The 72,089-nt window shown below is 44.0% G+C and overlaps 1 protein-coding gene and 1 pseudogene across 2 annotated transcripts; both read right to left on the bottom strand.

Moving 5' to 3' along the window:
• Window positions 1–32,491: 32,491 nt before the first annotated feature.
• On the bottom strand, window positions 32,492–36,798 carry LOC141584193 (putative uncharacterized protein encoded by LINC00596; annotated as a pseudogene).
• Window positions 36,799–39,938: 3,140 nt separating this feature from the next.
• CD24 (CD24 molecule) lies at window positions 39,939–45,681 on the bottom strand. 2 transcript variants are annotated; one of them, XM_039465731.2, is made up of 3 exons: window positions 45,444–45,681; window positions 44,657–44,833; window positions 39,939–41,922 (listed from the first exon to the last, which is right to left on the bottom strand). In XM_039465731.2, exons 1-3 carry the CDS (start codon window positions 45,639–45,641, stop codon window positions 41,755–41,757), a joined length of 543 nt encoding a protein of 180 aa, XP_039321665.1. In that variant the 5' UTR covers window positions 45,642–45,681; the 3' UTR covers window positions 39,939–41,754. The 2 variants fall into 2 exon arrangements, with proteins under 2 accessions (XP_039321665.1, XP_039321669.1); XM_039465735.2 differs by having other exon boundaries at window positions 45,209–45,539.
• Between the last annotated feature and the right edge of the window lie 26,408 nt (window positions 45,682–72,089).

Genomic DNA, 72,089 nt, shown 5'->3' with positions numbered 1-72,089 from the left:
AAATTGCACCACTGCATTCCTGCCTGGGCAACAAAGCAAAAAAAAAAAAAAGAAAAGAAAAAGAAGAAGAAAGAAAAGAAAGAAAAGGAATGGGAAAGGAAAAAGCAAAGAAAGTGGGAGAAGGGTTTTTCCATACTACCTCTGTCACCTTTCCAAATGCCCTCTGTAAAAGCATTGCATTCTGTCCAGCGTTCTTCTCATCAAAAATGTACTAAGTGTCTCCTAATGTGTTAGCTGTTGTATCCAGCTAAGGTATGAACACCAGCTAAAGCAGACTTCAAATTAGAGTGCTTGAAAGCATTAGCTGCCAGGTGTTTCACCAGCCGACAAACAGGCATGATTTCAAAATCAATGTCAATAATTTCTAGTCATTTCCTTAAAAATTACTTTCCATCTGCACATTGCGTAGGGTTCTGGGAAGTGGTGTGTTGTGTTTTACTCCGTTCTGTTCTGCCAGCAAAATGCTGAAAACTGCATCCTGCTCATCTACTAGGGCTGCTTAGTTTGATGGGACTATCTGCATGTCCTTGAGTTTGGGCCCTCCTCCAAACCCAGGCTCACTGCCTGTTCCAACCCTGAGGATCCTGGTGTCCTTCCACCATCGTTACCTTCTTGTACCTTCTTTGTTACCCAAACTAATTTCCTTTTTTTTTTCCCTGAAAAACAAACAGTCTCACTCTGTCACCGAGGCTAGAGTGCAGTAGCCTGATCATGGCTCACTGCAGCCTCGATCTCCCCAGGCTGAAGTGAACCTCCCACATCAGCATGCTGAGTAAATTTTTTTTTTTTTTTTTTGAGACATGAGATTTTACTATGTTGTCCAAGCTGGTCTCAAACTTCCGGGCTTAAGCAATCCACCTCCATAAATTGTTGTATCAATTTATATTTCACCAAAAAATATAAAGGAGGGTTTTGTCAATGCAGTGTTTTATCAAATATCTGCATTTTTGCCTATCTGATGTGTGAAAACGGTATTTAAGTATAAATGTGTGTGTCTCCTATTATGAATGATGTAGAACATTTCTTTTAAAATATTTAACAACAATTTGTATTTCCTTTTCTGTGAATTGTAGACATAGCATTGTCCCACCTTTCTTCTGAGTGCTCGTTTACTTTTCTTATTGATTCATAGAAATAAATATGTTAAGGAGATTATTATCTGTTACATGAGTTGCAAATATTTTTTCCAGCTTGTCATTGGTCTCCTGGCTTAGCTAATGGTAGCTTTATACATTTTCATGTGGTTGAATCTATCACTTAAAAATAATTTTAAGAGATTTTTGCCGGGCACAGTGGCTCAAGCCTGTAATCCCAGCACTTTGGGAGGCCGAGGCAGGTGGATCACAAGGTCAAGAGATCGAGACCATCCTGGTCAATATGGTGAAACCCCGTCTCTACTAAAAATACAAAAAATCAGCTGGGCATGGTGGCGCGTGCCTGTAATCCCAGCGACTCAGGAGGCTGAGGCAGGAGAATTGCCTGAACCCAGGAGGCGGAGGTTGCGGCGAGCCGAGATCGCGCCATTGCACCCCAGCCTGGGTAACCAGCGAAACTCCGTCTCAAAAAAAAAAAAAAAAAAAAAAAAGAGAGATTTTTGCCCTATTTTGAGGTATTAAAATAATTTGTCTATGTTTTTCTCTAGTCTTGTTATTATTTACTTTTTTTAATCACCTTTGAGCTTTTTAAAGAAGTGTGAGGTATGGATACAAATTTACTTTCTTCCGGAGAGCTGCTCTGTTGTCCCAAACACTTAGGGATGATTCTATCTCTTCTGTGAACTTTATGTAAACTATTATAACAGAACAAGGGCAGATAAACTGCATGATGAGGGGCAAATTTGACCCACAGCTTGCCTTTATACACAAAGTGTTACTGGAACATAGCTTGCCCATTTGTTTACGTCTTGTTAGAGCTGCTTTGGCACTACAGGGGGAGAGTTGAGTAATTCCAAGAGACAGTTTGGTCTGCAAAGCCTGAAATATTTAACTTCCTGGCTCTTTAGAGAAAAAGTTTGCTAACTTCTCATACAGAAGAAGAACAAGGAGAAGAGGAGGAGGAAGAAGAGAAGGAAAAAGAATGGAGGAGGAGGAAGAAGGAAAAAGGAAGGAGAAATGGAGCAGGGCGGAAGATGAAGAAGGGAAAAGAGGAAGACATTCTGAAAAGAAATTGGATTCTCTTGGCATAAATGTGTGGTGAGAAAAACATTCTTTAGGAGAAAAAACTGAACTGAGATGGTGGGTTTATTTTCCTCTTTTAATAGTCTTCTCCCTTGGTAGGACCTGAGGTGATTTGTTTTAGTTTTACGTTACACTGTGATCCACTTCATAAAACCCACAACTCTCTCATCATTTTTTCTGCCAGACTAGAGTAGAAGTCTCTGCAGAGGTTCCAAGTCTCATGCTTGTTCATGTATTTAATGAGGTGTAGGATGGCCTCAGGGGACCCCTTGAAATGTGGGAAACTGGAGTTCCTTTTTTAAAAACACATCCCTTTAAGGGTACTACCACCTTTCAAATCTCCTTCTGTCTTTTAGGGCTGACAAGGAACTCTTCTAAACTGGCTTTTTAAAATTATTTTTAAATATGTTGTAATAAGAGCCCCCAAATTTTTTTTCCAGAAAGTATAGTGTTTCTTCCTTCTACATATCAAACAAAGGACTTCCCATTCCGGTGTCTCAGTGGGTTGGTTACACAAGCATTTTAATGATCCAGCTGTTTTCCCTTTTCTTAAACACTGCAATTTTCTACAAGTTACTACATAATCTCATTAAGCCCTTTCAATCAGCTTGAGCATGCTTTACCTTCTTTTGAGGCAGCTGAAAAGTACCTTTTTTTTTTTTTTTTTTTTTTGTGAGACAGAGTCTTGCTCTGCTGCCAGGCGCCAGGCTGGAGTGCAGTGGCGCAATCTCAGCTCAGTGCAACCTCCACCTCCCAGGTTCAAGCAATTCTCCTGCCTCAGCCTCCCGAGTAGCTGGGACCACAGGTGCGCACCACCACGCCCAGCTAATTTTTGTATTTTTTAGTAGAGATGGGCTTTCACCATGGTCTCAATCTCTTGACCTCATGATCCGCCCGCCTCAGCTTCCCAAAGTGCTGGGATTACAGGCGTGAGCCGCCCAGCTGAAAAGTACCAATTATTAAAAGACAAAAATTATGTTAACTGCATGAATAAAAAGACTGCAAAAGGAAGCACAAGATAAAGTTATTTTTATATCATAGCCACACGACAGTGAAAACCTCTAAAATACCTCACAAATATTTAATTTACTTATTATTATCATTATTTCAGAGTTATGAATTTTTTTTAATTCTTTATTACAGTTTAAGTTCTGGGGTACATGTGCAGGTAATGCAGGTTTGTTACATAGGTATACACATGCCCCGGTGGTGGCCAAACTTTAAAATTTAAGAGGCATATGGAGAACTTAAAGTGTTCATATTTTACTAAAATACTAGCTAGAGTGCAATGGCGCGATCTCGGCTCACCGCAACCTCCGCCTCCTGGGTTCAGGCAATTCTCCTTCCTCAGCCTCCTGAGTAGCTGGGATTACAGGCACGCACCACCGTGCCAGCTAATTTTTGTATTTTTAGTAGAGACGGGGTTTCACTATGTTGACCAGGACAGTCTCGATCTCTTGACCTCGTGATCCACCCGCCTCGGCCTCCCAAAGTGTTGGGATTACAGGCTTGAGCCACCGCGCCCAGCGAACACATATTTTTCAAAACACCTTTACATACATTATTCTATTTGATTCTCAGGACAATCAAATGGGTATGACTATATCCATTTCACAGAGGAATAAACTGAGTCACAGATAATCTATTTCATTTTTATTTAAATTTATTTATTCATTTTTATATAATTGATGAAATCACTTTATTCAAAATTCCAAAAGTACAGAAAGGTGTATGGTTAAAAAAAAAAAAAAAAAAACTCCCCTCTACTTCTCACTTCTGTCTACACAATTTCCCTTCCTAGAAGAAACTGCTATTTCTTATTTCTAATATATATCCTCCTGGAGAGATTGTATGCTTAGTACAGATGGCTATACATGATTTTCTTTCTTTTTATATAATATCTTAATATAGTCATTGTTCTGAACCTGGCTTTTTTTTTAATTTAATATATCCTGGAGATCTTTCATATGAGTATATAATGAATTTCCACTTTTTAAAAATTGTTTCTTAGTATTTGGTTGCATGAGTTTATACTTTATTTAAACAGTCTTATATTGATGGATTTTTTTTTTAAGAGACAGGATCTCACTCTGTCATTCAGGCTGCAGTGCAGTTGTGTGATCGTAGTTCACTGCAGCACCAAAGTCCTGGGCTCAAGGAATCCTCTCACCTCAGCCTCCTGAGTAGGTGGAACTGCAGGCATGTGCCACCATGCCCAGCTAATTTTTAAAATTATTTTGCAGAGATGGAGTCTTACTATGTTGCCCAGGCTTGTCTCAAGTGATCCTCCCACCTTGGCCACCCAAAGTGCTGGGATTACAGGTGTGGGCCATCATGCCCAGCCTGCTGAATCATTTCTGTGTTGGAGTTGTAGGTCAAAAAATATGTACATTTAAAATTTTGAGAAGTATTGTGAAACTTTCTCCATTTTCTCCAAGATTACACAGAGATTTTAGGTTACATAGCCAAGACTGAAGAGCTAATTTTTAATGTATATAAAGTACAACAAATGTTTTCTAACCAGTAAAATAGGGAAGGTGAAGAATAGTGCAATTGCGTATTTTACGGCCACTAATTCTTTGTGAAATAGATTTAATTGAGGCATCTGCAAGAGAAGAGAGGAGTTACCTCTCTTGCTGACTCCATTGTTCTTTGTTGCCTTCTGTATTTTGTTCCCCGAACCCTAGAGCCAAGTGATGAATTAACTTCAGCAGGCCCAGATGAGTTTACCTCCTGTCAGCCCAAGCCTCTCCTTCTCATAGACTACTGAGACATGGGCTCCTCTGCCTGCACTGAAAAATTGAAGACTTAACATCATCTACCTCAATAAAAATAGGAGGCTAAGAAGAGAAGAGGAATGAATTGATGAAAACTTTCAAAGATATTAAAGGTCATCAACATGCTCTCCTGGCAAGTTGTACCTCTGTACAGTGCTTGCCTCGCCTGATCAGGCGCTGTCCATGGTGCTGACAACATCTCTATGGCCCGAGGCATGATTGCTTTTCCTATTCCTAAGGCGTTAAGAATCATACAAACTCTCCTAGGCATTCTGAACCAGGGGAGAAATTAGGAAATAAAGACAAACAAGAGGGGCAAATGGACAAGGGCTACTTAGAGAGGCAGAATATTTGTGAGGTTGAATAAAGAAGAGAGATTGGTCTAGGATTGATATTGTTTACAAATCATCATAGATACTAACAGACAATTCTGCCCCCTTCATGATGGGAAGAGGGTCATATGTACTTTGCCATATGCCCTCGATTTGTTATATGCATATATCCCCTGAGGTCTTACAGACAAATACGGTTATAAAAAGAACCATGGAAAGAGTTATGTGGAATTCCTTGAGTGGGCAATTTTAGAAATAAGATGGATTGCCATCTGCCTGAGCCGGTTTAACTGTAATCCTGCCAAAGGCTGAAAATAGGCTGGATAACCTCCTGAGACCCTCACAATATTTGAAGTTAGGACTTCAATGAAAACATTCATCCTACTCTTGCTCTTTATCTCTGTTTGAGCTTCAGGGCAGACTGGATTTAAACTAAAGTAACATCACAGGCTATACTGATTATTTTGTCTTATCTAAAGTCAGTTGCCTTCAAGTGTTGTTTTAATACACATGAGAAGTTAATAACTTTTTCAACCTGTCACTTCTTTCCCTAGCAGCACAAAAATATAATACAGAATGTGAATTCAATAAATTCCATTTACTCCTCAATGCTGCGCCGGAACCAATCTTCTATTTACATGACTAAGTTTGAAAAATATTTATACTTTGGTGTAAAAAAGAAACATTTGGATTTATATAAAGTTTAAGTATAAAAATATAACTGTGGGCCAGGTGCAGTGGCCCATGCCTGTAATCCCAGCACTTTGGAAGGCCAAGGAGGGTAGATCACCTGAGGTCAGGAGTTCAACGCCAGCATGGTCAACATGGTGAAACCCCATCTGTACTAAAAATACAATAATTAGCTCGGCATGGTGGCACATGCCTGTAATCTCAATTACACAGGAGGCTGAGGCAGGAGAATTGCTTGAACTCAAGAGGCAGAAGTTGCAGTGAGCCGAGATCCTGTCATTGCACTCCAGCCTGGGTGACAACAGTGAAACTCAGTCTCAAAAAAAAAAAAAAAAAAAAGAACTAGTTGAGTGTGGTGATACATGCCTGTAGTCCCAGCTACTCAGGAGGCAGAGGCAGAAGAATACAGCTACTCAGGAGGCAGAGGCAGGAGTACCACTTGAACCCAGGGGGCAGAGATTGCAGTGAGCCAAGATTGTGCCACTGCACTCCAGACTGGGCGACAAAGACTCTGTGCCACACACACACACACACACAAAAAGTGTTTACATTTTTATATTTGATTTTTTTATTTTTTTAATGGTGGATTTTCAAATTGGAGAGAACACGTAATATTGGAGATTACGCCATAGATTTCATAAGTTCTAGAATGTATTTTTCAATATTTTAAATGGCCTCATTGGCAATGCAGTTGGCTTTGTAGGCCTGGCTGTTATTATAATTATTGCTGTTAGTGCCCTAGTGTCTGGGCTTGGGGTGTACTTATCTATGAGCAATCAAAGCAATATCCAGATGTCAAGTCACTAGACATAGTCCTCAAAGGCCCCCGTTAGTGTATCTGCCTTCACACAGGGTGAGATCTACCCACAGGCTATGGGGAAGGGAATCTGTTCTCCCCAGGGATATCTAATTCTGCCTGTGGGCAGTGACTCATAACCCATCTGATAGTCTAAGCATAAAGATTGTCTTCACATTCTTCTTTAAATTTCTCTATTCCAGAGCTGTGACTCAGCTCCAATCTAAAATCCATTTGAGAAAAAGAAACATATAAGGGAAATTGTATTATCCTTTCTTGTAGATCATTGGTTCTCAACATTCTTTCCTTACATGCAGCCAACAGAAAGACCATCTCTCATTACATTACAGTGATTCCACCAAAGTGTGAGTGGGAAAGGCAGGAGGGCAAGTCCCTTTCTGCTCTACCCAGAGAGGATTATCAAAATGGGGGAACTCTATAAAGCTCCCCAATTTCCAATGTGTCCTCCTGGCTGGATAGCTTCCATATGTCCTTTCTCCACCCTTTCTCTGCACCAGAAGGCTAAAAAGCACCACCAGACTCCCTGTGCCTGCCTTTAGCTTCTAGTTGAATTCAGCCAATAAAAAGTACCAGCAAGAGATCAGAGGGAGTAGGAGGAAAGTTAAAGGTATTTATTTCTTTGGCTTTCTGTGGGGATGCCACAGGCTAGGTTCATCACTTGACTAGAGTCACTACTTCTGTCCAAGAGCCTTCTCTCCTCAGTCTCCATCTCCAAGTTCTCTTCTGCTGATGACATCTTCCCTTTATCCTTTTCAAGCCTCGGAGAGTAACAGTATCCCTTATTACTAGCCCCACAGGACTGCACAATTCCTTATGGTTTCCCTGCATTCTCTATACATCTTTGTAAAGAGTCCCTTTATCAGCTCAATTTAGTTTCTCTTTTCTGCAAGAATCCTCACTAATACAATCTCCACCTCTCATCCAAAAAAAAAAAAAAACCTTACTCTGTAAAATCTAAACCTTAGAGTCTAGGTTTTTGTTGAAGAAAAATATATAAATTACCTATGTGGCTTAATATTTCTTGTATAATTAACTACATGCTAATTTTTTAAGTTAAATATTTTTAAAACTTAAAATATTTTATCCCAAGGATCTTATCTCTCTGTTCTCAAATAACGAGAATTTTATAGTTTATAGCCTATAATCCATGCCATCATAGCTTGACTACTAGGAAGCTCAAAGCAAAATTTATACATAAGTCAGAATAAAACATTAGCTTAGTTTTTTGTTTTTGTTTTTTGGGGTTTTTTTGGTATTGTTTTGGTTTTTTTGAGATGGAGTCTCGCTCTGTTGCCCAGACTAGAGTGCAGTGGCACAATCTTGGCTCACTGCAACCTCCACCTCCCAGGATCAAGCAATCCTCCTGCCTCAGTCTCCCAAATAGCTGGGATTACAGGCACATGCCATCATGCCCGGCTAATTTTAGTATTTTTAGTAGAGATGGGTTTTGCCATGTTGGCCAGGCTGATCTCAAACTCCTGACCTCAGGTGATCCACTGGCCTTGCCCTCCCAAAGTGCTGGGATTACAGGCGTGAATCACCACTCCAGGCCAAGCTTAGATTTTGCTCTACTTATTTCTCCTTCCTTCCATATGGAACTTAATAGTCTATTTTCATTTTAATCATCATATTAAACATGTCTTTAATTGCAACTGTTTTGAAGTTAGAAAGTCCATATGTCACACATAAATGCTTGTTATGCTTCCTAATGATTATTCATTGTGTTCCCAGTTATATTGATATGGGACATTTTTTTACACTTGAATAAAGATTCAGCAATAAGATTCTTCCAAAAATATTCTTTGAAAAAGAAGTCTAAATTGAAATGAAATACATGTGTCAATCAAACATTTGTACCCACGCTTCTGATTAATTGAAGTTTTTGTTTCTTCATTAACCATTTATTTTTAATGTTTTAAAGCACACTAACTTAAAAAGCTGTTTATATGCCAGGCACAGTGGCTCACACCTAAAATCCCAGCACTTTGGGAGGCTGAGGCGGGCGGATCACCTGAGGTCAAGAGTTCGAGACCAGTCTGGCCAATATGGTGAAACATTGTCTCTACTAAAAATGCAAAAATTAGCTGGCTGTGGTGGTGGCTGCCTGTTATCCCAGTACTCAGGAGGCTGAGGCAGGAGAATCACTTGAACCCAGGAGGTGGAGTTTGTGGTGAACCGAGATAGTACCATTCCACCCCAGCCTGGGCAACAAGAGCGAAACTCTGTCTCAAAAAAAAGAATTGCTTTTTTTCTGCTCCAATACATGAGCATGCTGCATCACTCCACATGGGCTATTTCATCAGGACTCCCTGTGCTCCCTCTCCTATTTTTTTTTCTCCCTTGTTTTGGACAAATGTCCAGTGTCCAGTCTGTGATCTGAATCACTCATATTATTAGAAGTAAATGTAAAAGCAAAGCAAGAGAAGTTTGCAGCAGAACAGCAGAGTGAGCAATAGCTATTATTCTTCTCTCTGCCTGGCAGGGCTTCTTGCCTCTTACATAAAACAGAGATTGCTGAGGTTGCAAAAGATTCTGAAATCTGGCCAGGTGTAGTGATTCACACCTATAATCTCAGCACTTTGGGAGACTGAGGCAGAGAGATCATTTGGGTGCAAGAGTTCAAAACCAGCCTGGGCAACATAGTGAGATCCCATCTCTATCAAAAACTTTTTTAAATTAACTGGGTGTGATGGTGTGTAGCTGTAGTCCCAGCTACTCAGGAGGCTGAGATGGGAGGCTTGCTTGAACCCATGAGGTCGAGGCTGTAGTAAGCTGTGATGGTGCAACTGCACTTTAGCCTAAGTGACAAAGTAAGACAGTGGTTCAGAAAAAAAGACTAAAAAAGAAACCTGAAATCTTTCCCAGAAGCTGATTGCCAGGATGAGAATTCTGAAGGAACAAAAGACAAATAAATAATATTAATTTCTTCTCCAAGAAAAGAGCAAAAGATTAAGAAAATTAATAAACAAAAATGAGAGCATAAAATTTGGATTAAGGAGATATTTTTAGCCTTTTAGCTGTTTTCAGACAATTTGGAAGTCATTTTAATTTAGTTAATCCTTGGATGGATTACTACAGAAAAAATTTTAAGTGGTTACAGAATACAGTGTCCGATACAGTCTGTTTTTGTCGAAAAGGAATAGATATGCACAAAAAAGAATGACAGCTGTCAGCTGCTATCCCCAAGTGCTATGATTTTCATTTTTACTTTCTTCTTCTACAGTAACTGCATTTTCTATATTGAATATATATTACTTTAATAATTTTTAAAATACAGTTTTTTGTCTAATTTAAAAATATGTTAACATATGACCATGGTGCCCATGTCAAGCACTCTATAGAAAGTATATTAGGCCAGGTGCAGTGGCTCATGCCTGTAATCCCAGCACTTTGGGAGGCCGAGGCAGGCAGATCACCTGACGTCAGGAGTTCAAGACCAACCTGGCCAATGTGGTGGAACCATGTCTCTACTAAAAATCCAAAAATTAGCCAGGCATGGTGGCTCATGCCTATAATCCCAGCACTTTGGGAGGCCAAGGTGGATGGATCACAAAGTCAGGGATTTGAGACCAGCCTGGCTAACATGGTGAAAGCCCATCTCTATTAAAAAACAAGTACAAAAGTTAGCTGGGCATGGTGGCAGATGTCTGTAATCCTAGCTACTGAACCTGGGAGGCGGAGGTCGGAGTGAGCCAAGATTGTGCCACTTCACTCCAGCCTGATTGGCAGAGCAAGACTCCACCTCAGAAAAAAAAAAAAAAAAAAAAAAAAGGGAGAGAGAAACATGAAGAGAGGAGGGAGACGGAGGGAGCTAACATAGACATGTTTGTGTGTAACATGGAGTCGCCCACAGTTGCAGTAAATCCCCAGTCAAACCAAAACTAAAATAGGTCACACATCAACACACAGAATTAGCCACAAAAAATGCATAAACCTAACTATGTATTCAGGTACCCCACACAAATCTTATCACTGCTGAATTTTTGTCACATGCCCAAAAAATGAAATATTCAGTAGTGAAAGGTGATCAGTAGCAAAATAAATACCTATAACAGCACTAAAAGAAACAAAATTCTGATTAACAATAACAGCAATTGAAAATCTGAATAATTAGTCATTTTAGGAACACGTGCCTTTGCAGATTGAAATTTTTCACAACAGGAGAGCCTGTTTGTTTTTCTCAACTAAGCAGCAAAACCCATGGATTTTCTGCTCCTCCAGTGAGAGGGTGCTGACCTGGCAGCTGATCCAACACATCTGAACTGAGGGAACCATTTACCCACTGCAGAAGAAGGTGTTAGCTTTCTCAGGTCATGTGACCACCTCTAACCAGAGACACTGGACAAATCCAGAGTTTTAGAAGACTTGGAATAGGCTCTAAATTTGGGGAGCCTTTAAGCAGGCTTTCGAGGGCCACCCCAATGGACTCAGGGAATGTTCTGAAGTTTTTTGGAACTTACCTTTATTTATTACCCCAACCCTCAGTTGGGGCCAGGACAATTATGAATTGAAGGTACCCAGCTCTTTTCCTATTGCGATGCCTGAAATCCACTATTTTAGAGTTTCCTTTTGGCTCAGGAGACTTGCTTGTTGAAACATGGCACCTTAATTGCATACTGCTGTTCATCTCAACTGAGTGAGGGGAAGATCTGGTGGAAATAATTCCTATGAGACTTCAACATGAGACAGCCACTCAAAAGTGGTCAATGAAAGAGAGACAGCAAGATGAATCCTGAAGGGAAAGCTAGAAGGGCCTCATAGCAAACTCCCCTACTCACAATTTTCCTTGAATCTGGTTAATCACTCTAGCTATTGGATTCACCTCTGGCTTATACCTATTCCAAACTATCACTTCTTAGTAGATCAGATAAACTTGGTGAAGACTCAAATGGAGAGAGGTGCTGGCAGGGCTGGAGAAGGCAGTAGTTTTTGCAGCAGAGCTGAAAATAATGCAGTCTCAGTAAGCCAGGGGAGACCTCACAAAGAGCCAATAACATTTGCATCCATGGATCCATGGATCCATATCTGTGGCTTCCTTCTATTTTATTTTTGTTTTCATTTTTTATTTTGTGGGATGGTAACTCACTCTGTCGCCCAGGCTGGAGTGCAGGGGTGCAATCTCAACTTACTGCAACCTCTACCTCCCGGGTTCAAGTGATTCTTCTGCATCAGCCTCTCAAGTAGTTGAGATTACAGGTGCCTGTAACCATACCCAGCTGGTTTTTGTACTTTTAGTAGAGACAGGGTTTCATCATGTTGGCCAGGCTGGTCTTGAACTCCTGACCTCAGGTGATCCACCCGCCTTGGCCTCCTAAAGTGCTGGAATTACGGGCATGAGCCACTGCACCCGGCCTGTGGCTTTGTTTTCAATGTAACTAATGGATTTGTCCTTCTCCCTTCTCTCTCTCTCTCTCTCCCTGATTCTGAGCATCTGATGAAGAAATGAACATGGCTAGGAACTGACTGGGCTTGTGTTAAATCCTAAGGTGCCTAAGGGATCTTTGAGAGACAGAACCCACCTCCACCAATGGTGGCTTTTGAGAGGTTTGGTTCAGTTTTCAGATATTTGGGAGAATCTCACTAAAACCAGGAACTCTGTATCATACAGTACGCTGTTATAAATGCTCTGTAATTTGCTGGAAATTGTGTCAGCACTGAAAGTTAATTGCCAGATGTTTGGATAGTAAATACAGATACTGCTGAATAACACAAATACTTGCTTCCTCAAATATGTTTCATTTGGTGAAATGCATGTGCTGGTCTCTAAATAACCTAGAAAACTAGATGATGTATGGTAAAACTTAACAATCAATGAAAGAAGCCATAATAAGTAAGTACTCTTGAAGAATCATAATCAAAATTCCTTTTGACATCTAGTCAAACAAAAAGAAATCCTAGATTCTGGTTGCTGCTTTCAAAGGTTTATTATGAACTCATAGGACGACACTGGCTACTATGGAAAGGACATCAGCTGGGTGTTAAATCAGATACTAAATCCCTGCTCTGTGACATACTGATTGTGTGACTTTGGGCAAGTGATTTAACTTCTCTGAACATCAGTTGCCATGTATAGAATGGGTTGTTGAGAAGATTGAATAGAAAATGTAATTGCGGTACCTAACAATGACCTCACCTCGTAGGTTCTTGCTACAGACTGAATGTTGATATCCACCTCCCAAATTCAAATCTTGAAGCCCTAAACTCCAATGTAGTGGTATCTGGAAGTAAGGCCTTTGGAAGTTGATTAGGTTAGGAGGGTGGAGCCCACATGAATTGAATTAGTGCCCTTATACGAAGAGACCCAAGATTTATGTTCTCTCTGTCAGGTGAGGACACAGCAAAAAGGCAGCTGTCCGCACATCAGGAACTGAACCCTCACCAGGAACTGAACCTGTCCACATCTTAATCCTGAACTTCCAGCCTCCAGAACTGTAAGAGATAAATTTCTGTTGTTTAACTCCCAGTCTCTGATATGTTTGTTATAGCAGTCTGAACTAAGACAGTACTGTATAATAATAGTGTAGCCCCACCACATCTCCCCTTCTCCCCTACCCCTCTGCCCCTCCTCCTCCCAGTCAAAAAAAAAAAAAAGAAATAGTGCAGTAGGACAATATTTTTTGAAGTCATAACTGATATTATTTTCCAAGTATTCTCTTACCATTTGACTTTTGGTCCCTGTCCGTCATGTGGATCATTATGTAAGGGGTATGAGGGCAGAAGGCAGAGAAAAGATGTATAATTCCTCAGCTTTTGAATTTCAAGGCTGAGGCTTTGAAGGAAGGGAATGAACAGATAAGAGATTTGGGTGGTTATAGGATAAATAAGGAAGACTTACCACCTACCCTCACCTCAGACCAGAAAGATTCCCTGAGGTACAGGAGGAGCCTACCATTGACTCCTCGTGTGTGTGGGGCTGAGAAAAGAAAAGGGATGGTTGAAAGTCTGTGTAAGGAGTAGTGAGGTCCCCTGGACACTCTCGCTGCCTCCCATGCCAGGCTGGGCAATCTCTACTCCTAAACTCTGGCAAAAAGTGAAAAACATGAAACCCCTATCTCTGCAGGGTTGAGACATAAAAGGTTTAAGCACAGCAGGGACAGGTACATGAAGGTATGGGTAAGGGACTACAGAGAAATGAGGATTTAATGAAAGTTAGAGTTTCAAATGGCTGTCAGTGTTTTGACTGCCACTTTCCCTTCTGGCAATCAAAACACTGACAGCCAGACATATACTCCCAGGGAGAAAATGAGATGGTACCTTTCTGTGGAAACTGACCAAGTCAAGAAAAACACCTACAGACACTGACATTTGGGATTTCTAAAAAAAAAAAAATGGCCAGGCACGGTGGCTCACACCTGTAATCTCAGAATTTTGGGAGGCCAAGGCGGGTGGATCACAAGGTCAAGAGACCAAGACCAGCCTGACCAACATGGTGAAACTCTGTCTCTACTAAAAATACAAAACTTAGCTGAGCGTGGTGGCGTGAGCCTGTAGCTACTCGGGAGGCTGAGACAGGAGAATTGCTTTAACTCCGGAGGCAGATGTTGCAGTGAGCAGAGATTGCCCCTCTGCACTGCAGCCTGGCCACAGAGGGAGACTCCATCCAAAAAAAAAAAAAGTTTGTTTGCTGGCTTCTCTCTCTCCAGTGAATCCTGCCAGTCAATGAGCCCTCTCCTCTCCTCTCCAACACGCACCTAGAACTTTGGATCAGCTTTTTGAGTACTTGTGTCTTGCCTGTCCAAGAATTATCAGACATTTGAGGAGAACCACTAACAGGAAGACAAAGAGCAAAACAAAGAAATTGAATTAAATGATCTTGGAGAAAACAGATAACACGAGGTGTATTTATTAATTTTTTAAAAATTGGCTAGCCGTGGTGGCTCACACCCGTAATTCTAGCACTTTGGGAGGCCAAGGTAAAAGGATTGCTCGAGCTCAGGAGTTCAATACTGGCCTGGGCAACATAGTGAGACTCCAACTCTACAAAAAAAAATTTTTTTTTTAATTTCTGCCAGGCATGGTGGTGCATACCTATAGTCCCAGCTACTTGGGAGGCTGAGGTGGGAGGATTGCTTGAGCCCAGGGGGTTGAGGCTGCAGTGAGCTGTGATCATGCCACTGCACTCCTAACTGACAAAGTGATGAAGCAAGACCCTGCCTCAAAAATAAGTAAAAATTTCAAATTAGGGGCATGAGGCTGACACATAGTAGATGCTGTGCCGTTCGATTTCCTACACACACAGATGGCAGCAGAGCTGTAGGCTTACAAACCCAACCCTGTCCAGGGGGACAGAAGATGAGCCTGTCGATCCTGGAGAGCATGTATTTCTGTGTGAGCCAGGTTCTAGGCAAGAGACTGCCCCAGCAGATGCTCATCTCAGGGAGGAGCTGGGTGGCCTCAAATTCCTATGCAAAACCTTGTGACTCTCTTCCAACAGCTGAACGGCCTATGCACCAATAACCTACTTTTTGCAGGACAACAGCTTTCACTCCTCATCCTGATGGCCTTGGGCCTGCAGAATCTGGAGGAAGCACCCAAGTTCCTGGCTTCACTTGTGGCCTCCTGCATGGCACCCTCAGTACCCGGGGTACGGAGAGTTTGGTCACTGCCTCTGTGGCAACCCTGATCACCTGTAAGCTCCCAGTGATAATCTGGAAATCTTGGGGACCCCAGTTCCCCACCCCAGCTGAGCCTCATAGCTGCTCCTGGCCTTCATCCCCTCTGGATACAGAAGATCCCTTTGCCCAGGAACCCTAGGCCTGCTGCTTTTGGAGATGGTCTTGGGGCTGGTACTGGGGATCCCTGCCTCTAGGGATCACATGTGTTCAGGAAGTGAGTATCAAAGAGAGGTGGGAGCACCATGGGTAGGAAGGAGATATCAGCTAGAGTTGGGACTGGAGTGGAAGATCCCACACTGGGCACATTACTCTGCATAGCAGATGCTCACTAAAGGTTCTATGTATGGAAAAAAATTTCAAAACATTATTATACTTATCCTCAGAGAGGCAAGAAAAGTAATTCATCCATAAAACAAGAACAGAACGCTATGGAAAAAGAACACTCTGAAAAGAAATAGCTCAAGGAAATTAAAAATATTATTGTCAAATTTAAAAGATATTAATTAACAAATTAGAAAATAGGCTTGGTGAGGTGCCTCACGCCTGTAATCCCAGCATCCTGGGAGGCCATGGTGGGTGGATCACCTGAGGTCAGGAGTTCAAAGCCAGCCTGGCCAACGCTGAAATCCCGTCTCTGCTAAACATACAAAATTAGCAGGGCATGGTGGCCATGCCTGTAATCCTAGCCTCTCGGGAGGCTGAGGCAGGAGAATCGCTTGAACCTGGGAGACAGGAGTTGTGGTGAGCCAAAATCATGGCATTGCACTCCAGCCTGGGCAATAAGAGTGAAACTCTGTCTCAAGAATAAAAAATATATAAATAATAAATAAAATAACAAAAAGCTGCTAGTCACAATAGAAATAAAATGCATGGGCCGGGTGTGGTGGCTCAAGTCTGTAATCCCAGTACTTTGGGAGACCGAGGAGGGTGGATCACGAAGTCAGGAGATTGAGACCATCCTGGCTAACATGGTGAAACCCCTTCTCTACTAAAAATACAAAAAATTAGCCAGGTGTGGTGGCATGTGCCCATAGTCCCAGCTACTTGAGAGGCTGAGGCAGGAGAATCACTTGAACCCGAGAGGTAGAAGTTGCAGTCAACTGAGATCACGCCACTGCACTCCAGCCTAGGCAACAAGAGTGAAATAAAATGCATGAAACACTTAGAAATTAGCTAAATGAGTAATATGCCAATGGAATAAGAAAAACTATAAAACATCAAGGAACACTGAAGAAAATATAAATGAAGAGACATGTCTTCTCACAATGGCATAATGCATAGCTATTTTTATTGCACTTGTCATTGTTACTGTCATTTCACCATTGCCCCAGCATCCTGGCTACTGATTTCCCTTCTCTGGGTTCCCCACCATGTGCAGGCTTATAGCAACTGTCATTCAAAGCATCCTCCAGGCAAGGAGTAGACAAACTACCCAAAGGAGGACCATTGGATTCTTTCTCAGAATCTGAAATTCAAGCAAAATGCCTGAGAGATGGAAAGCCGGAGGAGCTAAGAATGTTAAGTGGAGTCGAGTTCAGCTGGCTCGAGCACAACAGCTGCTCTCATTTTCCCACTCCCACATCAAGCTCTTCAGCTTTTCCTCACATCTGTGAACTACCCCAGATTCTTTCAGAAAATCCTTTCTTTCCATTTTTCCTTTAAGTCAGCTGTCTTAGTTCGGGCTGCTATAACAAGTAACCGTAGACTGGGTGGCTTAAACAGCAGAAATTTATTTCTCATAGTTCTCGAGGCTGGGAGACCCAGGTCAAGGTGCCTGACAGATTCCTTGCCGGCTGAGAACACTAATCACCTCTCAAAGGCCCCACCTCCTCATGCCATCATATTGGGGATTTAGGATTTAACATATGAATGAATTTGAGGGAAACACAGACAATCCACAGCACTGGCCAAAAACTGCTTCTGATTTTTTTCAACTAAAGAACTGTGACCAAACGAACTAGAAAGACATGGTATTATAAAGACGTCAATTTTCTCTAAATTAATCTATAAATCAATGCAACACAAATAAAAATCATAACAGAAATGGAATAGAATGATGTTAAAGTTCATTTTGCAAAGTGGTACTCAACTTCAATTACATATTTAGAATCATCTGGGGAGCTACTAACACTGTTTCTGAACTGCACCCCAAGCCATTAAACGGGGACCTCTGGGAGTGGGATGAGATTATCAGCATTTATTAAAGTTCCCTGAGCGATTCCAATGTGCAGCCAAGGTTGGCAACTACTGTGCTGAAAGAATAAACATGTAAAAACAGCAAGAAATTTTAGGAAGGAAAGAAAAATAAACTGATTTGCCCCATCAGCAATTGAAATAGATTATAAAGCTACAGTAATCAAAGCAGTGTAGTACTAGCACAAGAACTGACAGACAAGTCAATAGAACAAAATATATTGGGCATGGTAGCTCATGCCTGTTATCCCAGCACTTTGAAAGACCAAGACAGGCAGATCACCTGGGGTTAGAAGTTCAAGACCAACCTGACGAATGTGGAAAAAACCCCTATCTACTTTAAAAAATACAAAATTAGCCAGGCATAGTGGCACATGACTGTAATCCCAGCTACTCGGGAGGCTGAGGCAGGAGAATAACTTGAATCAGGGAGGCAGAGGTTGCAGTGAGCCTAGATTATGCCATTGCACTTCAGCCTGAGAAGAGTGACACTCCACAAAAAAAAAAAAAAAAAAAAAAAAGACAATAAAAACAATGAACCATCAGTTGTTGCCCATCATGTTGGCAAAAAAAAAAAAAAAGTAATTGATAATACCTGCCATTGTTTCAGGAGGGTTGTGTGTGAGTATTAGAAACCCTCAAAGCAGGTCGGGCACAGTGGCCAACACCTGTAATGCCAACCCTTTGGGAGGCTGAAGCAGGCAGATCGCATAAGGTCAGGAGTCCAAGACCAGCCTGTCCAACATGGTGAAACCCTGTCTCCACTAAAAATACAAAAAAAAAGTTAATTAGCAAGCCACGGTGGCGCACACCTGTAGTCCTAGCTACTCAGGAGACTTGAGGCATGAGAATTGACTGAGCCAGGGAGGGGGAAGTTGCAGTGAGCCAAGATCGCACCACTGCACTGCAGCAGGGAGGAGAGAGAGAGAAACAGAGAGAGAGAGAGAAAACCCTCAAAGTATAAATGGCAGTATTATTGTAAATGTATGTTTTTTTTTGTTTTTGTTTTTGTTTTTTAGATGGAGTTTTTTGCTCTTGTTACCCAGGCTGGACTGCAATGGCGTGATCTCGGCTCACCACAACCTCCGCCTCCTGGGTTCAGGCAATTCTCCTGCCTCAGCCTCCTGAGTAGCTGGGATTACAGGCACGTGCCACCATGCCCAGCTAATTTTTTGTGTTTTTAGTAGAGACGGGGTTTTACCATGTTGACCAGGATGGTCTCGATCTGTCGACCTCGTGATTTACCCACCTCGGCCTCCCAAAGTGCTGGGATTACAGGCTTGAGCCACCGCGCCCGGCCCTTGTATCTTTTATTTTTTGAGATGGAGTCTTGCTCTGTCTCCAAGCTGGAGTACAGTGGCACAATCTCGGCTCACTGCAACCTCCGCCTCCTGGGTTCAAGCGATTCTTCTGCCTCAGCCTCCCAAGTACCTGGGACCACAGGCACGTGCCACCAAGCCCGGCTAATTTTTGTATTTTTAGTAGAGACGGGGTTTCACCATGTTGGCCAGGATGGTCTCAATCTCTTGACCTCGTGATCCACCCGTCTAGGCCTCCCAAAATGCTGGGATTACAGGCGTGTGCCACCGCACCTGGCCTTTTATTTGTAATTATTGTTTATTAAGTAGAAAGAGTTCAGGGGAGAAAGAATATATAAAGCCAACCACAAATGCAATCATGGGAAATCAGTGAAATTCAGTAATTCAACTTTTAGTAACAGAATGCAAGTTGACAATAAGCCACAATCACAAAGATGTACAGGCAAAGATTTTATTCATCACAGCTTTGTTTTCATGGTAAAAAGCTAAAAACAAGCTAAATGTCTCTCAAGAAGATAAAATATAACTATATATGTGTTGACATTAAAAATTCTCATGGCAGGCCAGGCGTGGTGGCTCAAGCCTGTAATCCCAGCACTTTGGGAGGCCGTGGCGGGTGGATCACGAGGTCAAGAGATCGAGATCATCCTGGTCAACATGGTGAAACCCCGTCTCTACTAAAAATACAAAAAATCAGCTGGGCATGATGGTGCGTGCCTGTAATCCCAGCTACTCAGGAGGCTGAGGCAGGAGAATTGCCTGAACCCAGGAGGCGGAGGTTGTGGTGAGCCGAGATCACTCCAGCCTGGGTAACAAGAGTGAAACTCCGTCTCAAAAAAAAAAAAAAAAAAAAAAAATCTCATGGCTCTTTACACTCAGTAAGATGGTTATTATTAAAAAAAAAAAATAAGTGTTGGTTAGGATGTGGAGAATTGGAAGCCTCATGCACTGTTAGTGGGAATGGAAAATGGTGCAGTTTTTATGGAAAACAGTATGGCAGTTTCCTAAAAAAATATTCAATTAGTAAATGATCCAGCAAGTCCACTCCTGAGTATAGACCCAACACTCATAGGAGGGACTATAGCAGATATTTATATACTCATGTTCACAGTAGCCAAAAAATGGAAGCAACCCAGCTATCCATCAGTGGATGACGAGATAAACAAATATGGCATATACACATAGTGGAATACTATTCAGCCTTGAAAAGGAAGAATGTTCTGATACATGCCACAACATGAATGAATCTTGAGGACATCATGCTAAGTGAAATAAGTTAGTCACACAAGGACAAATATGTTTCTGTTTATATGAGATACCACAGGAGTCAAATTCACAGAGACAGAAAGTAGAGAGGTGTTTGCCAGGGACCAGGGCAATGGGGAAAGGGGGTGCAATGAGGATAGAGCATTAGTGTTTAGTGGATACAGTTGTAGCCTTGTAAGATAAAAAAGTTATAGAGATGGATGATGGTGACGGTTGCAGACCAATGTAAATGCCACAGAACTATGTACTTAAAAATACAAGATGGGGCCATGCACAGTGGCTCACACCTGTCATCCCAGCACTTTGGAAGGCCGAGGTGAGTGGATCACTTGAGGTCAAGAGTTTGAGACCAGCCTGGTCAACATGAAAAAACTCTGTCTCCACTAAAAATACAAAAATTAGCCGCGCATGGTGGCACATGCCTGTAATCCCAGCTACTCAGGAGGCTGAGGCAGGAGAATCCCTTGAACCTGGGAGGCAGAGGTTGCAGTCAGCTGAGATCACATCTCTCACTGCACTGTGCATTCCAGCCTGGACAACAGAATGAGACTCCATCTCAAAAACAAAAACAAACAAACAAAAACAACAAAAAACCTAACCAAAAAAAAAAAAAAAAACTTGGTAAATTTTATGTTATGTATATTTTACACCACAATATAAAACTTTTCCATGGGAAAAAAAGGTTTACTTACTTTCATTTCAATATTTCTCTTTATCATTGCTGTCTGCGAAATCTGCTTCTATGGTAAGTCATTTGAGAATGACTCCAAAACAGAAATTTTGAGAACACCAAGCAAAATTTTCTAGATGTCATCTTTTCACGGTTGCTTTTATAGTTTGTGATCATCAATCATTTTATTTGTAATTTTTTTTTTTTGCCATATTCTACCATGCTGTCAAGTTCAATTATTTGTATTTTTTTTTCTTTTTTTTTTGAGACAGAGTCTTTGTCACCCAAGCTGGGGCACAGTGGCTCAATCTTGGCTCACTACAACCTCTAACTCCTGGGTTCAAGCAAATTCTCCTGCCTCAGCCTCCGAAATAGCTGAGACTACAAGCATCTGCCACCACACCCAGCTAATTGTTTTTGTATTTTTAGTAGAGACAGGGTTTCACCATATTGGCCAGGCTGGTCTCAAACTCCTGACCTTGTGATCCCCCTCACCACCACCTCAGCCTCCCAAAATGCTGGGATTACAGGCGTGAGCCACCGCACCTGGCCTTTTATTTGTAATTATTGTTTATTAAGTAGAAAGCGTTCAGGGGAGAAAGAATATATAAAGTCAACCACAAATGAAATCATGGGAAATCAGTGAAACTCAGTGAAGAAGTTCATGGGAAGGTGGTAACATCACATCTTAAATTACAAGTCACTTCTTTGTGGGATAATTTTCCATGTTGGAATTTTGTTCCACATTTTCTCAGCAACTCTATTTCATTCCCACAAGCCACTCAGAAAGAATCTAGTGGTCCGATCATGCCTGTCAGAGACCTAAAATATGAGAGGATTCACTTGGCTAGCCAAGAACTCCTAACTAGAGATGATCTGATTTCTTTCTCAGGACTGGAACAAAATACTGAAAATATTTCCACTCAAAATAGGAACTGCAATCTAGAAGAAATCCTGTTCCTTGTCTTTTAAAATAAGGACACAGCAGAAATATGAAATGGAATTTTGGATTACCTTATGCTGTGATTATAAGAAAGGAATTACAGCACATAAAAAACAAAATCTTAAGCTGCATTAGACTACATGGTATGTACTTTATTTTAAAATTGTCTCTAGTGCAGCTGCTAAGCATAGAACGTGATCCAGATAGAAGAGAAATAACACCAACTTCTTGTCAGAAAATTCAAACACTAAGCCATCTGAAAGCAGGTAAATGGCTTCCCTCAGGCTGGGCACGATGGCTCACACCTGTAATCCCAGCACTTTATGAGACCAAGGCCAGTGGATCACCTGAGGACAAGAGTTCGAGACCAGCCTGGCCAACATGGTGAAACCCTAAAAATACAAAAACTAGCTTGGTGTGGTGGCATGCGCCTGTAGTCCCAGCTACTCAGGAGGCTGAAGCAGGAGAATCGCTTGAACACAGGGGACAGAGTTTGCAGTGAGCCGAGATCACGCCACTTCACTCCAGCCTGGGTGACAGAGTGAAATTTCATCTAAAAAAAAAAAGAAGCAATGCTTTTCCTTTATGTCCATGTAAATATGAGCTGAGATTGATAGACACAGTGATGTCATTGTGTATGCAAGACAGGACCTTATGCAATTTGATCCAAGGAACTAACTGACCTTGATATAAAGTTCCCCATTTACAACCAAACTCAGTGAAGTTGTTCAAAAGCAGGGGCCAGGTGCGGTGGCTCACACCCATAATGTCAGCATTTTGGGAGGCCTAGTTGGGCAGATCACCTAAGATCAGGAGTTCGAGACCAGCCTACCAACCTCCCAGGAGGCAGAGGTTGCAGTGAACTGAGATGGAACCACTGCATTCCAGCCTCGGTGACAGAGCGAGACTCTGTCTAAAAAAAAGTTATGACTGACTTCTCTCTGACCACCTGTGCTTCTGTTCCAATATAAAGTCACTCTTTTTAAGGACTTCACACCATCTGTTTCTGAGGTTTGTTTAGACTAGTTTTGGTGATTATGTACCAAAGGTGCATAGAAGTGTTGTTTAACTCTGACATTTGGTAAGAGATTTCTTGCGTCATGATATATTCATATTTCTGAGATTTTAAAATTATTATTATCATTCCTTTTTTTTTTTTTTTTTTTTGAAACTAGGTCTTGCTCTGTCACCCAAGCTAGAGTGCAGTGGTACAATCATAGCTCACTGCAGCCTCAACTTCCTGGACTCAAGTAATCCTTCTGCTCAGCCTCCCCAGTAGTGGGGACTACAGGCACACACCACTACATCTAGCTAATTTTTTTATTTTTATTTTTTAATTTTTTGGCCAGACTGGTCTCAAACTCCTGGGCTCAAGCAATCCTCCCACCTCAGCCTCCCAAAATGCTGGAATTACAGGCGTGAGACAATGTACCCAGCTTAAAAATTTTTTTAAACATTACACAGAAGTACGACATCACAAAAACATTACCAAAGTTCTGCCTAGTCTCATTATTGCAGGTAACTTTGTTCATTCTAGTCATTCCACTGTACGTGGGCATGTATTTAGAATTGAAGAGGCATACTGCATCCAGCAAGGCCAGTTCTTGCTAAGAAACTTCAGAGATCTATTTAACAGCCGTCTGGAGGTTCAATGAAGGTAACGCCAACAAACCGGTTGACTAACACAATCAGTTCTTGCCACCTAGTGTAACTGGAAATGAGCGTACCTCATGCCCGGCCGGCAACTCCATGTCTAGGTATAAACACTGTAAGACATATGCACAATGAGACACGTACTAGGAGGGCCCTCACAACATTGTTTGTGGGAGTATAACTGGAAAAATACTAAAAGTTTTCCAGCAGAAAATTAGACACATAGATTGTGGTGCAATTGTGTGATTGCAGATATAATAGAATACTCATAGAAGTTAAAACACATAAATTGTTGTATGTATTAGCAGAAATTGGGTACATAGCAAATTATTTATAATAGTTGCTTGTAAGGGCATAGGAGGAGAATAGGACCAGAGAGAGGACTCCATGGATTCAATGGTGTCTGGTATTTCTTTTTCTTTTCCTATTTCTTCTTTTTAAGACAGAGTTTCACTCTTGTTACTCAGGTAGAGTGCAATAATGTGATCTTAGCTCACCACAACCTCCATCTCCCAGGTTCAAGCGATTCTCCTGCCTCAAGCTTCCTGAGTAGCTGGGATTACAGGCATGTGCCACCATACCTGGATAATTATGTATTTTTAGTAGAAATGGGATTTCTCCATGTTGGTCAGGCTAGTCTCGAACTCCCAACCTCAGGTTATCTGCCCACCTCGGCCTCTCAAAGTTCTGGGATTATAGGTATGAGCCAGTACACCCAGCCACGTGTGTGGTATTTCTACAAACATATTGAGGCCGAGCACGGGGCCTCACATCTGTAATCCCAGCACTATGGGAAGCCGAGGCAGGTGGATCACCTGAGCTCAGGAGTTCAAGACCAACCTGGCCAACATAGTGAAACCCCATTGCTACTAAAAATGCAAAAATCAGCTGGGCCTGGTGACAGGAACCTGTAATCTCAGCTCCTCGGGAGGCTGAAGCAGGAGAATGGCTTGAACCCAACGGGCGGAGGTTGCAGTGAGCTAAGACCATGCCACTGCACTCCAGCCTGGGGAACAAGGGCAAGATGTCATTTAAAAAAAAAAAAAAAAGTATCGAACTGCGACAAACAATTGCAGACAAAACACCAACATTTATTCCTCCTGATTATGAAAGCCCAGGTTAATATATAGCCCGTGTACTTTTCTGTATTCTCCTTCTCCCCAACACACCAAAAAATAAATCTGGCATTAAATTTCAGGGAAGTTTTGTTTGTTGGCTGGTTGGTGGTTTTTGCTTTTCTCTCTATTGAAACCACAAATCTTTTTATTAAAATCCCTCAACAAAAACCTAGTCACTTAAGGATCCAATTTAAAATTCTTGGCAATTTCTCTTGGTCATTTGAAGTTTGTTTTTTTAGGGAAGTTGCTTTAAGACATCAGGGTATATTGGCCGGGCGTGGTGGCTCACGCCTTTAATCCTAGCACTTTGGGAGGCCGAGGAGGTCATATTACCTGACGTCGGGAGTTCGAGACCAGCCTGACCAACTTGGAGAAACATCATCTCTACTAAAAATACAAAAACATTAGCTGGGCCTCGTGGTGTATGCCTGTAATCCCAGCTATTTGGGAGGCTGGGGCAGGAGAATTCTTGAACTCAGGAAGCGGAGGTTGTGGTGAACCGAGATCGTGCCATTGCACGTCAGCCTGGGCAACAAGAGCAAAACTCCATTTCAAAAGAAAAAAGAAAAAAAGAAGAATATATCATTGCTTGTAATAGCACTAAATGTATATGTGTGTGTGTATATATATATATGTGTGTATACATGTATATACTATATATACATACATATATTTTATATGTATAGGCTACATGTACATATATACATACCTGTGTGATATATAGATACACATGTATAAATATATATACCTATATACATACACACACGTATGTCATAAAACATTTAGAAACCATTTAAATATTCATCATTAAGAGACCCTTCTTCAAGGGTCTCCCATTTCAAAGGTTGTCATCCATTTATTTGGGCATGCTGAAAACTTAAGAGGCGCCCCTCAGGCCTAGAAGAAAGAGTGCCTGGCATATTTCAAAGAGTAGCTGTTCAACCAATATTTGATTAGCAAATATTTTTAATGGCTACTTTTCCCTCATTCAGAATATCTACTCCATTATCAAGGTTGATTTTACTTCCTAAATATTTCTCGGCCGAGCAAGGTGACTCATGCCTGTAATCCAGCACTTTTGGGAGGCTGAACATGAGGCCAGGGTTCCAGACCAGCCTGGCCAACATGGTGAAACCCCATGTCTGCTAAATACACAAAAATTTGCAGGACATGGTTGTGGGCACCTGTAATCCCAGCTACTAAGGAGGCTGAGGCAAGAGAATCACTTGAACCTGGGAGGTAGAGGTTGTAGTGAGCCTGTATCATGTCACTGCACTCCATGCTAGGTAACGGAGCAAGACTCCATCTGGAAAATAAAAAACTCTCAAATTTATCCACCATTGCTAGGAGTGTAGTCTATTTGCTTTTCCCTCACCTGAATTACAAAGTATCTTCCTATTTGGTATCTCTTCATCTAATGTACTCTGCTTACCTTCCAGTCAATTCTTAGCTGCAGCCAGGTCATCTTTCCAAAATGAAGATCTGATCACATCACCCAACCCCCAACACTTCCGTGACTTCCCATTTATATTAGTTTGCTAGAGCTGCATAAAAAAATTTCACAGACCAGGGGCTTAAACAACAGAAATGCATTCTCTCTTCAGTTCTGAAGGCTTAAAGTCTAAGGTCAAGATGACGGCAGGTTTGGTTTCTCTGGTGGCCTCTCTCCTTGGCTTATAGATGGCTGCCTTCTTGCTGTGTCCTTACGTGGCCTTTGCTCTGGGCATGTCTGTGCCCTAATCACTTCTCATAAGGAAGTCAGTCTTATTGACTTGGGGCCCACCGAAATAACCTATTTTTACTTTAATTACCTCTTAAAGCCCCCATCTCCAAATAATCATATGGAGGTATTTGGGGCTTCACCATACGAATTTGGTGGTGGGAACACAGTCCAGCCAATGACACTAGTGCTCTTAGGATGAAAACCAACACCATCACCATGGTTGTGCTGGCGATCTTTTCTTTGTCCCTCCATGTCCACTCTTCACTTGGCTTCACCCTATGTCCCTGTAGACTGACTGGTGTGAAGCAACAAGGGGTCCTGTGCTGTCCAGGGTTTCCAGAAGGGTTTGGCAAATGGAAAACACCAATAAGAAGTCTAGGAGGAGAAGGAGGGTAGCATTGATGTGCTTTTCCCTCTGGAGGCCTCTCTGCCAGGTCAGCTGGGGTGGACCACATCCCTCTGCTGAAGACTGCAGCTCTTGTCAGGGGCCCTCTCCATGCAGTGACTTCAGGATTCAGTAAGTGCCACTAACCCTGGCTCCTTCAAGGGGAATGAATGACTCCCGGCTGGTGTTAGCCCTAGGATAACTTTCATCCCTCCTAGCCTCTACTAAACCCTACTCACATCTTTACTCTTCATTCGACTATCTTCAAATTCCCGCCGGGCGCGGTGGCTCAAGCCTGTAATCCCAGCACTTTGGGAGGCCGAGGCGGGTGGATCATGAGGTCGAGAGATCGAGACCATCCTGGTCAACATGGTGAAACCCCGTCTCTACTAAAAATACAAAAAATTAGCTGGGCATGGTGGCGCGTGCCTATAATCCCAGCTACTTAGGAGGCTGAGGCCGGAGAATTGCCTGAACCCAGGAGGCGGAGGTTGCAGTGAGCCGAGATCGCGCCATTGCACTCCAGCCTGGGTAACAAGAGCGAAACTCCGTCTCAAAAAAAAAAAAAAAAAAATTCCCCAGTTGGATGTGTCGTCTGCTTCCTGCCATGACTTTAATACAAAGAAAGCTTGCCAAGTTCTTTAAGGTCTGGCCCTTGCAAAACTCTCCACCTTCATCGCACACGTCTCTCCTCCTCACTCTGCTACAATCATGCTAGCCTTCTTTCACATCTTCAGATAAGCCTGTCAATTTGCAGTACTAGCAAGCATACTTTCCAGTTATTTTTAAACTATTTAAAATTGTATTAAAATGTGGGGCTGGGCATGGTGACTCACGCCTGTAATCCCAACATTTTGGGAGGCTGAGGTGGGAGGATCACTTGAACCCAGGAGTTCAAGACCAGCTCAGCAACATAGCAAGACCCTGTCTCTACCAATGATAATAATAATAAATATAATATTCTAAAATTGTAGAAAAATGTATGTAACATTTCATCTTCAGTCAGGTTCCCGGGGAGCAGTTACCGAGATGAAAATTTATGTGCAGGAAGTTTATTGGGGAACCTCCTAAGGACTGACATCTTTGAGGGTGTTACCAAAGCAGGACTAGGCAGGCAGGAGACATTGGGCTGTGGGCAGCCCCAGCAAGGCCTCACCTGGTCCAATGGCAGCTGGAGCTGGGAAGGTCATTCAGAGCTGTCAGAATTGAGGCAAGGAGGCTCCACATCAATAATCACTGGAAGTGAGCTGTCCCTGGGAGAGGGCATAAACATGGGATGAGGCAACTGCCTTCAGTGAAGGCTGGTCCTGGAAAGGAAATCGTGAGCTGTCACCCTCTGGAAGTAGGAAAATGAGCCCCTTGATCCTGAAGGGAAGATCTGGGGGGCATATCATAACATCTACCAAGAAATCCTACCCTTAACAATCTATGGACTGGGCACAGTGGCTCACACCTGTAATCCCAGCAGTTTGGAAGGCCAATGGGGGAAGATTACTTGAGGCCAGGAGTTTGAGACCAGACTTGGCAACACGGCAAAACACTGTCCCTACAAAACTTACAAACATTAGCCTGGTGTGGTAGTGCGTACCTGTAGCTCCAGCTACTAGGGAGGCTGAGATGGGAGGATCTCTTGAGCCCAGGAGGTTGAGGCTGCAGTAAGCTGTCATTGTGCCACTGCACTCCAACCTGGGCAAAAGAGCTAGCTCTTGTCTCAAAAAAAAAAAAAAAAAATTTATTGAAAGTAAATACAGATACGCCGGGCGCGGTGGTTAACGCCTGTAATCCCAACACTTTGGGAGGCTGAGGCAGGTGGATCATGGGTCGAGAGATCGAGACCATCCTGGTCAACATGGTGAAACCCCGTCTCTACTAAAAATACGAAAAACCAGCTGGGCATGGTGGCATGTGCCTGTAATCCCAGCTACTCAGGAGGCTGAGGCAGGAGAATTGCCTGAACCCAAGAGGTGGAGGTTGCGGTGAGCCGAGATCGCGCCATTGCACTCCAGCCTGGGTAACAGGAGCAAAACCCCGCCTCAAAAAAAAAAAAAAGAAAGTAAATACAGATATAAGCGAAGAGCTGGGCATAAAAGTGTTCATTAAAAGAGTATTTATGTATAATTGGGAGAACATTAGGTACAATCTAAATACCCAATAATAGGAAACAAATTAAATTATGTACAGTACATCTGAATATTGTAATACTATATAGCTATTTTTAAAACCATAAATTGGATAAATGGTTAATCACATGCACAAATGGTTAATCAATGACATATTAAATGAAAAAATAGGTTATAAAATAACTTTGTTGAAGTATTTGTGTTTCTATTTACAAACAATTGTATAGAAGCATAAGCAAAAAAGACTGGAAAACATACACCAAGATGCAAATTGTAGGCTGGGTACAGTAGCTCAGGCTTGTAATCCCAGCACTTTGGGAGGTCAAGGTGGGTGTTGGATGCCTGTAATCACAGCTACCTAGAAGGCTGAGACAGGAGGATCACTTGAACCTGGAAGGGGAAGGGTGCATGAGCTGAGATCTCACCACTGCACCCCAGCCTGGGCAACAGAGCAAGACTCCATCTCAAAAAATAAAAAGGGGGCAAATTGTAGTTTTTGCTAGTTGGCAAGTTATAGGTTACTTATAATTTCTTTTTATACCTTTTCTGTATTAGTAGCAATGAACATATATTGATTATACAATCAGAGGGAAATGATAAATTTGGGGATTTGAAAACATTATTGTGTTTATGATGGCATATAACAGTAATATTCACAGAGCACAGTGGCTCATGCCTGTAATCTTAGCACTTTGGGAGGCCAAGGTAGGCAGATCACCTGAGGTCAGGAGTTCAAGATCAGCCTGAACAACACGGAGAAACCCCGTCTCTACTAAAAATACAAAATTAGCCAGGCATGGTGGCACATGTCTGTAATCTCAGCTACTCCAGAAGCAGAGGCAGGAGAATTGCTTGAACCCAGGAGGCAGAGGTTGTGATGAGCAGAGATCACGCCATTGCACTCCAGCCTGGGCAACAAGAGCGAAATTCTGTCTCAAAAAAAAAAAAGAAGAAGAAAAAAAATAGTAATATTCAACTTGGTTTACCACAGAAATTTTTCCTTAATTAAAATGTACATGTAAACCCCAAAGGGAAACAGATCACCATGGAATTGCTCTTTGTCGGAGAAGGAGACAGAGCCAGGAAAGGCCCGTGAGGCTCAGTCTGCAGAGTTCTCTCTTTCATCATTTGCCCCCACCCTCTCAAACCCTCGACTGGGTCTCTTCATGTGTTGCTTAAAAACCATTAGACCTCTATAGCCTGCATCACCAGTTTCACCAAGTGCATGTTGAAGAAGATCTGAAATTGTTCACCAAGTGCATGTTGAAGAAGATCTGAAATTGTTCTCCGAGTAAATAAGCAAGTAATAAGTAAATATAAAACCAAATGCATGCTGATAACACATAGTGGTAACATGAAGCTACACAGGAAACCCTGCCTGCTGATTGCAGTCACAGTCATGTCTCAACAAGGGTTGTGTCACCAGTGGTCTTGCCCCACCAAGCAGTTCAAAGTTGCTTGCAATCTTATTTAGGATGAGCAGCAACTACCAATGAGACAGCTCGTTGTGCCAATCTATCATTAAGGGAGATTCTTCCAAGTCTTCATAAAAAACCGTAGGTTGTGCATATGACCAGTCGCAGGGGCTCACACCTGTAATCCCAGCACTTTGGGTTGCTGAGGCAGCTGGGTCACTTGAGGTCAGGAGTTTGAGATCCAGCCTGGCCAGCATGGCAAAACCCTGTGTCTACTAAAATTACAAAAATTAGCCGGGTGTGGTGGCACATGCCTGTATTCCCAGCTACTCAGGAGGCTGAAGCGCAAGAATTGCTTGAACCCGGTCGGCAGAGACTGCAGTGAGTTGAGATCATGCCATTGCACTCTAGTCTGTGTGACAGAACGAGAGCCTGTCTCAATGAAAAAATAAAAAAAAAAAAAAACCTAGAAAATATTGCCAAAAAATGCAATCCTCCGGAAGTCTAAAGATGTTTTCAAGGGCCAAACAGCATGTTGGCAGACTCAGGCCTGGAATCCCCTGACAGTGGTGTCTCAGGCACTGGACACAGACAACTGTAGCATGAATCCATGTGTCCATTCAACCAGATCCAGCTGTGGTGGTTACCACACTTTCTAATCTGCAGTAACACTTTACTCATCTTCCAGTTAAAGCTAACCTGCTGGAGAGGTTCGTAGCCTCTCTGGAGCAATGGACGATTGCATATAGTCCAGATGTGCAGTAGGCTATACCATCTGGCTTTGTGCAGGTACACCCTATGGTATTCACACAACAAGGAGACTGCCTTACAGCGAATTTCTCAGAACAGATCCCTGTTGTGAAGCAACACATGACTGTGGCTAGAATAGAGGATCTTGTTTCTGTTTTGTTATTTTTGGTTGTTTGTATTTTTTTGAGACTGGTTCTGACTCTGTCGCCCAGGCTGGAGTGCAATGGTGCAATCTCAGCTCACTGCAACCGCTGCTTCCTGGGCTCAAGTCATCCTCTCACCTCAGCCTCACGAGTAGCTGGGACTGCAGGTGTCCACCATCACGTCCGGCTATTTTTTGCATTTTTAGTAGAAACGGGGTCTCACCCTGTTGCCCAGGCTGGTCTTGAACTCCTGAACTCAAGCAATCCTCCTGCTTCAGCCTCCCAAAGTAGTGGCATTACTGGTGTGAGCTGGGATTATTGATTTGATCATTACACGTTGTGTATATGAATCGAAATATCACACTGAACTCCATAAATACGCAGAATTATTATGTGTCAATTAATTTTTTAAAAACTACAGGATTTCTAGTGCTGAGAAATGAAAAAAAAAAAAAAAGAAAGAAAGAAAGAAAGAAACTACAGATGACTGAGCTCTACCCCGACCAATTAAATCAGAATCTTCTAGGTACAGGTGGAAGACATCACTATTTTTAAAAAGCTTCCCAAGACCAGGACGGTAGCTTCAGCCTGTAATCCTAACACTTTGGGAAGCCAAGGCAGACAGATGGAGTTCAAGACCAGCCTGACCAACATGGTGAGACTCCATCTCTACAAAAAAAATGTTTTTAAACTAACTGGGTGTGGTGGCCCACACCTGCAGTGCCAGCTACTTGAGGCTGAGGTGGGAGGATCACTTGAGCCTGGGAGGCTGAGGCTATAGTGAGCCATGTTCCCGCCTCTGCATTCCCAGAGCCTGGGTAACAAAGCCAGACTCTGTTCAAAAATAAAAATTAAAATTTGCATCCCAAGTGATTTTAATATGTGGTCGGGGTTGAGAACCACCGCTATAGATAGACAAGGAGGTTACCTACCTAATGAGAGACGCGCAGCCCTGAGAGGCCACCCTACTTAGCAATAATCCCACCACCCTCTCAGACATCCCCCCACGACCTCATACAGTACCCAAGCTCTGCCCTCCCCTCTGCAGGCAGTAAGTTTGCCTGGTACTAAGATATTACCATTGACTACTTTACCTCTCAACATTAATTGAGCATCTACTCTCAGTCATACACCAAAAACCCAGAGGTGAATATGACACAGCTCCTGCTTTCAAGGAGCTCACAGTCAGGGTAACATAATTTTTACACGTCAATAGAAAATAATGTGCTGACCAGTGTTTATGAAGCACTCACAATGTGCCAGACTCTAAGACCTTGTGTAATACCTCATTTAATCCTCCCAACAACCTTTTAAGATAGGTACCATTACTATCAAGCCCATTTTACAGACAAGATTCCTGGGCCATAGAGAATTTATGTAACTGCCTAAGATCCTTTAGCAGTAGTTTGGCTGGGAGCCAAATTGAAGCAGCCTGTCTCTGCATCCACACCTTTACCCACTACACTGAGCAGATAAATGAATATACCAAAAGTCACGGAGGCATGAGAAGATGTTGATTCGAAGAATAGTGAACAGAGATCAGGAGTTTGAGACCAGCCTGGCCAACATGGTAAAACCTCATCTCTACTAAAAAGTAACAAAAAATTAGCTGGGCATAGTGGTGGATGCCTGTAATCCCAACTACTCGGGAGGCTGAGGCAGGAGAATCACTTGAACATGGAAGATGGAGGTTGCAGTGAGCTGAGATTGCACCACTCAACTCCAGTCTGGCGACAGAGCAAGACTCATTCTCAAAGAATAAAGAATGGTGAGCAATTCAGGGTGGCTGGCCATGGGGCTGAAAATTTGGGTTTGGGCTAAATTATGAAAGCCCTTACAGACGATGAACAGTGGCTTCTGTTCTATCTCCTCTAGACAAAGGGTAGCCCGCCAAAGTGTTTTTTCTATTTTCATCTTTTTAATGTTTATTTTAGATTCAGGGAGTGCAACCGCAGATTCGTTATAAAGGTATATTATGTGATGCTGAGGTTTGGGCTTCTAACGACCCCATTGCCCAAGCAGTGAGCATATTACCCAATAGGTGATTTTCAACCCTTCATGTCCTCCCTTCCTTGCCACTTTTCAAATCCCCCGTGTTTATTGCTCCCATCTTTGTGTCAGTGTGTGCCCGGTGTTTAACTCCCATTTACAACCAAGAACATGCAGTCTTTGGTTTTCTGCTTTTGCATTAATTCACTTGGGGAAATGGCCTCCAGCTGTATCTGTGTTGCTGCAAAGAATATGATTTCACCGGGCGCGGTGGCTCAAGCCTGTAATCCCAGCACTTTGGGAGGCCGAGGTGGGTGGATCACAAGATCAAGAGATCGAGACCATCCTGGTCAACATGGTGAAACCCCGTCTCTACTAAAAATACAAAAAACTAGCTGGGCATGGTGGTGCATGCCTGTAATCCCAGCTACTCAGGAGGCTGAGGCAGGAGAATTGCCTGAGTCCAGGAGGCGGAGGTTGCGGTGAGCCGAGATCGCGCCATTGCACTCCAGCCTGGGTAACAAGAGCGAAACTCCGTCTCAAATAAAAAAAAAAAAAAGAATATTATTTCATTCTTCTTTATGGCTGTGTAGTATTCCACGGTGTATATGTACCACATTTTCTTTATTCAATCCGCCATTAATGGGCACCCGAGTTGATTCTACGTCTTTGCGATGGTGAATAGTGCCACAGTGAGCGTACAGGTGCAGGTGTCTTTTTGGTAGAATGATTTATTTTCCTTTGGATTTGCCAGCCAAAGTTTTAAATTGAGGAACAAAGTGGGCAGATCTGTATTTCAAAAGATAAGGGTAAGAATAACCACAGGGTGGAAAGATGGGGACAGAGAGGTAGAACTGTGACAGATGATGCAAGTCAGGGGAAGGCGGTGGGGCGGAGGGAGAAGAGAGGCAGGACCCCTAGACACTTCTGACTTCGAAATGACAGGATTTTGTGGCTGATTGGAGAGGGAGAGAGAAGAGGAAGGTGGCTCCCAGGCCTGTAATGAAAGTGACTTAACAAGCAAATGCTCTAGAGAGGAAAGCAGTTGGTCTGTGGAGGAAGGTGATGAGCTCACTTCTGGACATGTTAGGTTTCCACAAGCCTTACTATCTGCCAGTTAGTTGCTAAGAGGCATGACAATTAAGTCACTTCAGATCCTTTGGGCTCACAGAGATATTTCTTTGCAAAATCATAAATACGGATACCTCCTAAAGTTTCTTAGAAATGCATCGATTCTAGAATTTAGATGTAATTTGAAGAAAACTGAGAAGGAACCCATGATGGTGATTATGTTGTTTCAAAAAGTGCCATCCTACCAAAATTAGAAAAAAAAACGCCCTTTTATACTGAATAAGGAATACAAAAGATGACCAAGCCAACCCCAAATGAGGCCTATGAGACATGAAAAACATATGCTTTTCAGCTAACTAAGTATTTGAGTTCTATTTTAAGGACAGTGGTGGCATTGGATGTGTGTCTTCGGAATGTTTCATTCTAAATGGATTTTGTTCGGCCGGGCATTGTGGCTCATGCCTATAATCCCACCACTTTGGGAGGCCGAGGCGGGTGGATCACCTGAGGTCAGGAATTCGAGACCAGCCTGTCCAAAATGAACAAACTCTGTCTCTACTAAACATACAAAAGCAGGTGTGGTGGTACGCTCCTCTAATCCCAGCTACTTGGGAGGCTGAGACAGGAGAATTGCTTGAACCCGAGAGGCAGAGGTTGTGGTGAGCCAAGATTGTGCCACTGCACTCCAGCCTGGGCAACAAGAACAAAACTCTGTTCCAAAAAAAAAAAAAAAAAAAAAAAAAAAAAAAGATTTTGCTCATTTTCCCTTTATGGATAATACTTCAAATAGATTTTTGTTTCTACACTGTTTGTTTGTATCTTCTAAGGCTAAACTTCATTGAACAGACACTCATGCAATGGCTGCTCATTACTCAATTTAGCCATAAATTATATGACTAGGATTTAAGTGTGAGTATTCAAAATATAACCTCAGAATGGAATTCAGACAAATAAAATAGACTGGATGAGTTTAAAATCATTTTCAAAGACAAGAGGAAAAAAAAGTTAATTTCCTCCTCAGTGAGGATTGATCATTATTTTGTTTGTTTCGAGTTGGGAGTTTCACTCTTGTCACTCAGGCTGGAGTGCAATGGTGCCATCTCAGCTCACTGCAACCTCTGCCTCCTGGGTTCGATCAATTCTCCTGTCTCAGCCTCCTTAGTAGCTGGGATTACAGGCCCCCACCACCATGCCCAGCTAATTTTTGTACTTTTAGTAGAACAGGGTTTCATCAAGTTGGCCAAGTTGGTCTCAAACTCCTGACCTCAGGTGATCTACCCGCCTCTGTCTCCCAAAGTGCTGGGATTACAGTCATGAACCAACCTGCCCTGCTGATCATCACTTTTTTTTTTCTTTTTAGACAGAGTTTCGCTCTTGTCATTCAGGCTTGTGTGCAATGGCTCAATCTCAGCTCACTGCAATCTTCACCTCCCAGGTTCAAGTGAGTCTCCTGCCTCAGCCTCCCGAGTAGCTTGGATTACAGGCACCTGCCACCATGCCTGGCTATTTTTGTATTTTTAGTAGAGATGGGGTTTCACCACGTTGGGCCAGGTTGGCCTCGAACTCCTGACCTCAGGTGATCCGCCCACCTCGGCCTCCCAAAGTACTGGGATTACAGGCATGAGCCACTGCACCCGGCCCCCATCATTACTTTTTAAGAGATTCACCCAAATTTTTTGTTGCTTATATTATAATGATCCAGGGTTGGCATGATGGTGACTTTTAGTATTTCAAAGCCTTGCCAATTATCTGCAGACAGTAACTCTTCTTGGAGAACAGTTTTTAGCTTGCTACTGTGCTTTAGTGAGACTGAACCCTTAACCATGGGCTACCATGGGACGGAGCTGCCCATCAGGAACTGGTGGGTTAGACAAAATGATGTGTATATAAAGTTGGGTGTGCACAGTGGTACTCATTGTCAAATGAAAGTGGTATATGTAAGATTGGCTCAAGCCCTAAAGACAAGAGTAAATTGTATGAGAAAGGGGTCCCGATGCCCACTGTCCCTACTTCTGCTACATGACCCTCTTTCTCCCAGCTTGTACCTCTTTCCTCATGGAAAGTTCCTTATGATCAGTTGATTGAGGAAGAGAAAACTTGGGTCTGGTTTATAGAAAAAATTTTGGTCTGGTTTTTTCTGCACAATACATGTATCTACCTAAAAGTGAGGAGCAACAGTTCTACAAACCCCTCGAGGACATCCCTGAAGACAGTGATGAAGAGAAATACCCGCAGTGGACAGAATCACAACCAAGCAGTGCACTTGGTTGTTCATTTTGCCTGAAAGGAGAAATGGCCAGAGATACGAATCTGGCCATCAGGCTATGGCCCATGATTTGACTGAATGGAATCGGAAGGGACATAATTGGAAAGTTGGTGACAAGAAGATCTAGGGAAGAGATGCAAGGATAGAGGTATATGCCCAAACAACGTGAAGATATTTGTGTCTCATGTGAATGCTCATTAAAGGGTGACCTCGGTGGAGGATTTTAATAATCAAGTGGATAGGAGGACCCGTTCTGTGGCTATCAATCAACTGCCTTCTCCAGCCATCCCTGTCATTGTCCAGTGGGCTCATGAACAAAGTGGCCATGGTAGCAGAAGCCCAGCAACATAGACTTACATTCACCATGGCCAACCTGGTTACGACCACTGGAGAGCGCCCAACATGCTGCTGCAGAGACCAACATTAGTCTCCTCTGTGGCACCATTCTCCAGGTGATCCGCCAGCTATGGGGCAGAGGTTGATTACATTGGAACTCTTCCATCATGGAAGGGGCAGCATTTTGTTCTTAATGAAATAGATGCTTACTCAGGATATGAATTTGCCTTTCTTGCATACAATGCTCCTGCCAAAACTACCATTCATGGACTTACAGAATGCTTGCCACCATCGTGGTAATCCACACAGCACTGCTTCTGACAGGGAACTAATGTGTGGTGATGGGCCCATGATCATGGAATTCACTGATCTTGGCACAGTATGTGTGGGGAACACTCCCGTGTGAGACCCCTAAAAGACGTGAGTCTCACTATACGGTGAGTTTGATCCCAAACACAGTTTCCTACTGGAGGCAGTCGAGCTATCCGGAAACATAGGAACTGAAAGATGAATGATCAGTTTCTAATATCAACCACAATATCGTTTGGGCCTAAAACTATGCGTTGCTGCTAGACCGAGTAACCCCCTACCAGCAACCAGTTCCTGCTTTTAACCTTTTTATGACTTTAAGAATAATCCTTAAACCTTACTTACCAGACTGCCTTGTACCCTAGATAATGGTTTAACTGTCAATATTTGCAAAGCAAAATGCCACCATAAGGGATGGCTTTGATTCCTGACTCAGAGATTCCTGAATGGGGAAGTTGAGTTAAGGAGTTAGGAGTAGACAAAGGAGAATCCGGTTAAGAGATATTCTGATGAGCAAAACCAGAAAACTTTTCACATCTCAGTTCTAAAACAAGATCAAACCGGAGATACCTGCAGCCAGGAGGAATAATGTCTGGATGCAAACAAGCTTTGTGATTACAGGAAATTCTGTTACTTTTTACAACCACTGATTGCATATCTGACTTCTCTATTGTATAGGCCATGTAAGGTATACATTTGCATTTCCTCTTGCAACCATTGTGTATCTGATTTCTCTCTTGTATAGGCCATGTAAGGTATACATTTGCATTTTCTCTTACTATGATGTAGACCAAAGCCAAGAAAGTGTATTTATTCCTGGCATTTGAAAAATAAAATTTGCTGTTTAGGCACAGCCTATCAGCCCTCCAGACGCCTCGCTTTCTCTCTGTCTTTATTATTTTCTCAGGCGCACTCCCTCTTCCAGGTATTGGGACCCTCTTGCAGGTCGAGAGACCCCCGGGCAGACGTGCCTACCCGTCCCGGACGGTCCTCGACAGTATGTCCCTCATAAAGCCACTGACTTGACGGAACAGAGGAATGGCATTCTGGAAACAAGTTACAGGACAATTAGGTGGCAATTCCTTACAGGACTGGAGCAGTATATATGGTCTAAATATGCTGCTGTTTCTCCCATAGCCAGGTTTGCAGGCCCAGGAATCAAGGAGTGGAAATTTAATGACACCACTATTACCTCAGTGATTCACTAGCAAAATTTTTACTACTTTAACCTCTGCTGGAAGAATGCTTCCACCTAGAAACACAGCAATGATCCCACTGAACTGGAAGTTGAGACTGCCATCCAGTCACTTCGGGCTCCTCAAGCCTCTGCATCAAAAGGCAAAGAAGGGAGTTACTGTACTGTTGGAGTTACTGATTCTGATTGCCATGAGGAAACTGGGTTGCCACTGTACAATGGAAGTTAAGGAAAAGTAAGTTGGAAATACAGACGTCTTAGGGCATCTCTTAGTACTACTCTGTCCTGTCACTAAAGCCAATGGGAGCCGGGCATGGTGGCTCATGCCTGTAACCCTAGTACTTTGGGAGCCTGAGGCAGGCAGGTTACTTGAAGTTAGGAGTTCAAGACCAGCCTGGCCAACATGGTGAAATCCTCGCAGTCAGGCATGGTGGTGTACACCTGTAGTCCCAGCTACTTCGGAGGCTGAGGCATGAGAATTTCTTGAACCAAAAGGTGGAGGTTGCAGTGAGCTGAGATCATGCCACTTCACTCCAGCCTAGGTGACAGAGCAAGACTCTGTCTCCAAAAATAAAATAAAATGAAATAAAAAAATAAGTAGGAAGCCACAATAAAATTCAAGCAAAGATTTGGTTCACCTTGCCAGACTTAATGACCAGCTGAGATGCTTACTGACATCTCAGCTGGTTAATATGAAATTGACAACGGAAGAAGGTAACTATAAAAACCAACTAGTCACATGACCAGCTGCAGAAATGAGAATTGTAATAGTTGTATTTCTTCCTCGTGTGTGTGTGTGTGTGTGTGTGTATGTGTGTCTATGTATGTAACCAGATAGATAGATACCTAGATCATCTGAGGGGGTCTTATTCCATCCATTGTAAAGCCTTAAAAGCAGAAGTGGCCGGGTGCGGTGGCTCAAGCCTGTAATCCCAGCACTTTGGGAGGCCCAGGCGGGTGGATCACGAGGTCAAGAGATCAAGACCATCCTGGTCAACATAGTGAAACCCCGTTCTCTATTAAAAATACAAAAAAGTAGCGGGGCATGGTGGCGCATGCCTGTAATCCCAGCTACTCAGGAGGCTGAGGCAGGAGAATTGCCTGAGCCCAGGAGGCGGAGGTTGCGGTGAGCCAAGATCACGCCATTGCACTCCAGCCTGGGTAACAAGAGCGAAACTCCATCTCAAAAAAAAACAAAAACAAACAAACAAACAAAAAGAAAAAACAAACAAACAAACAAAATGCAGAAGTGAAGTTCATTAAAGAAAGCACACTTGTGGACTACAACTTCCACATACTCTCAAGTTCCAGCCTGCCTTTCCAGGTTGTCCCTGAACCACCACAAGGATGGTGGAGCTGTCTCGGAATGCACTTAAATTGTCTCAAAGGAATTCAGGGGTGTGAAAGGAGCAGATGGAAGTGACAATCTAATGACGAAAGAAGGCTCAGCTTGGTGGCTTGTAATCCTAGCACTTTGGGAGGCCGAAGCGGGAAGATCACTGGAGCCCAGGAGCTCGAGACCAGCCTGGGCAACATGGTGAAACCTTCTCTCTAAAAAACAATTTTTTATGTGTTTTCAGTTATTTTTAAAAAATTTAACGGTTTCATAGAACCACGATTACCCAAAAAGTGTTCCTCACACTGGAAAAACTTAAAATGCAAGATCGCTTTCAGCCATTTCTTTCTTTTTATTTACAGTTTGTGTTCAATGCAAATCAATTCCATAACATAAGAAGTTACTATGAATCAAAGCATAAATACACAAACACAATATACAATTCAAAATAGATGTACAGCATTCTGGAATGAAGCAAAAGAGTGTTCATTCACACACACAGTAACTTCAGATCCGCTCGATCTGTTTGTTCCCATGTAGTCTTCTACAGATGGAAAAAAAATGACTTTGGTCATCAAGACTACTGTGGCCATATTAGATTACTGGAACATCTAAGCATCAGTGTGTGACCATGCGAACAAAAGACTTCAGGGAGTGTCAATTTTCAAAAAGGTTTCTGTGTGTCGAGGCAGTTGCAAAAGATTTACTGCAGAATCAAGCCCACTTTTAGGCTTAGGACCAGGTTCTAACTATCTAAAAAGATTGACTGATAACAAAAAGTGTTCCAAATGTGGCTATTCCGATCCATAGTCGTTTAAAAAAAAAAAAAGTATGTACAGGAAGAGTATAAAAGTTTTCGTGAATTAATGCAAATTAGCTTCCAGTCTTCACTTCCCAAATACTTGATTTACAGTTTTGGCTCTTTTACATTTTTGCCTTTTTATTTCCAAGATTTATAATTTTACCTTCAAAATATCTTTTTTTTTAATTGTAAAAAGTATTCAACATATGCAGAAATAAAAAGCATTTTGACAGCCAGGCATGATATCTCACACCTGTAATCCCAGCATTTTGGGAGGCTGAGGCAGGCAGATCACCTGAGGTCAGGAGTTTGAGACCAGCTTGGCAAACATGGTAAAACCCCGTCTCTAGTAAAAATACAAAAATTAGCCGGTTTTGTGGTGGCGGGCGCTTATAATCTAAGCTACTTGGGAGGCTGAGGCAACAGAGTTGCTTGAGTCTGGGAGGCAGAGGTTGCATTGTGCTGAGATCACACCACTGTACTCCAGCCTGGGCAACAAAGCAAGACTCCATCTCAGAAAAATAATAATAAGCATTTCGAAATTGGCTGCGACCGATGCAATTCTACTCTTTAAAATCAGTACTAAATGAATGTAGTGCTCTTGTTGAATAGAAATAGGTGATAGGAAATGCCTACCATGACTCTATATGGATAATCAAGAGTTACTCAGAATGCTTGGACCTGGGGGTAGATTCTAATTCATCACTGCCCTGGCACATGTCAATTACTGCGTAAAAGGTCAAATGCAATGTCAAATCCAAAGCCTCAAGAGGAAAGTGAGTTCAGTTCCCAAGAGAACAATGATAGCTTAACAATGTAAAACTTCATCTAGAGTATATCAGCATTAAATTAGTGCTGTCGAAACAATACGTTGAGGAATTACAGTAACACCTGGAAGTTCCTTCTAATGTACATATAAATAGAATCATGGAAGCTTTCTGTATTACCTGTTTTATGGCCTTATAGAATTAATGAACCAAATGAAAACTGAATCTCCATTCCACAATCACATCCTTTATTTCTATTCTTATTTTCAAGGAAGTGTCCATATTTCTTAAGCCACATTCAAGGAAATCATGTCTTAACTATTTTGGATGTTTCCTCTCCATCTTGTACATGAAACTCCAGCAGATTTAATATTGGCATCCATCATCTAGTCAAACCTCTCACATGTTCTTTAAACCAATCAAATTTGGGATTCTCAACATTTTGTGCGTCAATAAAAGGTGTGGAATTAGTAGATTCGACGAAGACCTGTTTTTCCTTGCCACATTGGACTTCCAGACGCCATTTGGATTGGGTTTAGAAGATGGGGAAGTACAGATGTTTCTTGGCCTGAGTCTCTTAACAGTAGAGATGTAGAAGAGAGAGTGAGACCACGAAGAGACTGGCTGTTGACTGCAGGGCGCCACCAGCCGCCTTGGTGGTGGCATTAGCTGGACTTGGGGCAGCCGAAGTACTCTGGGAGGTGTTACTTGAAACTGTTACAACAGTTGTTTGATTGGAATAAATCTAAAATATATAAAAAGTAACACGGATAAATTTCCACATCATAGCTACCTCCACATGCTCTAATATAAAATTAAAGTAGGTGATACATTCTTAGACTGTTCTCTTACCATTATTCTCTTACCCACATCATTAAGTTCTGAATTCTTGCTCAGCCCACCTAGATCATTTGCTTTAGTTTCAAAGCAAACTAGAGATTCCTCAAATGCCCAATGGCAACAAGAACAAAAAAAAAGTTATTCAATAACTTTAACTCCTGTTTTTATTTCTTTGCAAAGGAAAAAAGGACTAAGTTAACTAATTCAGTTTCTGAGATTATACCGACTTAATGGCATTGCAAAAATGTCCATTTTCCCAGAAAGGGAGAGATTTTAAAGTTGTACAAAAAAGTAGGGATTTTTAAATATTGTAATGGAGATTACGGAACTAGAATTAACTGGGTCACTGTCTATCCTGGATTTTGCTAGGTAACTTTCACATATCCATTTAATACAGCCTTGGCAACTTAGCCTTTTCCTTAAGGGGGAATTGGACTCTTATCTACTCCCTTGAAATCTGAAATAATAACTCCTCTAAAAGATGGCCACAACATTTGTGTTAAATTGAAAATGAATTTTTCCTTTAAGGCAGAATGACTTCAGGAAAACACCATCAAGTCGGGACGATTTCACAAAAGAGGACGAGAGGGTGCGGTGTTAAGTTTCACAAACAGCAGTCTCACTGGTCACTAAGCTCAGTGCTGTGGCCAAGAACCAACGTTCCCCCAGTGTCCCAGCGTCTGAGTGGCATCATTCACCACTGATTTTTCAAGCCACTAAATGCACAGTCCAGTAGGGCACGTGATAATCTCTCCTTTGTCATGGAACAAAGGCAGATCGGAGTTTTCAGCCCTCACTGCAAGGGAGGGTTTACAAGGGCTTCTGATTACAGGCGGGAGGGAGGACGTGGCACCAGGCAAGAGTCTGGGCCCCACGTACATTTGGCTGCCTATTAATCCAAAGATAAAGCCCTTCTACATCAGCACCAGCTCCTTTTGTTGTAAAACCCGTAAGGTCATTAAACAAATATTGACTAAAGAAATATACAAATCCTATCCAAAATAGATTAGTGACAACAACGAAAAATCTTGATCAAGTCAAATTTATTTATTGGGCACCTACTGCGTGCAAGATTGAGTGTGTCCCATCAGGATACCGCACTCCCAATAAAGGAAAGCGTGGACGTGGTAATTTACTTAAGACAGGGTGCCTGTATTGGAGACTCGATTTGGGAATCCCTGAAAGTAACCTGTTCTTCATTCACACAATGAGTTCTAGTGCAGCAGGTGATGTTTTCTTTTTAAAACCCAGTGTATTGATCCGATAATCTAAAGATCCCTCTACATCACCAACAAAAAATTTTTGTTTATTAAACTGACACTAAACAAAATTTTCTCTTCCAAGCTAGATTTATTCGCGTTATTAAAACTTCTCACTTAAAATGTTGGAGGAAAAAAATCTGGTCCGAGAGGAGATGGGGCGGGGAGTAGAGGGAGCCGGTTTCTCCCGGCCGCGCCCCTCCCCCACCAAAGAATTGAGCAAGGCTCGGGAGCGCAGCGGACTGGGAGGAAGACAATAGGGTACGTTTACCCGGCCCCCGGTAGGGAAGAGCGCTCCACACTCTCAGGCTGCACTCCCAGGTAAGCCAGGACGTTGGATGCCTGGGGACGGCGGACCCAGCGCGCCCAACTTTTGGGGGAGAAGCCCCAGGGACAGTCCTCAACCGAAGGCGCCGGAGGGCGGTCACTCCCATGCTCCAAACCCGAACTGCCCCAAGAAACGTACCTTATTCGCCCCCGCCCCCGGCCCCGCCCCCGCCGGGGTCTCCCAGTCCCCGGTCTCTCTCGCCGGCGTCGTGCGTCCACCCTCGAGGCAGCGCTGCGCGGCCCCCGGTACCCGCACTCGGGGCGAGGTTCCCCAGATAGAGGGTCTGGGGAGACGGCGCTGGTAGCGACGACCCGGACAAAGCCTGGCGGGGATTCGGGACAGAATCGTCCCACCACGCTGCCTACCCAGAACTAGCCAAACTGGGCTAAAATAATCTGGGGCTCCTAAGATGACAAGCGTTGGACGTGAAAGGTTGCACCGCAGAGAGCGCAACATCAGGAGAGGGTCCCCGCCTCGACTTCAGCCCCAAACCTCCCGGGACTGGGGCTTAAGATAAGGCCGGATAACCAGAGCTTCCCCGGGATCCCCAAGCCAGCTCCGTGGGTGGAGGATGGGCGTGAGCCGCGCTTCCCGAAGGGGACCGTCGCCTCTCTTTGTGTAGAGCACTGGGAGCGCGAAGACACTCCTAGGGGAAAGCGGGTGCTTAGGGGACCCGGGACGACGTCCCACCGGAGCCTGAGCTCTCAAGGCGCTCTTCCCTGCAGGCACCTCGGGCCCCTGGGTGAAAGTGGGGAGTAGGCACCTGGCTGCCTAGGAAGGGACAGCGTGGAGCCTGGGGTGGGGCAGGGTCCTCTCAGCCAGCGCGTGGAGCTGCATTGTTCCCAGGGCCGTGGGAGGGGAGGGGGGCAGCATGCAAGGGAATGGAAAGTGGGGTCCACATGGCCCTCTCTCTGTTCAGCTAAGCAAGATTCTCTCCTGCTCCCTGTCCGTGGCCCGAAGTAGGGGCGCAGGACGGTCCCCAGGGACCGGGTCCATACCCCGCCCCCACCGTGGGCACGGCCCTCGAGCCCCGCCGGGCGCCAGGGCCTCACCTGCGTGGGTAGGAGCAGTGCCAGCAGCAGCAGCCCCAGCCCGAGCCTGGCCACCATTGCTCTGCCCATGTCCCCTCCGTCGGTGCGCGGCGCGTCTCGCTGGATGCTGGGTGCTTGGAGAACCGCTGGCTCCGGGCAGGCGCAGGCAAGGTGGGGAGCGCGGCGAGCCGGCGGGACCTTATATACCAGGACAGCCACAATAGCCGTGACGTGGCGCCGCCCGCCCACCCCGGCTCCCCTCCGCCGCCGCCCGCCGCCTCCCCGCCTTCCCCGCCCCGCTCCAGGCTCCCCAGCGCCCCCTCCCCCGCCGCCGCCGCCGCCGCTGGGGCCCTCGCGGACCGGGAGCCCCCCCGGGCGGCCGCCGCTGCAGGTGGGCGGGCGCCGCCGGCTGCTGGTACCCGGCTGGTTTCCCCCGCCGGCTGCGGGCTGCAGGCAGCCTGGCACAGGCGCCAGCGACTCCCACACAGGACCCGGGGCGCACACGCGAGCCACACACGCCGCGCCGCGGGCCGGGCCCAAGTTTCCTTTGTTTCCTGGGACCTGCCATCTTACGCCTCAAAAGAAAAGTCCGCGCCTCCGCCGCGGCGGGGCAGCCGCTGGTCCCTGAGCAAGTGCGCTGCCACCCAGACTGCAAAATGCGCCCCGGGACCCGAGAGGGGCCGCGAATTCCAGTGTGGCCGCGTTGGGGGGCGGGCGCCGGGGCCCCTCGGGCGGGGTTATCTCTCTGCCGGTCGCAGAGGAAAGGGGAGCGCGGCGGGCGCGGCGGGGACGCGGGCTGGACGCTCACCCTGGCCGACGGGACCCGGGCGCCGCCTAGCGCGAGCCCTTCCGGGAGGGTCGCGGGACTCGCAGACGGCGCCCGGGTCCGGAGCGATCTGCGCGCTCGGCCCAGCGGCCGCGCCCTCCCCGAAGCCCCTGCTTTGTTTTGTGAGCGCCTCGTGTCCGCCGGGCGCCGTGAGCTCAAGAGGGCGTCCCGGGTCCTCATCCTCCCAGGAGCTGGAGACCCTGCCTGACGCTGCAAACTATGGGGTTTGGGTCCCCCGCGCTCCTGCCTGCGGCGGGAGAGGAGGAAACCGCCCACCCTGAAGGGACCCCCCTCTCCGGCCCTGAAGGCCCCACCGCCCTCCGCGCTCCGCTCCTACTCCTCCTCCCCGCCCGGTCCTACTCAGGGGGCGGGAACCTCCCTTCATGGCGGTCCCGCTACACTTCACCTTCCCTCCCGAATTCCGGGGCACACACTTTTTCGTTTTCTGTTGCCCGTCGTTCGTTTAAAGAGCAGAGCCGTTCGGGATAAAGCCGTTTACTTATCCGTAGTTGCCATGAGGCAATTTAATGAACTGGCACAAAGAGGAGATTCGTCATTACTCTTTAGATTTTGGTGGAATACTTTTGTCCTAGCCATCGTGTTGTGAAAACTTTAAAGCAGACGGCAAAAGTTGAAGGAATTTTACTGGTGGAGTATTTTGAGTTTAAATTTTAATTGCAAGACTTAATCTTTTTATTAAAGGTTTAGCCCAGCTGTTTTTCAGTTTTTAAAGCAAACAGCCAAGACCAAACCTAGTATGGTTGTAAATTTGTTTAAATTTCACTTTTGCAGAACACTCTCTTAGGATTTTTGGTTCCGTTTTTAATTGCAAGACAATCCTTTTATTTAAGGTTTAGCCCAAGCATTTTTCGGTCTTTAAAGCAAACCACAGAGTAGTGAGATTCTAAATTTGTTTAAATTTCACTTTGGCAGAAACGGTCTCATTAAAACAAAGTAAGTTTCAGGGAAGCAAAGTGACAACGAAATCTGCAGTCGGTCTGTTGACTGACTCGGGACTGAATCGATCTGTGCCTTGAAGGTCAGCCACTTTAGCTCAGTAACTTTCCAAGCACGTTTAGGATGTGCTTGGGAACACAAGAATTTCTGTCGAGCACGAGTGGACTTTCCTGTTTAACAGTGTAGCACATTATATAGAAATACTCCGGCCCGGCTTCTCCATTCCTCTTCCAAGGTGAAAAAGTGAACTGTTTGTGACTCAGGAGTGCCGGGTTCCAAGGCAGGGCACATAGTATGTCCTCCACAAGCTTCTTGTTGAACTAACTGGTGGTATTCCTAGGATAAGAGCTTCTAGAGACAGACTGCCAGAGTTCAAACCGTGGCTCTGCTCATTTTGCTGGAGACAAAAAGCCTCAGTTCCTTCATCTATAAAATAGAGATAATAACATCATTACTAATTAGTTATTAAGAGTTACTGTATATGTAAGTGTTAGAATACTGCCTGCCTCAGATTAGTAGCTCTCACTTCATATTTGCTCTTCTAGTGAAGGTGCCAAGAACCAGAAGGTAATTACCTTCTCTGCCGCCGTGTGATACATGAAAGAATATCAGCCTCCAAGTAATACTCAAAACTGGCAAAGGCACTCTGGATCTGTGCTTTGTGAACCATTTCAGAACCAGCTAATGAAACTAATTAGCATAATTAAAAGAGCAAAGCCCTTCACCTCTGCCCAGGAGTTCCCGGTGCATCCTATCAGGGGTGTTGCTTAGGACTTTGACATCTGGAGGCCCAACCCAGGCAGGAAACTTCTCTTTACAGATCTCCATCCTACCCTGTTTCCTATACAGCTAGAAACTCAAGAAAACTGCCTGATTTTTCATTGGGAGTTCTTTTGGTTTGTGATTCTTTCTTCCTATTTTTTATCCACTTCTCCTGGTTTTTCATAGTTTGTTTGCTAATAAAGACTTAGCCACAGTTAGAGATGGTGGCTCACGCCTGTGATCCCAGCACTTTGGGAGGCTGAGGCAGGCAGATCACGAGGTCAGGAGATTCAGACCATCCTGGCCAACATAGTGAAACCTCATCTCTACTAAAAATACAAAAATTTAGCCAGGTGTGGTGGCACAAGCCTGTAGTCCCAGCTACTCGGGAGGCTGAGGCAGGAGAATCTCTGGAACCTGGGAGGTGGAGGTTGCAGTGAGTGGAGATCATGCCACTGCACTCCAGCCTGGGTGACAGAGCAAGACTCTGTCTCAAAAAAAAAAAAAAAAAAAAACCTTAGCCAATAATAATTCATGTCACTTGACCAAATTGAGACTCTTAACCAGTTATCCTGAACTTTTTGTTGAAAAACATGGCCAATATACAGTTTGTAGAGAAAGTGTGGCAAAGAATGATTTTGAAACAGATTGATTGCATAAATTGATGTATGTGTGGAAAGTTGTAACTTTCAGTTTTCGTGAGAGAGCATGAAAAACTCATTTGATGCTGGTTCTCTTCTGAGGAATACTGAGAGAGAGAGCAGTGCCTACAATTTCTAAGTGCAGACCTGAGACTAGACTGGCACAGCACATAGTGGATTCTGGAGTCAGACCTGGATTTGAATCCTGCAGCACCACTTTCTCTCTCTCTTTTTTTTTGAGACAGGGTCTCACTCCACCATCCAAGACAGAGTACAGTGGCTCACTGCAAACTTTGCCTCCCTGGTTCAAGCCATTCTCCTGCCTTAGACTCCCGAGAAGCTATATCTTATCTACTCAATATCACTGCACCTGGCATGCAGTCAGCATTTGCTGGTTTTTAGAGATAGATTGCTCGTTCCTAGGTACCGCAAGGAATAATTAGTATTCAGACAAAAAGTTTTCTCAGCAACGCAATTTTACTTTCTGCAGAAAGGGTACTGTTGGTCAGCCATCTTGCCAGGAGAGTGCAATGAACAAAGGGAAGGCAGGGCATATTTATTTCTTATGCATTGGGACCTTACTGCTGTATCCTATCTTTGTTGTATCTAAACTGAGCCTGATTGGCTAACCACTTAAAACTTTCCTAAATCCGTAAAAGCAATGGAGAACAAAAGAAAAAGAGGAAGTCCGAATAAGGAAGGCAGAGGAAGTTGCTTGCAAACAGACTTAGAAGTAATAACATAAATATCTTGGTTAAAGTATAAGGACATAGAATGTACTTATTCCTTTATATCTAACATCTACATAGGATAGGGCTTAACAAAGAGTTGCTAGCAAAAAGCAAGAAGGCTTTGAAGAAAGTTACCCTTTAAAAGAGACTATTGCTGGGTGCAGTGGCTCACGCCTGTAATCCCAACACTTCAGGAAGCTGAAGTGGGCTGATCATGAAGTCAGGTGTTCAAGACCAGCCTGACCAGCATGGTGAAACCCTGTTTCTACTAAAAATACAAAAAATTAGCCAGGCATGTTGGTGCGCACCTGTAGTCTCAGCTACTTGGGAGGTTGAGGCAGGAAAATAACTTCCACCCGGGAGGCGGAGGTTGCAGTGAGCTGAGATCGCACCACTGCACTCCAGCCTTGGGGACAGAGTGAGACTCTATCTCAAAAAAAAAAAAAAGAGAGACTATTATTTCTAACATTTATTATTATTATTCTTTAACAAGAAGGGAAACTTTGAAGAGAAACTTTTTATTTTCTACACTGGTTCAATGGACTAATATTAAGGAAACAGGTTAATATGGCTTTTAAGATAAAATAATAAGTCCTATTTCTAGAGAAACAGAAGATGCAGGAGTTAATTAGTTGACATTTTTAGCACTTTTTGGCAAAACAGGTATGAACTATAATACAAATCTAACAAAGGCATTCCTTCTGTGCTTTATGGCACAAATAGTGGCTGAAATAATTAGATATTTAATTTATTTATTGACTTTTTTTTCTTTTTATTTTCGAGACAGAGCCTGTCACCCACGGTGGAGTGCAGTGGCATGATCTTGGCTCACAGCAACTTCCACCTCCAGGGTTCAAGCAATTCTCCTGTCTCAGCCTCCTGAGTAGCTGGGACTACAGGCGCCCGCCACCATGCCCAGCTAATTTTTGTATATTTAGTGGAGACGGGGTTTCACATACTGGCCAGGACAGTCTCAGACTCCTGACCTCATGACCCACCCACTTTCATCTCCCAAAGTGCTGGGATTACAGGCGTGAGCCACCACTCTAGCCCAGATATTTCATTTAAATTCTGTTCTACAACATGATGCTATTTTGTGTTCATTATACTCTTTTCCTTCTTTTTTTTTTTTTTTTTTTTTTTTTTCTTTTAGAAAGAATCTTGCTCTGTCACCCAGGCTGGAGTGCAGTGGCGCAATCTCAGCTCACTGCAAACCCCTTCTCCAGGTTCAAGTGATTCTCCTGCCTCAGCCTCCCAAGTAGCTGGGATTATAGAGGCACGCCACCATGCCCGGCTAATTTTTGTATTTTTTAGTACAGACAGGGTTTCACCATGTTAGTCAGGTTGGTCGCGAATGCCTGACCTCCTGATCCGCCTGCCTCTGCCTCCCAAAGTGCTGGGATTACAGGCATAAGCCACCGCATCCGGTCCTCTTTTTCCTCCTAATTCCGTGCCACCCTGCACTTGGTTGGCACTGAGTATTTCCATTTATCCTGGTCTTTTAGTCGAGCTTTGTTTTTTACTGCCAACCACGAGAAGGCAGCGAAGATAACACCGTGAGTTTGTATTTCTGACTGATGAGGTCCGAGTTCAATCAGCTGGTGGCGTCCCAGCCGGACTCTGTGTGGACGTGCTGCCCCCTGCTGGCCACGGGCACCCTCCGCGCTCACTGTCAGGAAAACAAAAATTCTTGTGCTGCATGTAAAAAGCCCTGCATTTTTGGAAGCCTTATAAGGCTAATAAACCAGGATGGTTTTCTTTAACTATTAGTTCCCTCTTCCCATTAAACTTACATTGAGACAGGAAAACAAATGTAAAGAAAAAAAGATTGTGACTGTTTTCACATGCAAATTGAGTAATGGGATGCTTACCTCTAAGCATCCTTGGCTGTTTGAAATAAAAGAAAGAAGCAACCCTGAATCTCTAGGCCACAGTTTAAGTTTGGTGTCTCCCTTATGTTGGCAAGGATGTAAGAAAAGTCTTTCTCATCGATGCTGATGGGATTATGGAAAGGAATTTGACATACTTCGCTATTAAAAATGCACATCATAGAAATTCTAATTTTAAGAATTTGACCTGGCCAAGTACAGTGGCTCAGGCCTGTAATCCTACACCTGTAATCCTAGCACTTTGGGAGGCTGAGGTAGGTGTCTCACCTGAGGTAAGGAGTTGGAGACAAGCCTGGCCAACATGGTGAAAACCCTGTCTCTTAACTAAAAACACAAAAATGAGCCAAGCGTGGTGGCACATGCCTGTAATCCCAGCTACTTCGGAGGCTAAGACAGGAGAATCACTTGAACCCAGGAAGCACTGGTTGCAGTGTTGGTGATCGTGCCACTGCATTCCAATCTGGATGACAGAGACTCTGTCTCAAAAGACAAAACAAAACAAAATAAATTTAACCTACAGATAAACGTCTACAAATGCAGAACAATGTATGTTCAGGGATTTGCTGCAGTACTGTCGTATCATGAAATATTATGAAGTCACTAAAAAGAGTAAAGGAACATAATCTATACTATAGGGGGAAATCCAAGATAAATTCTTAAGTGAAAAAAGCAAGATACATAGCAGTGTGTACAATATGGCACTTCGTGTTTAAAAAACCAGAACTGGGCCGGGCACGGTGGCTCAAGCCTGTAATCCCAGCACTTTGGGAGGCCGAGGCGGGCGGATCACGAGGTCAAGAGATCGAGACCATCCTGGTCAATATGGTGAAACCCCGTCTCTACTAAAAATACAAAATATTAGCTGGGCATGGTGACGCACGCCTGTAATCCCAGCTATTCAGGAGGCTGAGGCAGGAGAATTGCCTGAGCCCAGGAGGTGGAGGTTGCGGTGAGCCGAGATCGCGCCATTGCACTCCAGCCTGGGTAACAAGAGCGAAACTCCGTCTCAAAAAAAAAAAAAACAACTGGCCAGGGGTGGCTCACACCTGTAATCCCAGCACTTTGGAAGGCTGAGGCAGAAGGGTTGCTTGAGCCCAGGAGTTTGAGGCTGCAGTGAGCTAAGGTGGTACCACTGCAACTCTGGCCTGGACACAGAACGAGACCCTGTCTCAATAAATACATAAATAATAAATTAGAAGAACAAAAAACCAAAACCTGACAGAGAAAGTATTTTCAAAGAGATACACAAGAAATTGATAGTCTTGGCCACTGAGGAGAGAAACTGAGTGGCCAGGACACAGAAGAGTGAGAGGCGCTTTTCATTATATGCTAGCTTGTACCAGCACTCATTCACAAATAAAGTTATTTAAATAAGTTAATAAGTCAATATATTCTGTGGCCTTTACCTCCCCAACTCCCACAAAGCGAATATGTAGAGAGCAACTCTCTCCAGCCCCCGGGGCCTCAGAATCACCCTCCTCCCATCACTGGCTAGTTCTCAAACAGAAATTTGAGTTTACCTCAATTCATCCATCCTATGACAACTGTGAGACCAAATTCTCTCAGTCCAGATGGCACACACGAAAAATCTTTCAGTAAAAGTGACGAAAAATGAAGAACCCAGCTGCAGAAAAAATAATGAGGAATCACTTGGCATCGAATCAGTTTCCAGTTTCTTCTTCCTTCCAGAGCCTCAAATTATAGAGGCTGTGAGGAAAGAAAGCCTCCGGTGGGCAGAGTTTGCCTCAGAGAATGGCCTAAGCTGGGTGGGCTCATCCCATGAAAAGCACCTTTCTTTTTTTTTTTTTTTTTTTTTTTTTCCGAGACGGAGTTTTGCTCTTGTTAGGCTGGAGTGCAATGGCGCGATCTCGGCTCACGGCAACCTCCGCCTCCTGGGTTCAGGCAATTCTCCTGCCTCAGCCTCCCGAGTAGCTGGGACTACAGGCGTGCGCCACTATGCCCAGCTAATGTTTTGTATTTTTAGTAGAGACGGGGTTTCACCATGTTGACCAGGATGGTCTCGATCTCTTGACCTCGTGATCCACCTGCCTCGACCTCCCAAAGAAAAAGCACCTTTCTAAAACCCCTCCTGCCCCCGCCATCCCTGTGCAGGAGGCAGAGTCCAGGCCTAATTGGGGCAATTAAGTTCTAGCAGAAATGAAATCCTACTTCTGCCTCCCAGAAAAGAGTTTTCAGAGCACAAAAGTGCTACGTCATTTGCCATTTGCAGGCAGACCCTGAATGATCCTTTGCTGGGAAATAATGAAATTGGAAGAGTGGAAAAGTGTATATATATTTTATACCCATATTATTTATAGTCTTATTTCCATGTCTATTTGTTTTCTCAAGTCTTTCACCTTCTGTTGGGTTTAAAGCAGGAGCATCCCTTATGCTATGAGAGATTAGCAAGATTTTAAATGACCAGGAAAATTGGATTAAATATTTTTACAAATCAAAAGAACGTTATACAACACCATGGCATACTTTTTTTTTTTTTTTTTGGATACAAAGTCTCTCTCTGTCGCCTAGGCTGGAGTACAGTGGCATGATCTCAGCTCACAGTGAAACCTCTGCCTCCTGGGTTCAAGTGATTCTCCTTCTCAGCCTCCCGAGCAGGTGGGATTACAGGTGTGTGCCACCATGCCCAGCTAAATTTTTTTGTATTTTTAGTAGAGATGAGATTTCTCGGTGTTAACCAGGATGGTCTCGATCTCCTGAACTCATGATCCACCCGCCTCAGCCTCCCATAGTGCTGGGATTACAGGCATGAACCTCTGTGCCCAGCCTCACACGCCTGGCCAATGATATACTTAATGAAATGTTGCACTGAGCCTGAAACAGGGATCACATTTCCAGACTTTGTGAAATCCTTTCTCAATCTGTTAACATACTTGTTCCAAGATTCTACTCAATAAATATCTAAAGCAGATGCTGGCTGACATCTTATTCAATATGGTTTGAAGATGTCACTCTGAGGAAAAAGCATTCTGTAATAGTCAGCCATTAAGAGGAAAGCATATGAATTTAATTAGCTAGGTCAAATAAGGACTTCTCTGTTGCAAACCATATATTTGTATGTAGCTCTCAGAGTTAAAAAAGAAAATACTTGGCCAGGCACGGTAGCCCACGCCTTTAATCCCAGCACTTTGGGAGGCCAAGGCAAAGAGGAAGACCTTTTAAAAAAGAAAAAAACTTTCTCTGAATATTCTTTTTTTTTTTTTTTTTTTTTTTAGGAGTCTCACTCCTCAGGCTGGAGTCCAATGGCGTAATGTTGGCTCACTGCAAACTCCGCCTCGCAGGTTCAAGCGATTCTCCTGTCTCAGCCTCTCAGGTAGCTGGGATTACAGGCATGTGCTACCACGCTGGGCTCATTTTTTTTTTTTTTTTTTTTTTTTTTTTTTGTATTTTTAATAGAGAAGCGGTTTCATCATGTTGGCCAGGCTGGTCTTGAACTCCTGACCTCAGGTGATCCACCCACCTTGGCCTCCCCAAGTGCTGGGATTACAGGTGGGAGCCACCACACCCAGCCTTCAATAGTCTTTTATATGTTTTTTCTTGTTCATATTATAAAAGTAATACACATGCAGTATAGAAAAATTTGGCCTGGGTGTGCTGGCTTACAGTTGTAATCCGAGTACTTTGGTGGCCAAGGCAGGAGAATACCTTGAGTCTAGGAGTTCAAGACCAGCCTGGGCAACATAAGGAGGCCCTATCTCTACAAAAAAATTTTTTAATTGGCTGGGTTGGTCGCACATGCCTGTGGTTGGGAGGCTGAGGCAGGAGGCTTGCTTGAGCACAACGTTAAGGCTGCAGTGAGCCGTGATCATGCCACAGCACTACAGCCTGGGCAACAGAGTGAGATCCTGTCTCAAAAAAAAAAAGGTGGGCCGGGCGCGGTGGCTCAAGCCTGTAATCCCAGCACTTTGGGAGGCCGAGGCGGGTGGATCACGAGGTCAAGAGATCGAGACCATCCCGGTCAACATAGTGAAACCCCGTCTCTACTAAAATACAAAAAATTAGCTGGGCATGGTGGCACGTGCCTGTAATCCCAGCTACTCAGGAGGCTGAGGCAGGAGAATTGCCTGAACCCAGGAGGCGGAGGTTGCGGTGAGCCGAGATCGCGCCATTGCACTCCAGCCTGGGTAACAAGAGCGAAACTCCGTCTCAAAAAAAAAAAAAAAAAAAAAAAAGGAAAAAGGAAAAAAGAAAAAAAAATTGGAAAATGCAGAAAAGCATAATAAAAATATTAAAATTGCCAGGCACAGTGACTCTCATCTGTAGTCCCAGCACTTTGGGAGGCTGAGGCAGGCAGATCACAAGATCAGGAGTTCAAGAACATCTTGGCCAACATGGTGAAACCCCATCTCTACAAAAAATACAAAAATTAGCCAGGCATGGTGGTGTGCACCTGTAGTCCCAGCTACTTGGAAGGCTGAGTCAGGAGAATCGCTTGAACCGGGGAGGCAGAGGTTGCAGTGAGCAGAGATTGCACCACTGCACTCCAGCCTGGGCAACAAGAGCGAAACTCTGTCTCAAAAAAAAAAAATTAGCTGGGTATGGTAGCGCATGCCTGTAATCTCAGCTACTTGGGAAGCTGAAAGCCGGAGAATCGCTTGAACTAGGGGGCGGAGGTTGCAGTGAGCCAAGATCGCACCACTGCACACCAGTCTGGGCAACAGAGTAAGACTCCATCTCAAAAAAAATAAAATAAAATTATCCAAAGCCAGGCTGAGGGTGGTAGCTTATGCCTGTAAGTCTAGCACTTTGGGATGCCAAGGTGGGAAGATTGTTTAAGCCCAGGAGTTCAAGACCAGCCTGGGGAACATAGCAAGACCCCCATCTGGAGTAAAATAAATAAATAAATAAGGATAAATTTTTGAAAAATAAAATTACCCAGGCCGGGCGCGGTGGCTCACACCTGTAATCCCAGCATGTTGGGAGGCCGAGGCGGGTGGATCAGGAGGTCAAGAGATCGAGACCATCCTGGTCAACATGGTGAAACCCCGTCTCTACTAAAAATACAAAAAAATTAGTTGGGCATGGTGGCACATGCCTGTAATCCCAGCTCGGGAGGCTGAGGCAGGAGAATTGCTTGAACCCAGGAGGCAGAGGTTGCGGTGAGCTGAGATCGCGCCATTGCACTCCAGCCTGAGTAACAAGAGTGAAACTCCATCTCAAAAAAAAAAGAAAAAGAAAAAGAAAATTACCTATAGCTCATAATCAGAGGCAATTACTAATAACATTTTAAAATATGTTCTTTTCACATATATAAAGAGAGAGAGTTTGCTTGTTTATTTATTTTGCTGAATTAGGAGCAAATGTACATGTTTTCTTATTTATATATTTATTATTTTATTTTATTTTATCTTTTTGAGACAAGGTCTCACTTTGTCACCCAGGCTGAAGTGCAGTGTTGTGATCTCAGCTCACTGCAGCCCCAACCTCCTGGGTTCAAGCTATCCTCCTCCCTCAGCCCCCCCAAAGTAGCTGGGACTACAGGTGCACACCTTACAGGCATAAGCCACCAAGCCAGGCCCATAAAGTTTTCTATCTTGTTTTTTGTTGTTGTTGTTGTTTGTTTTTTGTTTTGTTTTGTTTTGTTTTGTTTTTAACACAATAGAAAATATTTTTTTTTTAATCACAAAATTAGTGGTCACAATCCTGCAAACTTAACAAAATATCTAGGATGACTTATGCAGGTGATCAGCCAGGATTTCTGCAAGAGCCAGATCCAACCTGGTCCTGACTTCAGTTTGAGGCCCCTGGTGATATTTATCTGCACCATGTACCAGTGGACGCGATTCTGGGTTCAGGACCTGCAGGACCACAGTGGCAAGACTTGGAATCTTTTGGATGTAGGAGAACCCTAGGGCAGAACTCCCGCCTCCTTGCTTTTGAGAAGGGATTTCTGTTTTTCCCAACTCACCTCATCCTCCTTCTGCATTCCCCACATCCTAGAAGATAAGAGCTTTATTTAGTGCACCCCATTAGAGAAGGGGCCCTGGTGAGGCTGGTAGCCAATCTGAATTTGCATTATCATAGGAAAAAGTATTTGCCAGATTTTACTGTATTTTTATCGGTCATTACATGTTTTTCAAAAACGCTGTTTATAATGGCTATACAATAGTCTTCCTAATTGGACAGTTGCTTTTATTGTAAATAATCTCATAAGAAATACTGTTATACATATGTTTTGCTTTTATTTCTGTTTTTTTTTTTTTTAGAATACACTTCTAAGGTCGAGGCTGAAGTGAGGCAAGATCACACCACTGTGCTTTAGCCTGGGTAACAATGTGAGATCCTGTCTCAAAAAAATAAAATAAAAATAAATAGGGCGGGCACAGTGGCTCACACCTGTAATCCCAGCACTTTGAAGGGCCTAGGCAGGTGGATCACCTGAGGTCAGAAGTTCAAGACCAGCCTGGCCAACATGGTGAAACCCAATCTCTACTAAAAATACAAAAATTAGCTCACTATGGTGGTGCACACCTGTAGTCCCAGCTCCTTGGGAGGCTGAGGCAGGAGAATCGCTTGAACCTGGGAGACAGAGGTTTCAGTGAGCTGAGACTGCGCCACTGCACTCCGACCTAGGCAAGAGTGAGACACCATCTCAAAAAAATTAATTAAATAAATAATAATAATAATAACAAATAAATTAGGAAGTTTTTTGTACGTTGGAAGTCTGGGTCTTGATGTAAATTGCCAAATTGTCCTCCAGAAATGTACACTCCTAACAGCAGTGTGCAAGATTGTCTAATTCACAAACATTTGCTAACTATGCCAATTCTAGTGCAAAGTATGTTTTTTAAATTTCATGGGAGAAAAAGATTTTAATTTTTTTTATTTATTTATTGATTGATTGATTGATTGATTTGAGACAGAGTCTCGTTCTGTCACGGAGGCTGGAGTGCAGTGGCGCAATCGAGATTTCATTTTTAATTGTATTTTTAGTGTCAATGAAATTAACCCTTTTTTCCAGATATTTATTGGCCATTTGGATTCTCCTTATATGAAGCAAATTGTTTTTCATAAATTTTGCCTGTCTATAAGAGTGACACATGTCAAGAGTGTACTCAGGGTAGGGGGAAACTAGACCCAGACATCTCTTGGTTACATCAATAGAGCTTAATCATGTAAAGGATGTAGAATCAATTGGTGACAATGCGCACACACACACACACGCGCGCGCATACACACACACACACACACACACACACACAAAGGATGTAGAATCAAGTCAGTGCAGTCCAGCTCAAAGCATACAGAGATGCAATATTTTCCAGGAGAGTCAGAACACGTTTCCAGGTCCTGAAATCTTCACTGGGCAGGTGATACAATCTGTGTGCATGAAGGTGAGATCAGAATGTCTAGAAGTCTACTGGTTTCTTTATACCCAGTCTTAGGTACATAGGCTAAAACAGTTCTGCAGGTAAACTCCTTTGAATATGTACTGGAACTTGGCTGGGCCAGGAGCACCACTTCCATTTTGAAATTTTACAATATACGGTTTGATTACAAAATATGATACCCTGAGACATGAACTCAGTCCTCTTAACTACTTTTTTAAAAAAAAGTTAAATGCTGTATTCTGATTTGTTTGTGGGGTTTTTGTTTTGTTTTGTTTTATTTTTTTTTTGAGACCAGGTCTCGCTTTGTCACCCAGGCTACAGTGCAGTAGCCCAGTCGTGATTCACGGCAACCTCCACCCCCAGGCTCAACCGCGCCTCCCGCCACAGCCTCTCAAGTAGCTAGGACTACAGGCACGTGCCATGACACAGGACAAATTTTTGTATTTTTTGTAGGGATGGAGTTTCATGACGTTGCCCAGACTGGTCTCGAACCCCTGGGCTCAAAGTATACACCCACCTCAGACTCCCAAAGTGCTGAAACCACAAGTATGAGCCACGGGCACCTGGCCTTTAATCCCTTCAAAAAATATGTTTGTCACGGCTGGGCCCATGGCTCACGCCTGTAATCCCAGCACTTTGGGAGCCAAGCTGTGAGGATTGCTTGAGCGTAGGAGTTCGAGACCAGCTTGGGAAACACAGCAAAACCTCCTCTCCACTAAAAATTTTAAAAAAAATAATAATTTTTTAAAATTAGCCAAGTGTGGTGGAGTGTGCTCGTAGTCTCAGCTACTTGAGAGGCTGATGTGGGGGAGGATCACTGGAACCCAGGAGGTCCTGAGCCATGATGGGGCAACGGCACATCAGCCTGGGCAACAGAGCGAGACTCTGTCTCAAAAACCAGAACAAAACAGAAACCCATGTTACTGGACACTGGGGACTGCTTGAGGGAGGAGGAGGAGGAGGAGGGATGGGGTTTGGAAGGCTGCCTATGGGATAATATGCTGACTACCTTGGTGACGGGATCATTTGTATGCCAATCCTCAGCAACAAGCAATTTACCCAAGTAACAAACCTGCCCGCTTATCCCCTAAACCTAATACTAAAATAGAAAAGAAAGATGTTTGAAATCCACTGGCTAGGAGGGAAAAAATAAAAGGATAAAAATAAATTAAAAGGAAAGAAAAGAAAGAAACATGTGGTCGGGCGCAGTGGCTCATGCCTATAAACCCAGCACTTTGGGAGACCGAGGTGGGTGGATCACCTGAGGTCAGGAGTTCAAGACCAGCCTCACCAACATGGTGAAACCCCGTCTTTGCTGGGTGTGGTGGCTCATGCCTGTAATCCCAGCACTTTGGAGGCTGAGGCAGGCGGATCACAAGGTGAGGAAATCGAGGCCATCCTGGCTAACATGGCAAAACCCCATTTCTACTAAAAATACAAAAAGTTAGCCGAGTGTAGTGGCATGCACCTGTAGTCCCAGCTACTCAGGAGACTAAGGCAGGAGAATCACTTGAACCCAGAAGGCAGAGGTTGCAGTAAGCTGAGATCAAGCCATTGAACTCCATCCTGGGCGACAAAGCCAGACTGTGTCTCAAAAAAAAGAAACCCTGTCTCTACTAAAAATACCAAATTAGCCAGGTGCACACCTGTAATCCCAGCTACTTGAGAGGCTGAAGCAGGAGAATCACTTGAACCTGGGAAGCGGAGGTTGCAGTGAGCCGAGATTTTGCCATTGCACGCCAGCCTGGGAGAAACTCTGACTCAAAAAAAAAAAAAAAGAAAGAAAAAAGAAACGTATTTACGAAAGATTCATTTGGGTGAAGATCTTGCACATCTGACTGTCCAGAGTCAAACTAAAGGTGAGGACTGCCAAACAGTTCCCAGTGTGCCAATCTACAATGGGCCTGAAGCACCTCTAGAAATAAGATGAATACAATATTTTCCTTAAAATTCTTCTTTCTTGAGAATTCTGTATGTGGTGTGAAGGAATGTTTGATCCACACTTAGGAAAGTACTTGGATGAGGTAATATCAAACAGTATTGTTTTGTTGTTATTTGTTTTGTTTTGCTAGCTAAATTGCTTGAGACAATAGGGAAGATACTGGGTGTTGCTGCTGCTGGAAGTTCCTCGATCTTCCCTAAACTTCTCAAACTCTCCTTTAAAGAAAGATACATGCAGGCCGGGCGCGGTGGCTCATGCCTGTAATCCCAGCACTTTGGGAGGCCGAGACGGGTGGATCACGAGGTCAAGAGATCGTAGACCATCCTGGTCAACATGGTGAAACCCTGTCTCTACTAAAAATACAAAAATTAGCTGGGCATGGTGGCGCATGCCTGTAGTCCCAGCTACTCGGGAGGCTGAGGCAGGAGAATTGCTTGAACCCAGGAGGTGGAGGTTGCGGTGAGCCGAGATCGCGCCATTGCACTCCAGCCTGGGTAACAAGAGCGAGACTCCGTCTCAAAAAAAAAAAAAGAAAGAAAGAAAGATACATGCAGGCGTGGTGGCTCACGCCTGTAATAACAGCACCTTGGGAGGCCTAAGTGGGCATATTACCTGAAGTCAGGAGTTCCAGACTAGCCTAGCCAACGTAGTGAAACCCTGTCTCTACTAAAAATACAAAAATTGGCCAGGCTTGGTGGTGCGCACCTGTAATCCCAGCTACGCTGAAGGCTAAGGTAGGAGAATCGCTTGAACCCAAGAAGTGGAGGTGGCAGTGAGCAGAAATTGTGCCACTGCACTCCAGCCTGGGCAATAGAGTGAGACTCCATCTCAAAAAAATAAATGAATAATGAAAGGTACACATATTTTTAAATACCGGTTTAAATTTAAAGGTGCAACAACTAGTTACCCGTCCCTGAGCGCTCAAGTGTCTCAGTTAAAGTTATTCTCAACACTTTTTTTCCATTCTAACACACTGAAGGGTTGTAGCAACCTACACTAGCATCAATTGCTTTGGACAGCAGCAATTCCCAGGGGACTGGGGTAGCGGGGTCATGTGTCAGAGTCCTCTAGAATTTAGTCGCTAGTCATGCCACTACAGCTTTATTCATTAGCCACAAAGGATGTAATGTAAGCTGTGGAGCATTAATCAGTAAAAGGCAAACACGTGACACAATGCATAAACAAATAATTCAAAATAATTAGCATGTATTCCCTGAATGTGTAGCTTCTGTAGCAAATAAGGAAATTCAAAATTTCGTGCTTAATTTGCAATTGTTTTTTTTCCCGTTTAATTGCATCTGACACCTGCTGTTAATTTGAAACAAATTAAACTCTGAAGGCAGTATTCAAAAGTAAGACGACTGCAGACTTCAACTTTGGGCAAAAAATTATACAACAGCTTCACCCAACTTAAAAAAGAGTGGGGCCGGGCGCGGTGGCTCAAGCCTGTAATCCCAGCACTTTGGGAGGCCGAGGCAGGTGGATCACGAGGTCAAGAGATCGAGACCATCCTGGTCAACATGGTGAAACCCCGTCTCTACTAAAAATACAAAAAATTAGCTGGGCATGGTGGCGCATGCCTGTTATCCCAGCTACTCAGGAGGCTGAGGCAGGAGAATTGCCTGAACCCAGGAGGTGGAGGTTGCGGTGAGCCGAGATTGTGCCATTGCACTCCAGTCTGGGTAAGAAGAGCGAAACTCCGTCTCAAAAAAAAAAAAAGAGTGAAACATTCTTTTCCAGAATGGTAGAGAATTTTCTGTTTGCGTGGCATGCCCTAGTAAGTGAGAGGCTAATGCTAAGGATGTGATCGCCAACTCCTTTAGTATGCTGGGCTACATAAGCTACATGAAATTCTTGTCTCCTTGGAGATCTATACCAGTGTTGCCAATAGAAATACAGTGTAAACCGCAGATTTTAAATTTTAATTTTCAGCCAGGTGCAGTGACTCACACCTGTAATCCCAGCATTTTGGGAGGCCAGGGCGGGCGGATCACCTGAGGTCAGGAGTTCGAGACCAGCCTGGCCAATGTGGCAAAACTCCGTCTCTACTAAAATACAAAACATTAGCCAGGTATGGTTGTGTACACCTGTAATCCCAGTTATTCGTGAAGCTGAGGCAGGAGAATCGCTTGAACCTGGGAGGCGAAGGTTTCAGTGAGCAGAGATTACACTCCAGCCTAGGTGAGAAGAGCGAAACTCTGTCTCAAAAAAAAAAGACTAAAAATAAAGTTTTTTAATTAAAAAAAAATTTTTTTTAGTGAGAGATTTTTCTAACAAGATGGAAGCTACAATCATATATAACATAATTATGAAAATGACATCCCATCATCTTTGTCATATTCTATTGATTAGAAGCAAATTGCCAGTCCTGCCCACATTCAGGGGAAGGAGATTCCACAGGGCTGTGGATACCAGAAGGCAGGAATTATCAGGAGTCATTTTAGAGTCTGTCTACCGTACATATTAAGTCTTTGAGATCTAAAGTTCTGTGTGTTCTTCATTTACAATGTATCTCAAGGCAGAGCAACCGCATTTCAAGTACTCAAAGCCACTGGCTAGTGGCTGCCATATTGAACAGTATTATTCTATATCAGCAAAACCCAGAGATCTGGGGAATTACAGGATACCTAAACACTGGTGTTAGCAATCGTGTGTCTCTATAGAGAATTCAATCTCAAAAGAACTAGAAGCATAAAGGTGTAGTAGGTTAAGAACATTTTGTTACTTCTTTTTGTTGTTGTTGTTTGTTTGTTTGTTTTGTTTATTTGTGAAACAGCATCTTGCTCTGTCACCCAGGCTGGAGTACGGTGACACAATCTTGGCTCACTGCAACCTCTACCTCTCAGGCTCAAGTGATCCTCCCCCCTCAGCCACCTGAGTAGCTAGGACTACAGATGCGTACCACCATACCTGGCGAACTTTTGTATTTTTTGTAGAGATGAAGTCTCTCTGTATTTCTCAGACTTGTCCTGAAATCCTGGGCTCAAGAGATCCACCTGTTTTGGCCTCCCAAAGTGCTAGAATTACAGATGTGAGCCATCATACCCAGCCTTGTCATTTCTAGTAAATAAAGGATGTATTGATATTATTTTAAATCTGGGCCCTCAAAGCAAATAGAGGCTGGAAAATAGGATTTGCATGTATTTTTACAATTCTACTTAATACTTGCCCTGGCTTAATGGGCAAGTCCTATAGGCTGAGAGAAATAGTTAAATAAAGGCCATTTACAGAAGGGTCAGGTGACTGTAACATCAGAGGGCTCCCAGGAAGATATCTTGGTAAATACTCTTACACCTTTCCCCTTGACTCATAGCAGGACCACTCTGGGCCAGTCAACAGAAAGAATCCATCCTGTTCCCTGCATGCCATTTCACCAGGAAGAGGAGTCTCAGATGGGGATATTTCTCAAGCAATTCTCCAGTTTCCCAATTGACTGCTTATGTGAAAAAAAACCCCTGTGGAGGGAGGATCTGACCCCTGAATATGACTGGCAGCCTGAAGAAGAGTCTACAGACAGACCCCATTCCTCACTAAAACCTGAGCCTCCCCCCATGAAGCCAGTGGCTCACTCTAGTTCTTCCCAGCTCTTCTTGTACCACCCCAAACTCAATTCAAATATTGGCTGGGTGCGGTGGCTCACACCAATAATCCCAACACTTTAGGAGGTCAAGGAGGCAGATTGCTTGAGCTCAGGAGTTCAAAACCAGCCTAAGCAACATGGCAAAACCCTGTCTCTATTTAAAAAGATAAATAAAAATTTAAAATTTTTAAAATTTTAAAACCCACAAGGACTAATTACATATGCAGGTGTGCGCTTGCTTCAGTTGTCCATGTGACATATTCATGTAGCTCTTTTCATGCTTTCTCCTCTCTCCTCTCTAAGGACAGCCCAAAACCTACACCAGTTTCTCACTGGAATTTCCAGCTCCACGTCACCGTCTGCCTCCTGGGTGTTTCTGAATATTTCCCTTTCATCTTCAGTAATTTTTTATTTGTCTTAGAGCCTCAGATGTGGCCACCCTGGGTACAACATGGCATATCTTTTTTTTTTTTTTTTTTTTTTGAGATGGAGTTTTGCTCTTGTTGCCCAGGCTGGAGTGTGCAGTGGCACAATCTTGGCTCACCATAAACTCCGCCTCCTGGATTCAAGTGATTCTCCTGCCTCAGCTTCCTGAGTAGCTGGGATTACAAGCATGTACACCATGCCCAGCTAATTTTATATTTTTAGTAGAGATGGGGTTTCACCATGTTGGTCAGGCTGGTCTCGAGCTCGCGACCTCAGGTGATCTGCCTGCCTCGCCTCCCAAAGTGCTGGGATTACAGGCATGAGCCACCGTACCTGGCCAACATGGCATATCATTTCTGTCTCACCTATAACCTACAGGAACAAGCAGACCTGAGCTCAGATTTCAGCTCAGCCACTTCCACCACAGACTTGCCTTTCTGAGCCTCCTGTAAAATGAAAATGATCATATTTATCCTGGAGATTGTAACAAGATGTGTACATGGGAGTCCTTCCTGTCTCTATTTCAACTGAAGCTCAAAAGCATTCAATAAAACAAGTCCTCCAGTTCCAAAGCGGGGTGCCAGGCAACCCCTGCAGGAACTACAGAGCAGGGCGCTTTGCCTCACCCCCGTCCAGTGAGAGGTGCTTTGAGAGGAACACTGGGAGAGACAGGCTTGAGCCACCATGCCAGGCCAATGACTCTTTTAACTGTACGACTTTCCTGCTTTACAGCTAGATAAGGCCACCTCCCTCCGCCTCCCAAAGTACTGGGATTACAGGCGTGAGCCACTGTGCCTGGCCCAACAGATATTCTTTTTTTTTTTTTTTTTTTTTTTGAGACGGAGTTTCGCTCTTGTTGCCCAGGCTGGAGTGCAATGGCGTGATCTCGGCTCACGGCAACCTCCGCCTCCTGGGTTCAGGCAATTCTCCTGCCTCAGCTTCCTGAGTAGCTGGGATTACAGGCACACGCCACCATGCCCAGCTAATTTTTAGTAGTTTTAGTAGAGACGGGGTTTCACCATGTTGACCAGGATGGTCTCGATCTCTTGACCTCGTGATCCACCCGCCTCGGCCTCCCAAAGTGCTGGGATTACAGGCTTGAGCCACCGTGCCCGGCCAACACATATTCTTAAATGCAAGTTTTTGATAATTTAGCAAATTGAAGCACTAGAATGGAGGAAAAAACTTTCAGGACTCATGCATGGAGGGCTGAAATATTTTTGAATATCAATCAGAAGTGAACTGCATGAACTAAGCTGAAGAAGAATTTTTTTTAACTTTGCTTAAAATGTCGCTGATCCTTTGTTTCATTTTTCAGAGTCAAGGAAACTTTTTAGCTAATTAGCTAATTACAGATTTTTTTTTTTTTTTTTTTTTTTTTTTTGAAACAGAGTTTCACTCTTGTTACCCAGGCTGGAGGGCAATGGCGCGATCTCGGCTCACAGCAACCTCCGCCTCCTGAGTTCAAGCAATTCTCCTGCCTCAGCCTCCTAAGTAGCTGGGATTACAGGCACGCGCCACCATACCCAGCTAATTTTTTGTATTTTTAGTAGAGACAGGGTTTCACCATGTTGACCAGGATGGTCTCAATCTCTTGACCTCGTAATCCACCCGCCTCAGCCTCCCAAAGTGCTGGGATTACAGGCTTGCGCCACCGCCCCTGGCCTATTACAGCTTTTAACAATTCACTCCTGTGAACACAATTTGGAGCGTATTTGTTTCTCTCTACCTGATTTCTCCATAATTTGAAACTATTTGTATTCATAACTTATATATAGTTATCTGCAAAAGTGCAATAAGAATCTGTTTTCTGGCCAATGCAGTGGCTCACGCCCATGATCCCAGCACTTTGAGAGGCCGAGGCAGGCAGATCACAAGGTCAGGAGTATGAGACCAGCCTAACCAACATGGTGAAACTCTGTCTCTACTAAAAATACAAAACTTAGCCAGGTGTGGTGGCGCGCACCTGTAGTCTCAGCTACTAGGGAGGCTGAGGCAGGAGAATTGCTTGAACCCAGGAAGCAGAGGTTGCAGTGAGCCGAGATTGCGCCACTGCACTCCAGCCTGGGCAATAGAGTGAGACTCTGTCTCAAAAAAAAAAAAAGAAAGAAAAGAAAATTTGACTTGTTAGAACCAATAAAAGCCCCTGAGGAACTGGCCTCAAACCTTATCTACAAAGGTCACTGCACAAGGTTTCTGACCTGTGCTAAGTAATGAGTGTCACTTTCTTTTTTTTTTTTTTTTTTTGAGACGGAGTTTCGCTCTTGTTGCCCAGGCTGGAGTGCAATGGCACGATCTCGGCTCACCACAACCTCCGCCTCCTGGGTTCAGGCAATTCTCCTGCCTCAGCCTCCCTAGTAGCTGGGATTACAGGCATGCGCCACCATGCCCAGCTAATTTTTTGTATTTTTAGTAGAGACAGGGTTTCACCACGTTGACCAGGATGGTCTCGATCTCTCGACCTCGTGATCCACCCACCTCGGCCTCCCAAAGTGCTGGGATTACAGGCTTGAGGCACCGCGCCCGGCCAAGACTTTTTTTTAAAGCTGAGCCCCGCAATGGATTTGTAATCCCAAATACCTATGAGTTGAATAAATTTCTCTCCTCTTGAGGTCCCTAGATAACTTGGGGCTCCTGGACCTGTAAGAAAGTGACACTCGGCCGGGCGCGGTGGCTCAAGCCTGTAATCCCAGCACTTTGGGAGGCCGAGGCGGGTGGATCACGAGGTCGAGAGATCGAGACCATCCTGGTCAACATGGTGAAACCCCGTCTCTACTAAAAATACAAAAAATTAGCTGGGCATGGTGGCGCGTGCCTGTAATCCCAGCTACTCAGGAGGCTGAGGCAGGAGAATTGCCTGAACCCAGGAGGCGGAGGTTATGGTGAGCCGAGATCGCGCCATTGCACTCCAGCCTGGGCAACAAGAGCGAAACTCCGTCTCAAAAATAAATAAATAAATAAATAAATAAAATAAATAAATAAATAAAAGTCTTATCTGGGATTCCTTCTATGGAACAGAGTTCCATAATAGCCAATTTAAAAAGCGTTTATGTGGAAAAGAATTACTCTTGTTGCACTTTTCACTAATAATCAGGCCAAGTATAATAAAGCAAACTGGTCTTATCATTATTTGTCTTTAGTAAAAATGAGAAACTGGAGAGAGAAAAACTATGTTTTTTTTCTTTTTAAGATGGAGTTTATTTTTTTGTTTTCTTCTCTTTTTTTTTTTTTTTTTTTAGACGGAGTTTCACTCTTGTTACCCAGGCTGGAGTGCAATGACATGATCTTGGCTAACCTCCACCTCCACCTCCCAAGTTCAAGTGATTCTCCTGCCCAACCCTCCCAAGTAGCTGAGATTACAGGCACACACCACCATGCCTGGCTAGTTTTTGTATTTTTAATAGACAAAGCATTTCTCCATGTTGGCCAGGCTGTTCTCAAACTCCAGACCTTAGGTGATCCACCCACCTCAGCCTCCAAGAGTGCTGGGATTACAGGCATGAGCCACCTCACCTGGCCTGAAAAATTATGTTTCAAGAACTACGGTACGCCTTATTAAATTCTAGTCTTGCCCACTGTTTTTAAGTTTGTTTCTGCAAATTAGACTAACCCTACTTGTTCCCGTGAACCAAGCAGTAATCTGTCACTACAGCACAGAGTGCTCCTGTAATACCAGCACTTTGGGAAGCCGAGGTGGGTGGATCATTAGAGATCAGGAGTTCAAGACCAACCTAGCCAACGTGGTGAAACCCTGTCTCCACAAGAGGAATGGGTAATGTAAAAATCTGGATCAATATTCTAATCCTGGGCGTGTATTGGAATCATCTAGCAACCCCATATCAGCTTGGTTCCAATAGTTGCCCAGTTCATGGAAAGCCTTCTAATTTAGTTTACTCAGGATAATTTTACTTACTTTGTTTTACTCTTGTGGAATATATTGCTTTTGTACTCCTTGTGTAGGAATGCAGGATAAACTTATTGAATATTTTCTTTTCTTTCTTTCTTTCTTTTTTTGAGACAGAGTTTCACTCTTGTTGTCCAAGCTGGAGTACAATGGTGCCATATTGGCTCACTGCAACCTCTGCCTCCCGGGTTCAAGAGATTCTCCTGCCTCATTCTCCCAAGTAGCTGGAATTACAGACACGCATCACCATGCCCGGCTAATTTTTTGTATTTTTAGTAGAAACAGGCTTTCACCACGTTGGCCAGGCTGGTCTCGAACTCCTGATCTCAGGTGATCTACCTACCTCAGCCTCCCAAAGTGCTGGGATTACAGACGTGAGCCACTGTGCCTGGCCAAGGGTTCTCTTATAAAAGGAAGTGGGGAAATGTCAGAGGCATTTAAACCAGAGCAATTCCATCTTGAATAGGAACTGGCTAAAATAAGGCCGAGAACTACTGGGCGTGACCAGACAGTTAGGCATTTTAATTCACAAGATGAGATAGAAGTTTGACACAAAATACAAGTCATAAAGACCTTGCCAATAAAACAGGCCAGGCACAGTGGCTTACTCCTGTAATCCCAGCACTTTGGGAAGCTGAGGTGGGCGGATCACTTGAGATCAGGAGTTCAAGACCAGCCTGGTCAACATGGTGAAACCCCATCTCTACTAAAAATACAAAAATTAGCCGGGCATGGTGGTGTGTGCCTGTAATTTTAGCTACTCAGGAGGCTGAGACAGGAGAATCACTTGAACCCAAGAGGCAGAGGTTGTAGTGAGCTGAGATCATGCTGCTGGACTGCAGCCTCGATGCCACAGTGAGACTCTGTCTCAAAAAAGAAAAAACAAGTTGCAGTAAAGAAGCTAGATAAAACCCACCAAAACCAAGATAGTGCGAGTGTGAACTCCAGTCATCCTCACCACTGCACTCCCACCTGCAGCATGACAGTTTACAAATGCCATGACAATGTCATGTATTTTTAGTAGGGACAAGGTTTCTCCATGTTGGCCAGGCTGGTCTCGAACTCCTAACCTCAGGTGATCCACCCCCCCCCACCCCGGGCCTCCCAAAGTGCTGGCATTGCAGGCCTGAGCCACCAAGCGCAGCCTCACCCTGAATTCTTTCTTGCATGAGATCCAAGAACCCTCTCTTGGGATCTGGATGTAGCCCTCGTTCCTGTAACACACGCATTCTGTGGCTTACGCCATTCAGGCCTCGGGGAAATGCTTCTCCACATCTCGTCCTATGTCCTCCAAACAGAGGTACCTGGCTACAAACACCAGGTCACTTGGTAGGTTGTGCCACTGCCGGAGTTGAACATAGACATTGCTTTGGGTTGTGGGAAGGATAGGAATGATGTCAAAACTATTTAGATCAGAGAAAAACAGAATTCTTTAACTTGGCAGTCTTTCCTCTCAGACACTGGGAAGGCAGCGGGTTCTTACATAATGGATTCTAATCTTCCAGTGGGCTGAAGGTCCATTTCCTTCCTCCTCTTCGTGTTCTGATTTGTGGTTCTGTTGGTTTTTCGGGACTTAGAGTGGCATCCAATATAACTGCTTGTGGCTGCCGAGGAACACTGTGCAGTTTGCTATAACGTGTGAGCTGCCATGCCCAGCCAGTATTTGACCTTCCTTCCTTCCTTCCTTCCCTTCTCTCTCTCCCTTCCCTCCCTCCCTCTTTTCCTTCCTTCCTTCCTTTTCTCTCTCTCTTTCTTTCTTTCAAGACAGGACCCCACTTGTCACCTAGGATTAGTACAGTGGCACAATCATGGCTCACTGCAGCCTCAAACTCAATTGAGTGAATTACCATGCAGGGCCAGTATTTAATGATGAAAAACTAAATTTAGGCTGGGTGCACTGGGTCATGCCTGTAATCCCAGCACACTGGGAGGCCGAGGCAGGTGGATCACTAGAGGTTAGGAGTTCAAGACCAGCCTGGGCAATATAGCGAAACCCCGTCTCTACTAAAAACACTAAAAATTAGCGGAGCACTGTGGCAGCTGCCTATAATCCCAGCTACTCTGGAGGCTGAGGCAGGAGACTCGAACCTGGGAGGTAGAGGTTACCGTGAGCCAAGGATCACGCCGCTCCACTCCAGCCTGGGTGACAGAGCGAAACTCCGTCTAAAAAACCAAAAACCATACCCACAGAAACTAAATTTGAAATGTCACCCTTATAGAGTGTAAATGTCAATATTCATTAATAATGTACTTTTTAATTTTAGTAGAAATTTCGAATATTTTAGAAGGAAAAATTTTTTGAAATACCTTTTTTTAATATTAAATCAACTTAATTTTTCATAGCCAAATGTGATGGCTCACTCCTGTAATCCCAGCAATTTGGGAAGCTGAGGTGGGAGGACTGCCTGAACCCAGGAGTTTGAGACCAGCCTGGGTAACATAGTGAGACCCTGTCTCTACAAAAAATTAAAAAATTAACTGGGGGCCGGGCATGGTAGCTCAGGGCTGTAATCACAGGACTTTGGGAGGCCGAGGTGGGCAGATCAATTGAGCTCAGGAGTTTGAGACCAACCTGGCCAACAAAGTGAAACCCCATTTCTACTGAAAATACGAAAATTAGCCAGGCATTGTGGTGCACACCTGTAATCCCAGCTACTCAGGAGGCTGAGGCACAAGAATTGCTTGAACCTGGGAGCTGGAAGTTGCAGTCTGCCAAGATCGCGCCACTTCACTCCAGCCTGGGCAACAGAGCGAGACTCTGTCTCAAATAACAATTGACTGGGCATGGTCTTGGCACTTGTAGTCCCAGCTACTCAGGAGTCTGAGATGGGAGAATCGCTTGAGCCCGGGACTTCAAGGCTGTAGTGAGCTGTGGTTATGCTACTGCACTCCAGCCTGGGTAACAGAGTTAGACCCTGTCTCAAAAACCTAAATAAATAAAAATAAATTTAATTTTTCTATTGTTTACTTTAATAAATATTTTAAATAAAAACCTGTTCAGCCTGAGCCCAGGAAGCAGCGGTTGAGTTAAGATTGTGCTACTACACTTCAACCTGGGCAACAAAGCAAGATACTGTTTAAAAAAAAAGAAAGAAAGAAAGAAAGAAAAAAGAAAAAGAAAACCTATCCAACTAATATTTGAATCTAATTATATGTTCTTTGTTTCTTTAGGTCATTGCCAAAAATATTGACTATAACAACATAATGATTCTGCAGAAGTGAAGGTAAGAAAAATAAATTTATAAAAACAGGCTGGGCACAGTGGCTCACGCCTGTAATCTCAGCCTTTGGGAAGCTAAGGTGGTGGATAACCTGAGGTCAGGAGTTTGAGACCAGCCTGGCCAACATGGTGAAACCCCGTCTCTACTAAAAATATAAAAAATTAGCCAGGCGTGGTGGCAGGCGCCTCTAATTGCAGCTACTTCGGAGGCTGAGGTAGGAGAATCGCTTGAACCCATGAGGCAGAGGTTGCAGTGAGCTGAGATGGCATCATCACATTCCAGCCTGGGCAACAAGAGTGAAACTCTCTCAAAAAAGAAAAAAAAAAAAAAAAAAAAAAAGCTGGGTGCCATGGCTCAGGCCTGTAATCCCCAACACTTTGGGAAGCCAAGGCGGGCGGATCACCTGAGGTTGCAAGTTCAAGACCAGCCCAACCAACATGGTAGAACCCCGTCTCTACTAAAAATATAAAATTAGCCAGACATGGTGGTGCATGCCTGTAGTCCCAGCTACTTGGGAGGCTGAGGCAGGAGAATCACTTGAACCCGAGAGAAGGAGATTGCGGTGAGTTGAGATCATACCGCTGCACTCTAACCTGGGCAACAAGAGTGAATCTCTATCCCCGCCCCCGAAAAAAAAATCACAAAGATTACAAAAACATGGAGAGAGATCTAAGATGGCTGATCACTAGCAGCTCGGGATTGTAGCTCCCACTGAAAGCGCAAAGAAGGAGAGGACGCCACACCTTCACATGAATTCTTGTTGCGCACGCACCAGGAGATTCCCAGCGGAGGAGCCCCACGGGTCGCCAGCGCGACTCTTGTGACCAGCGAGGCGGTTTTGCCGGCGCTTTGGAGCAACGGTTCTTGGTGCAGAGTCGGAAAAGCACCATCAATCTTAATGCCGCTGATTTGGTCGGCGCAGTGGGTTGCTCAGATTTCGGCGCTGAGAATCAGTAAGTTGGACGTCCACGCAGAAACCTAATTACAAAGACGGTGAATTCAAAGACCACAGATGGATAAATTTATAACCAAGGGAGGAAAACGGCCAAAAAAGGCTGAGAATGCCCAAGATCAGAACGCTTCTTCCTCAGCGGGGGATCACAGTTCCTCATCAGCAATGGAACAAGGCTTGATGGAGAACGAGTGTGTTCCAATTACAGAAGCAGGCTTCAAAATGTGGATAATGAGAAACTTCTGTGAATTAAAAGAACTTGTTTTAACCCAAT

This window comes from Saimiri boliviensis, chromosome 4 (assembly GCF_048565385.1).
Source record: "Saimiri boliviensis isolate mSaiBol1 chromosome 4, mSaiBol1.pri, whole genome shotgun sequence".
Lineage (NCBI taxonomy): Eukaryota > Metazoa > Chordata > Mammalia > Primates > Cebidae > Saimiri > Saimiri boliviensis.
Note: the sequence above shows the minus strand (reverse complement) of the source record. Positions and strands in the feature narration are given on the sequence as shown.

Coding starts and splice junctions, on each gene's coding strand:
- CD24 (XM_039465731.2), bottom strand. CDS start 45,641: ATGAGGACCCGGGACGCCCTCTTGAGCTCACGGCGCCCGGCGGACACG. Junction 44,834..45,443: donor CCCGGGTCCCGTCGGCCAGG/GTGAGCGTCCAG, acceptor CTGGTATATAAG/GTCCCGCCGGCTCGCCGCGC. Junction 41,923..44,656: donor CACTGCTCCTACCCACGCAG/GTGAGGCCCTGG, acceptor TATATATTTTAG/ATTTATTCCAATCAAACAAC.